Source organism: Lampetra fluviatilis, chromosome 51 (genome assembly GCF_964198595.1).
Source record: "Lampetra fluviatilis chromosome 51, kcLamFluv1.1, whole genome shotgun sequence".
NCBI lineage: Eukaryota > Metazoa > Chordata > Hyperoartia > Petromyzontiformes > Petromyzontidae > Lampetra > Lampetra fluviatilis.
The window spans coordinates 2,685,905-2,757,993 of NC_136325.1; the positions used below are offsets into that span (position 1 = coordinate 2,685,905).

At 49.9% G+C, this 72,089-nt stretch overlaps 1 protein-coding gene across 10 annotated transcripts; it reads right to left on the bottom strand.

Moving 5' to 3' along the window:
• Positions 1-12,352: 12,352 nt before the first annotated feature.
• Positions 12,353-43,957, bottom strand: LOC144948859 (P2Y purinoceptor 1-like). 10 transcript variants are annotated; one of them, XM_078878527.1, is made up of 3 exons: positions 27,412-27,824; positions 18,402-18,539; positions 12,353-16,244 (listed from the first exon to the last, which is right to left on the bottom strand). In XM_078878527.1, the coding sequence occupies exon 3, from the start codon at positions 15,165-15,167 to the stop codon at positions 14,040-14,042; it is 1,128 nt and encodes a 375-aa protein (XP_078734653.1). In that variant the 5' UTR covers positions 15,168-16,244; positions 18,402-18,539; positions 27,412-27,824; the 3' UTR covers positions 12,353-14,039. The 10 variants fall into 10 exon arrangements, with proteins under 10 accessions (XP_078734653.1, XP_078734658.1, XP_078734652.1 ...); XM_078878532.1 differs by lacking the exons at positions 18,402-18,539; positions 27,412-27,824 and adding an exon at positions 43,936-43,957; XM_078878526.1 differs by lacking the exons at positions 18,402-18,539; positions 27,412-27,824 and adding an exon at positions 27,835-28,071.
• Positions 43,958-72,089: the final 28,132 nt, after the last annotated feature.

Sequence of the window (72,089 nt, forward strand, 5' to 3'; positions counted from 1 at the left end):
CGTTCTCCCCAAAGAGGGTGACACCCTTCCTGCAATGCGATGACCAGCATTCACATGGCATACCTCTATAATAATAATTCTCAGACCTTTGTCAATCCACTGGTGCATGAAGGCCTCCCTATACATTGCGGCCGTGGGTGGTTTAACCATACTTTACCACGTTGGTCAGTGCGGGCTGATGAATTAGTGGTAGTGGAGGGAACTAGACAAGTTCAGATATTAGTCATGATGTTACTGGTAGGAACCTCCTGGTTCACCAGCCCACAGGGGATTATTGTGTCCGTCCGTCGTGCAGGGAGGGGCTGGGTGGGGAGGGAGGGGCTGGGTGGGGAGGGTGGGTGGGGAGGGGCTGGGTAAGGAGAGTGGGGAGGGGATGGGTGGGGAGGGGAGGGTGGGGAGGGGCTGGGTGGGGAGGGTGGGGAGGGGCTGGGTAGGGAGGGTGGGGAGGGGCTGGGTGGGGAGGGGAGGGTGGGGAGGGGCTGGGTGGGGAGGGGCTGGGTGGGGAGGGTGGGGCTGGGTGGGGGGTGAGAGGGGTGAGGCTGGGTGGGGAGGGGCTGGTCACCCCGTGGTGCCCTTATAAAACTCAACGTTTAACCAACTCATGCCGGCTTGTGCCCGCCCTCACAGTCGGGCATATTTGCGGAATACACCACGCCGCCGTTGACCCTGCAGGTCATTGACCGAGCAACCCAACGTTCCTACCAGCTCCCTCCGCAGGAATGTGTTAGCCGTGGCCAGGAATTATATTCCAGTTCGGTTTAGAGTGCAATGCGCGAACCGCTACGCTATCACTCTCCCGATCATCATCAGCCATGACCAATCCACCGCTGGATGAAGACCCCCCCAAGCCGTTTCCAGCTCTCGCAGCTCTGCGAAGACCTGCCCACCAAACATCTGCCCACGATCTGATCTCGCTCCGTCTCCACGGCGGGACGTGTCATCGAACGCGTCCCATGCCTTGGCTGCCACTTCGTCACTCTTCTCGACCATCCGCAATCGACCCCTCTCGCCAAGAAGCGTCCTGCCCAAGCGGGCGTACTTTTTTAATTCACAGCTTGAATTGTTGTCTTTTGTCAAATGCGTGTGGTCTCAAATCCACGTGTAACCGCTTTCTCTCCCTCTCTCTGTCTCAATTAAATTTCTCAGCATTCAATCTCCGTGCTTATTTGCGCCCTTTTTCGTTTCGTCTTCCAGCTACCATTATTATTAACGACCGTGCTTCTCACCGTGACACCAACACCACCACTCACCGCCGCCTAGCCATTGCTATTATCATTGCTGCGCAATTGTTGCAGTCGTAGGAGCAATAAAGATTTTAAAAAAATTGGCATCGCCCCCGTACGCTATGCTTTTCCCCTCCTGCGTTTGGCATCTCGTTTGTATTTGCAGCTGAGGCAACCGGCAGTTTCCCCACCCCTTTAATGTCACCGGATACTCGACGTTGGGGACACTCTCTTGGGAGCCACGTTGGGAGGGGTAGGGGTTGGGTAGCATTGCGTTAAGCCACGATGATGACTCATAGGCGATGACTGGAACCACTGCCGCTCGGCGTGTGGTCGTTGTTGAACGGAGCAAGGGGGGTTCCACCTCGAACTGTTGCCAGAGACACGCCGTTTGGTGGTTGTTGTGGTTGTTGTGGTGGTAGTTGTGGCGTTCCTCGCTCGCCCTAGGGCGTTGCATCCGATGTTGCTAGAGCTGCCTTTGGAATGGTCGAGTGCCCTCAAGGAATTGTCCGGCTCGTCGGGTGTTTCTCAAGCAACAAGATAACGTTTACGAGGTGTCGAATGTGCCACAGTACTTATTGCGACATTTGACGCATTTCTTTGAGATTTAAAACAGATTGTAGTTTCCGTGCGTTGGATAATGTGCTTGGAATGGGCAAAGGCGCAGGCCTGCAATGGCTTTGTTGTTGACAGCTTACGGAGGAAATGTACGGGGCCGATTCACATATTGACCAATTAGATGTTTTCGTCTGAAGCAGAATATTCGTGCTGTATACAATCACATTTACAAATGTGATTTGTAACTACATCTTGACTTAAAGCTTTCGTGACTGCAGGAATTCATATTCTTTGGGTCTTTCGGTTAAGTCACGTAGATCGGTTGAAAGACATTACATTTTTTGTTATTTTCTTTCACTCTATCAACGTGACTTTACCGTAAGACCCAAAGAACATGATTTGTAACTTTAATCCTTACCCGTGTATCGATAAGTACATTTTAATGTGCAATTTGTATCGGCTCTGCGTTGTCTTGGTGTGGTCTGGGAATGGTTTCGCTGTTGTTCTTTTCTGCATTGCCCAAGCTTGGAAATTGATTGTCTTGTGCAATTTGAACTTACAGGGAGTCCGACTTACGATGGGGTCGTCGTAACGCATCTCCATCGTAAGTAGAAGACTACCTGTATATTCTTAATTTAATTTTCTATTAATTTCGTTTCAGTGATTTACTTACCTTTCATATACTTAGCACTCCTAATCGTTGTTATTGTTTCTTGTGTAACTTTCTGAACCGCCCCTGCTGGACAGCTGTGAAAAAGAGCTTCATAGTTCATCGGATTTCTCCAGGATAAATAAAGATTCCGATCGCGTCGGACAACTGGGAACCAGCTGCTGTATGCTGCTTGAGGCCAAAACCTGTTGGATTATTTATTTGTTGTTTGTAAATGTACCTGCTGTTGGAAAGGAGGTTTAATTACACATTTAACGCGCGTTTTGCATCATCCATGTTTGTTTTATCCTGGCCGTACCTCTTCATGCATTACCCCAAATGAAAGAGCATTAGATTGAGCTTCATAGGTCATCGGATTTCTTCAGGATAAATAAAAGCGTCCGATTATTCACGGTGAATGCTTTCCCACGTCTCCACCACCAAAGCGGCGGCATGTTACGGCCGTTTGCTCAAGGCGTGTAACTGACACGTGGTGTAAGGCTGTTTCATGAAGTACCTTTGCTACCCCATTACAATAAAAAAAAACCCAAAACGTATGTCAATCTCTATATATATAAAAGGGAAATTTGTGAATATGTGTGTCTGTTCAAAATGTTTAGCGTACTTCCCAGCATGCAATAAACTTTACATTTGCCATGTCGGTACTTTCCAGACTGTACACCATGCAAAAATGATACAAAATTTACTTTTGTATATTTTTTTAGGGGGAGGGCGCAATTTTGCACGGCAAGTGAGCTGTGACGTCACAGCTGTCATGTGATCCGCGCATGTGGAAGCGTAACGGAGGGTGCCTGCTGATGTCACCCCCCCCAACCCTCCACGGGTACAGTGCCATACAAATGTGTTGCAGGTCTAAGGCGTTCTTCGCGCAGCATTGCTTTATTATTCCACTCGTTTACTGCCGTACGCACCCTGAAAGTTGTGTGTGTCTGCAGAAAGCGCGTGTATGTGTACCTATAGACGCACGCGCGTGTGTGTGTGTGAGGGGGGGGAGCGGTAATGTAGCGGTTAGCGCGCTGCGCTACGAACCCGGCGACCCGAGTTCGATTCCCGCTCACGGCCACCACCGGTGACGATTATTTGAACCGGTCCTGGGCCTCCCCTAGGTCGACTCAGCCTCAAATGAGTAACTGGTGTGGTGTGTGAACATCGCCACTGGGGAGACAAAGGCGGCCGGGCATGGTGAATCCAAGTGCCGGGTAGTAAAGCTAGTATTAATATGAAGTTGTGTTGCTATTGGGGGTTTACCCGATATATAACTGTGCAATACACAAGACAAAGTAATCAACGATGTGGAAATTGTGCACTGCCAGGGAGCCTTTGAGGTCGAGTGGGATGTGCAAAGCTTCCTTTGTGTGTGTGTTTATTTTATTACGTGGAGGACTGTTTGCTTAATCGTTGTGTTGCGTATGCAAAACCGGGCATATGAGATGGTCGTTGTCGTCCGGGAGACACGCACGAACATTGGGAAGCATTTCAGAATCCCATGCGTAACGCGTGGGTTGTTTTTATTATTACACGCTTTCATTTAACTCACTGTTGTTGTTGTTATTGTCGTTTCGTATCCTCAAATCTTGTACCTCAATTTTAACCCACTTCCCAGTGTGGTATCGACTGCAAACTCGGTATACTTATGTCATACTGATGACAATACTATATTCTATCATAAAATATATATATACAGTGCGGGAAAAAAGTATTTGATCCCCTGCTGATTTTGTACGTTTGCCCACTGACAAAGAAATTATCAGTCTATAATTTTAATGGTAGGTTTATTTGAACAGTGAGCGACAGAATAAGAACAAAAAATACAGAAAAATGCATGTCAACATTTTTATAAATTGATTTGCATTTGAATGAGGGAAATAAGTATTTGACCTCTCTGCAAAACATGACTTAGTACTTGGTGGCAAACCCCTTTTGGCAATCACAGAGGTCAGACGTTTCTTGTAGTTGGTCACCAGGTTTGCACACATCTCAGGAGGGATTTTGTCCCACTCCTCTTTGCAGATCTTCTCCAAGTCATCAAGGTTTCGAGGCTGACGTTTGGCAACTCGAACCTTCAGATCCCTCCACAGATTTTCTTTGGATTAAGGTCTGGAGCCTGGCTAGGCCTTGGCCGTGTGTTTTGGGTCATTGTCATGCTGGAATACCCATCCACGACCCATTTTCAATGCCCTGGCTGAGGGAAGGAGGTTCTCACCCAAGATTTGACGGTACATGGCCCCATCCATCGTCCCTTTGATGTGGGGAAATTGTCCTGTCCCCTTATCAGAAAAACACCCCCAACGCATAATGTTTCCACCTCCATGTTTGACGGTGGGGATGGTGTTCTTAGGCAGCATTCCTCCTCCTCCAAACACGGCGAGTTGAGTTGATGGCAAAGAGCTCCATTTTGGTCAGATCTGACCACAACACTTTCACCCAGTTGTCCTCTGAATCATTCAGATGTTCATTGGAAAACTTCAGACGGGCATGTATATGTGCTATCTTGAGCAGGGGGACCTTGCGGGCGCTGCAGAATTTCAGTCCTTCACGGCGTAGTCTGTTACCAACTGTTTTCTTGGTGACTATGGTCCCAGCTGCCTTGAGATCATTGACAAGATCCTCCCGTGTAGTTCTGGGCTGATTTGTCACCGTTCTCATGATCATTGCAACTCCACGAGGTGAGATCTTGCATGGAGCCCCAGGCCGAGGGAGATTGACAGTTCTTTTGTGTTTCTTCCATTTGCGAATAATCGCACCAACTGTTGTCACCTTCTCACCAAGCTGCTTGGCGATGGTCTTGTAGCCCATTCCAGCCTTGTGCAGGTCTACAATCTTGTTCCTGACATCCTTGGAGAGCTCTTTGGTATTGGCTATGGTGGAGAATTTGGAATCTGATTGATTGGTTGCTTCTGTGAACAGGTGTATTTTATACAGGTAACAAGCTGAGATTAGGAGCACTCCCTTTAAGAGTGTGCTCCTAATCTCAGCTCGTTACCTGTATAAAAGACACCTGGGAGCCAGAAATCTTTCTGATTGAGAGGGGGTCAAATACTTATTTCCGTCATTAAAATGCAAATCAATTTATAATATTTTTGACATGCGTTTTTCTGGACTTATTTGCTGTTATTCTGTCTCTCACTGTTCAAATAACCCTACCATTAAAATTATAGACTGATAATTTCTTCGTCAGTGGGCAAACGTACAAAATCAGCAGGGGATCAAATATTTTTTTCCCTCACTGTATTTTGCAAAAAAATTTTATATGTTATGTTTCGGCTTGGGTCTAATTGTCCATGGTCAACTGACGTTGGCTGTAATTGGCCACGGTCCCTTCCGTTATGGCAAGCTTCGGGGCCACTTACTGGAGTCGTGGAGTTCTGCCATTACTCGTACGGTACATTTCATAAAAGCGTGTTTTAAAAAAGTTTTTTTAAAATATTACTTATTTTCTTATTTGTTGCTCATCCGTTACTTGACGAGACTGCAGTTTTGACATCTCAAGTGCCACCGGGAGAAGAGAGTATTTATTGTTCGCTGGTCCCTTGCTGACACTTGTTTATTCTGTGGGTTAGCCAACAAATGTTGAATTTCCAAGGGCCGAGTCTGCTGTTTGTCAAAGACGATTGTGCATGCCTCCCCCCCATCCCGTGCCGCGCTACGTGGTGGTTCTCTGCAAGCACTCACGTGGGAGGAGATCGACTCCGGCAGCAGCAGCACAATTGTGTACAATTCGTGCACAGATTAACGCTCCTTGATGTGCCCACTCACTATTGACGTGTGCGTTTAACGAGGTCCCAGGGTGCCGCGGTGGCGAGATGCTAACTCCCTCGTGGGTTCGATCCCCACCCTGGCGCCTGTCTGCTTGGAGTCTGCGTGACTTCCTCTCCCCGTGGTCGCGTGGATTTTTCACCGGGGTCCTCTGATTTTTTTTCCCCTCCACAATTAGAAATATGCGTTTTGAGTAGTTGGCTGCTATACATTTCCACGTGATAAGCCACTACGTTGAGCTGTCATTTGCTCCTCCCCCCCGCCCTTAACCTATATATAGTCTCGTGTCTCTTAGAGTTCTCCCCAATTGATACAGTAATTTTGCTGTGACGGTGCCACCTGAAGACGGAAGCTTGTGTTGCCTCCGAAACGTCGTGATTCATATTATTTTTATTTTATTTTTAACCTACGTGACTTTACCGAAAAAAACAAAGAGTACTGTCAATTGCGGTCAGATCGCTTGTAAAAGAGTCTTATACAGCTCAGTGGACCTTACCTGGTAAAATAAAAAAGTGGTTTAATAGTTTATAGTCTTATTTTTAATGGAGTGCCCTTGCCAATAACGACTTGTAATCCGGGAGGGAGCCTACCTTGGAGATGGCGCGACAACATCAGTTGATGTGAAGGTGCTGGATAGATTATTGCATCGAAGGATCATCAGAAGTGGTGGCGGGTTGGGGAGACCTTCCTCCGGCAGTGGATTGATCAAGGCTGATGATGATGAATCCAGCAGCATGTGTAACAAGCTTGACCCTGCTGATGAGACCTAATAAGGTCGTAGCTGGTCCAGAGTGTGTTTTGCTTGAATAAATGGTGTTTGATAATTTTTGTCTGAGACACGGAATGGAGTTATCCTTATATTTGATTTTAGCAATGTGACAAGAAAGCATCTACCTGACAAATACCAGTACTTTCTCCAGTGATATACCTGGTATACACACGAAGGTGTACAGCCCTTTTTTGTCAACCCGGCATCGAGTTCCCTTCTATAAGGCAGTACAGTAAAAATACATGGGACTCCAGCTGTTTCGTCTGGATGGGATCGAGTGTTCCCCCCTCGCCCCCGTGGGGTTTCTCCGGGTGCTCCGGTTTCCTTCCATGTGTAAACACTTAATAATTGTCCGATAACAACTTGATGTATAGAGGACTGTAGAGCTTGGGGAATTGTTGGTAGCGCCGGCTCGCCGCGCGACTGCCTTGCCACTTACACCATTGGTACCTTATTTGCCAGTTAAAAATATGATAATTGTTTTTTTACCCTTTTATCTGGCAACAAAACTGACACCTTTTTTACGAGGAGTCATGTTTGCATCGACCACAATACCTGCAGTCATAATGCAAACAAAAAACATAACTCTGATAATGTATGCACTGTCCTTGAAGTTGATTGGTCCACACCCGAGACAGCTTTCCTTAGAGCCTAGTCTCACATGGGTTGGACCAGATGACGCCAAAAGGCGCACAACTCAAAGGCAATGCACCATCAGAGTATAAGAGCTCGGGGTAAGCATTTACACCATTGGTACCTCATTTGGCAGTAAAAAATATGATAATTGTTTTTTTACCCTTTTATCTGGCAACAAAACTGACACCTTTTTTTACGAGGAGTCATGTTTGCATAGACGACAATACCTGCAGTCATAATGAAAACAAAAAACATAACTCTGATAATGTATGCACTGTCCTTGAAGTTGATTGGTCCACACCCGAGACAGATTTCACTCCTCGTAAAAAAAAAGGTGTCAGTTTTGTTGCCAGATAAAAGGGTAAAAAACTAATTATCATGCCTTGCCACTTGTCTGCGGTTTCTCCGCGTACCTCTGAGTCATCATCATCAACTTCTTTCTCTCTTTGTACGAGAGTGAGCCAATATCGTGCAGCGTCGCCTTACAATTTAAAATCACGATTGTTAATCCACTGCTGGATGAGGAGGGGGGGATGGCCTCCCCACGCCATGCAGGTCGTGGGGGTTGTTTCCACACTCGACCGCGGCTGGTGAGTGCGGGTTGGCGAAGGACATCGGAGGCCCAGGACTGGTTCGGCAGTCACTCGTCACTGATGTCAGCCGTGGCCGTGAATCAAACTCAGGTGGCTCGGCTCATGGCATCGTGCCACGAACCACTGTGACACCAACTGCACCTGCCACGCCGGTCAGTGCGGGGTTGCTGACGGCAGTGAGTATCGACGTGGAAGTACAGAATCGCGGTACAATTGCCTCCGTGGCAGTGCACTCTGGTGACATCCAGTGTCTCATTAGCAGCAGAGCCAGGCTTGCTTGAACCAATACTGGCAAACTCCCAGATGTTTCTTGGCAAAGTCCCCCCCCCCCCCTCTCGTTTAGATATTGGTGCCAGCTCGAGATATTGGAGCTAACTCGAGATATTGGAGCTAATTCGAGATATTGGAGCTAGCTCGAGATATTGGAGCTAACTCGAGATATTGGTGCTAGCTCGAGATATTGGAGCTAACTCGAGATATGGAGCTAGCTCGAGATATTGGAGCTAACTCGAGATATTGGAGCTAACTAGAGATATTGGAGCTAGCTCGAGATATTGGAGCCGGCTCGAGATATGGGCGCAAGCTCAACCAAAAGCTCTGTGCAACAATAACCAACACAAATTAATTATTTATCTCGGGCGCACTCTCAATGTATTGATTTTACCCGCTCACTTCCACATCGAGTTGAGCATTTGCTTGTCCCTTTTGTTTATTCGTCACCCTGAATATCCTTTTTATGGCGGTGGAGCGCGACGAAGTTGGCAACACCATTTCAATTCCCGGGCCATGGCTAACATCAACGCGTGTACTCCTGTGTTGAACTTCTTTCGCACCGCACGTAGCCAACGGTTTTCTGTTGCGGGACTGTGGGGGTCGATTTTGGGTTTCCGGGCCAAAAGTTCCACGCTTTCCGCTCTCTCTCGCTCGCTCGCCACCGTGGCGTGCGCGATGACCACCACAACCACGTGACTTTTCTTTTGTGTTGTGCGCAGTGCTTTTAGCACCACAGCGCGTCGATTTGTAGCGTTTATTTTCATTTTGTTGCTGGTGTGTGTGTATTTCATATCGAAATCGCCTCCAGTGCTTTTGCTGCTGGCGGCAATAAAAGTTGTTTAAAAAGTCTCCGCGCAAGAACGCAACGCCGTTAGCCGAGGCCACGTGCCAAGCGATGCCAATCGATTGCGCGCGCGATACAAATAACCGGCATGACGCGCTCGGTGTTGTGTGACGTTTGTACAAAAGTTTCGTCTGTGTGTTTTTCTTATCCGCGAGGGTATGCTGCAGATGAATTATAGCATTCCTTTGTGTGTGTGTCTATATACTGTACTACCAACCTGGCCAACCAGAATTCGATTCTCGCTCACGGCAACCAACACCAGTGACGATTAGCGGAACCGGTCCTGAGCCTCCTCCACTGGGGAGACAAAGGCGGCCGGGCGTGGTGTTGGCCACCCACCCCCTCGTGCGCCGTGCCGGCCTTCGTAGGCGCTGCTCATTAACAGCACTTGCCCCACAAGTCTGTTAAGGCTATACGGGGAGGGGGGTATTTATATTTGTCTCTATACTGTCCTGTACGCACACACTCAATTCTAGAATACTCGGTGCATATCTAAAGCGAGAATACGGCTCAGTCCAGGGCCGTCCATAGGTGGGGGAGGGGTCGACACGGGGCAAACTCCACCGTGCCCCCCCCCACCGCACCCCGGTATCACATCCGACACTGTGACGTCGAAGCGCGGGCTGCCCGCCCTCAAAGCGCGGGGCCCGGGACGGTCGCCCTGATTCACCGTAACCCGAGGGACGGCTGTCTCTGTCACTCGGTTCGTGTAGTAGATACCACTGATTCTATTGTATGTAGTAGATACTACTGACTCTATTGTGTGTAGGGTGTGTAGTAGATACTAATGACTCTACTGTATGTAGGATGTGTAGTAGATACTACTAACTATTGTGTGTAGGGTGTGCAGTAGATACTACTGACTCTATTGTGTGTAGAGTGTGTAGTAGATACTACTGACTCTATTGTGTGTAGGGTGTGTAGTAGATACTACTGACTCTATTGTATGTAGGATGTGTAGTAGATGCTACCGACTCTATTGTGTGTAGGCTGTGTAGTAGATACTACTAACTCTATTGTGTGTAGGGTGTGTAGTAGACACTACTGACTCTACTGTGTGTAGGGTGTGTAGTAGACACTACTGACTATTGTGTGTAGGGTGTGTAGTAGATACTACCGACTCTAGTGTGTGTAGGCTGTGTAGTAGATACTACCGACTAGCAGTGGCGGCTCCTGCAAAATCTCTCAGGGGGGGCAAATGTCTGGATGATTGATAAGGTCCACCCATGCAATGAATAAATTAACAGCTTAAGCATGTAAAGGCAACTTCACTTCTTTAATATTAATGAAAAATAAAGTGACTCTTACAATACATCTTGTTTGTTTATATACTCACTATTAAAACAAACCACTCAAGTTTATTTTATTAAAGATTCCACTAGGTGGCGATAAATTATATTGTTGGATGAAACGTGCTTACGTATGATGACGTTAGCACGTATGATGACGTAAGCACGTTAGTGCATGCCCTCCCGGAAGCCATAGAGAATGCATTGCAGCGCCCCCGTTCGAAAAAAAACATCTTTGAATGTAAGTCTATGGGGCCACTCGGGGCGATTCTCAGCCGTAGTGAAATCGCCCAAAAAGAGGCGGTACTCCACAGAACGTGACATGACGCTGATTGGACTATATCCAGAGGCTGACAGTGACGGCTAGCGTGACTCTGTGGTTGAATGACATTGGTGGTGCGTCGCCCAATCGCCCTAATGAAGAAACCGCCCCTGCCGACTAGTATATGTAGGGTGTGTAGGCATGTATGCCTACAAAATACATTTACAATGTATCTTTTTGAGGGAGGCAGTGGAGGGAGTGATTTTTGTTTCCAGGGGGGGTTTGACAATTGTTGTGAAACTGTTGGATCAATTTTTTATACCCCCACATCTGGGGGGGGGGGGTCCAATTTCTATAACGTTTTGATTCAGTTGACAGACAAACGGACAAAGGGCCACGTGGAACGCCGGGCTTTGAAAATAGAACACGTTCCTTCGGAGTGGGCTGGTAGGAACTTGGTTGGACAGCGCATTCGTGCACGACAGACAAATATGCACGACAAACATACAAATAATCCCTGGTGGGAAGTGTGGAACCTGTTGTTCCTACCTGTATAAAATATAACTTGACTTGAGGTAACCAGGCAGCCAGCCAGGTAGCCAGCCCCCTTAACTATCGCCCCCCCCCTTGCTTAGGCCCCTCCCCCTTGCTTAGGCCCCTCCCCTTACCCCCCCCCCCCTCCCTCAGGCCCCTCCCCTGACCCCCCCCCCTCCCTCAGGCCCCTCCCCTGACCCCCCCCCTCCCTTAGGCCCCTCCCCTGACCACCCCCCCCCATATCCTTAGGCCCCTCCCCTGACCCGCCTCCCTTAGGCACCTCCCCTCTCCGTACCCGGCAGTCGGTCTCCACCAATCAAAGAGCTGTTTATATTATATATATATTTATGCACGACAGACAGACAAAAATCCCTGGTGGGCAGTGTGGAACATATTGTTCCTTCCTGTATTACACAGCGTCTAAATGCGACCGAAGTCCGAGATGCCGCACAGGAACGGCGGGCATATTTCCATCTCGTCTCGAGACACCGGGAGGTAGTCGGAGCAGAGGGGGAGAAAGATATTGGACCTCGACTGGGACAGGGCGCTGTGGGCAGGAATCCGACAGTACGGACGGCTGTGGAATGGATTTCCACTCAACGACGAGATAAAGAGTGAATGCGTGTTGAAGGGATTGGAGTGAGACGATAGGTAGGAGAGTGTGTGGAGGGGAGTAGAGTGAGATGAGAAGGAAGAGCATGTGGAGGGAATTAGAGAGAGGGAGATAATGGAGAGGTCGGAGAGTGCGTGGAGGGGAGTAAAGTCAGAGGGGAGAGGTAGGGGAGTGCATGGAAGGGAGGAGAGCGAGATGAGAGAGAGTTAAGGGGTGAGTCTACAAACAACAACATTGCTGTTGTAGATCCTCTATGGTAGCGAATGCTCGTTTAGTTTTCGCGCGAAACATTGGGCATTGGCCGATGCAAATGAGCCACACAAACCACCGAGTCGTGTAAAAATACCTACGACATTTATTTCTTATTTCATTCTCTGGCCGCGGCGTCCAAACCTCTCACAACTCCACTCAAATCTCTGCCGGTTTTTCCATCGGAGCATCTGCACAGTTCAAAACGCCGACACAGTGCCTTTGCTCGGACCCGAGTACAAGTGCTCGCCGTCCCGTTGAGATTTGCTGGACTGTTGGGTTTTAATTTGCAATACCTCGTATTAAATATCAGCCTCGCCGCCACCGCTCACGATTTACGCGCGCACACACATTCTATTTGCTGTTAGGATTTAAAAAAATACAAATTACCACCACATTGCACACTATGTGCCGCACGCACGCACGCGGTCCCACAGTAAAATAAGAAGACCAATAAGTTAATGTCAACAAATGACGATAAGTAAATGCAAGTGTTTAGTTTTGAATGTACATAAAGTGATGGCCCGGGTGGCTACAGTTTAGGCTACATCCAGGTAATAGTCGCGGTTTAACAACGGCTTGAGAACATTGAAGGGGGGGGAAGGGTGGTCATTAGGGGGGGGCAGCTTGTTCACATTTCGGAGAAATGAAAAGTTTTTGTTCGATTTCTAGGCGCGTATTTCCTCCCCAGCTTTCATTGCCAAAAGCCGTGCGGATCAACCGTTAACCCCCCCCCCCCCCCCCCAGAAGTGCGCATCTCAATGGCGCGGCGTAAAGAACCAGAAGCGTCGTAAAAGAGGGTGCAAGCCCTGTGAGTGCTCAGTTCCTCGCGCCACTGCTGGCCGGGTAAGGGCCTCCCCCCCACCACCGCCCCAACTCGAGGAGAGTTCTAGAGAGCCAACCTCTTGACAGACATTCCTGGGCCTCTACCCTTCCACGCCGGCCAGACGCCTTGAAAGAGCTGCTAAGAGCACCCAACGGTTGACCGCACCTGCGGGGGTCACGTACGCGCTACCACCGCTGGGTGGGCAGAGGGGGGCCGCAGGGACATCGGATCGAGCCGGCGGCCTCTGCGTCACAGGCAGGGCCAGGGTGCCGATCGGTGGATGCGTTCCGCTTGAGATCACTTACCACAATTGTACAGCCTCCGTAAAACCCCACGTTTTAAAATATTTATACATCTCCGCGTAACTTAAAGGGCGCACGTCTGAGGGTCATGCACATTGTCGTTGTAACCTTTTGACCCCCCCCCCCCCGCCACTACTGAACATATGTGAAAAATAGCTTTGTAGCTCATCATATTCCTCCAGTATAAATAAACATTCGGATTCTGTCGTGTTCCGCTGGTGATGGATACACACGCTATCTGACCCACCTGGGGTAGTACCGGTTAACCTACACGTCAACAGAGCAATTTGTTTATCGACGACAAAGTGCACGGGACTCCAGGAGATGCAGCGGCCGCGCTGTGGAGCCGGGGATGGGGGGGGGGGGCGTCCACCAGACCATCGCGAGAGTTCAGTTGGCGCGGTCGACTCGACACTCGTGATAACGGGTGCTGGGGTCGCAGAATTGCGACGGCTGCACCAAGGTTCTGCGACAGCCGCAGGGATGGGGATCGGGAGTGGGTGAGACAGGTGGGGCCATGGGTTGAAAGTGGTTCATCGAACGACAAGGCACTGGGGTCATTCCACACCTCCTCCTCCACCTCATTGCGTCTGCTCCTCCTCATCGCACCACCTCCTCCCACTCTTCTCATCACGTGCCGGCTCACTGCTCGGCCTTGATGTACAAAACTTTGCTCTTGTCCTCTGCGTGCTCGGTGACGGTGTCGAAGGACCGGGGCACGCTGTCCTCCTCCTCCTGCGCGGCTCGCTCCAGCACAGGCAGCCGCTTGGCCGTGAGCGCGTGGTGCTGCTGCTGCTGCTGCTGCCGCCGCCGCTTGGTGGTGCTGACACGCCGGCGGAAGGTGTCGCCCGCGAGGAAGTAGAGCACCGGGTCGATGCAGCTGTTGACGCTGGCGAGCCCACGCGTCACCTGGTAGACGGCATAGATGCGGGCCGACAGCTCGCACTCGCTGGGCCCCAGGTAGAGGCGGGCCAGGATGTTGACGTTGCGCATCACGTGGTATGGCAGGAAGCATACAGAGAAGGAGATCATGACGATGACGACGAGGCGCAGTGAGCGCTGCCGCAGCGTGGCATTGGACAGCTGGTGCTGCACAAGCTTGCACGCGATGAAGCCGTAGCACACGAGGATGACGACGAAGGGCACCAGGAAGCCGAGCACCGTCACGGCCAGGTTGTAGGTCAGGTAGCGCTCCAGCTCGTCGTCCGGCGCCGTGTCGTAGCAGGTCTTGCCACCAGAGTGGTTCTTACCAGTCTTGGCGAAGATGAGGCTGGGGAAGACCTCAGCGACCACCACGGCCCATACGACAGCGCTCATGAGACGTGCGTGCCGGCGCTTGAGGCGCCCAAGTGAGCGCATGGTGTGCACCACGCCGGCGTAGCGGTGCGCCGAAATGCAAGTGAGGAAGAGGATGCTCCCATAGAGGTTCACGTGGAAGATGAAGCGCTCCGCCTTGCACCACGCCTCGCCGAAGATCCAGTCGGTGCGGTTGAGATAGTAGAAGATGAGGAAGGGCAGCGTGAAGATGTAGAGGAGGTCGGCGAGTGCCAGGTTGAACATGTAGACCGTGATGCTCGTCCAGGGGCGCATGCGCGCTGAGCTGAACATCCAGAGGGCGAGGCCGTTACCGATGAGACCGAGCACGAAGGCGATGCTGTAGAAGGTGGGCAGCAGTATGTGCTGGAAGGCCTTGTTCAGCTGGCAGCGATGCTCTTCACTCCCGTTGGCGCTCACCGTAGGGCCCGCGGTCGAGTTGAAATTGTCGGCCATTGCCGCCGTCGCGTTCACGGCGGAAGGATTTGCGGGTCGCGGGCACTACGTACCGCTGGGGATTCCCCCCCCACCCACCCCTGTGCACCCTGGAGGTGGCTAATTAGGCAGGTTTCAAATTGATTTAAAAGCGGTTTTCACGCGAGCAGATGTTAATCATAAAACGCTCGACGGCTGCGTGGCTAAAATTCATATATATATATTTAAAAATTAATATCTCTGTCTCTGAAGAGGAGATAACTACTTAGCCGAAATGCAAAGATAAAGTGAATTGAATGGGGCTTGTGTCTTGGGAGTATTAATATCCCCTCCACCGATGGCCCGCCGCCACTTCTCCGTCTATAAATATCTGACGGGGCCCAATTTTATCTGTGGCTATCCTGTATCAATCAAGCCCTGCCCAGCAACATCGAGTGCCGTGTTAGCCGATCCTCAAACGACCATCCTCAGTTCTGTGTGGTACTACTGACGATAGTCATCGACAAAGTTGAAAACTATTCGAAGGCGGTGGGGGGTAGAGGCGCAGCCCTGCAACTGCTTGTGCCCACCACACTCTGATGGAGGACTGAGCCTCCACGGGACTTCGGAGCTCTAAAGGGGTAAAGAAGTCAAGTGATTTATTTTATAAAATCTCACACGAGGAGATTTCGGTTCACTTCAATGCGAGATAAACCCCCGCAAGGCGAAACGCGCGGGGCATAATTCGCGCTCAGCAATTTCCACTTGCGAGAAAAATCCTGCGGCCTTTTTCTTCTTTTGGACGGTGATGAATTGATCAGCAACGGTGTAAATGTTCACTCCGGGGTTAGTGACCAAGTCAAGTGGACGGCTTCGGGAGTAGCCCCCCCCCCTCCCCGGGTGAATGATATTTTTTTCACTCTTCTGGCAAACGATCGAAGAGGGCGATCGATGTCGTCGAACGTGAACTTGTCAGGTTATTTGAGGTCCCCTCGCCCCACCCCACGCCGCGCCACCACCCCCGGGCCTTTAGCTGCAAGCGATTTTCCCACCAGAGAGGTGACCTCCACGGTGAGACGGCGTCGGCTCCACTCGCGGGCGTTGCAGCCGAAGGCAGGCCTACAGGGAGAAACAGAGGCACGCGCGTTGAAATCGCCATCGCTGGTAGATATGGACGCGATATCATGTGTCGGGGCAGCGCTTTCACGGACGACCTTTTGGCAATTTTCTGGGAATTATATTTAAACTTTTCCATTTCATTGAGGTGGGGAAATGCAACACAACCACAAAGATCGACCTGATTTCATCACATGCTGGGAGACAAAAGACAAAGATCCCCCATATAGCCTGAACAGACTGTAGGAGCAAGTGCTGTTAGCGAGCACCTATGAAGGCCAGCATGGCACACGAGGTGGGTGGCCAGCACCACACCCAGCCACCTTTATCTCCCTCATGGCAATGTTTCCACACCGTACCAGCAACTACATTTTAGGCTGAGTCGACCGAGGAGAGGCCCCGGACTGGTTACAGATAATCATCACTCGTGTTGGCCGTGAGCGGGAATTGGACCCGGGTCGCCAGGTTTGTAGCGCAGCACGCTAAACGCTACACTACCGCTCCCCACACACAACCTCTCCATCATCACCAAGCCTCACTAGGCCTAAAAAAGCCTGAAGTTTATCCGGCAAATCTAGTGCCAAATATAGCTTCATGAACCAGACTGCTGTTGCTGTTGTACGGTCTACTGCCGCTGCTATGCATTCTGCTGCTGGTGTTGTCATGCCTGCCTGCCTTCCTGCCTGCCTGCCTGCCTACCTGCCTGACTGCCAAAGTTGCCTGTTCTACAGCAAGTGGTTGGTAGGTTCGAAGTCGCAATCAGTGAGCATCATGGCTGCACTCACCGGTATGCATGTGTATGTTGCACTTCCTTCCTACCATAGGTCGCCAACCGTGCTAAATCGGACGCGAGGACGACTTGAGCAACAATTGGCAATTAAGTTTCACACACACGCAGGTCACGAGAGGTCGTGGGGTTTTAGGGAAAACCGCAAAAAAATGTTCAGGAAATTGGAATCACGTTGACAAACATTGCACGCCAGACGGCCGTAAACTTAAAGAGCGTGACAAAGTAGCACCGAGTTGTAAAATCATCTGGTGATGCTGCTGCTCCGTTGGCAGTGATGCACAAGTGCAATTAACAATTAACCTCAGCGCGTTCCCCGTCAAGAGCACCATGAGGCTTTAAAAAGAAAACATGACATCCAACGTCTCGGGAAATGGCTCATATTCTTCACACCACGTGGTGTTAGCTGCACAGAAACACCACACGCCAGGGGCAGTTGCCGAGCCAGTTCTGTACAGCAACTGTTGTAAATGGACTCCTCTACATACGAACATTCGACTTACAAACTTTAAAAGATACGAACAAACCTGGTACATATGTCCAGTTGCCTGTTCGGACAGAGATTCGTAAGTTCAACCACCGCACAATGGACGGCGGCAGTGGCATTTACATCTGCAGAACGTGAAGAACCAGTGGCATCTACATCTACAGGAGATTATACAACTTTTCAAGCCATTCCCCGTGTTTAGTCTACATGCCGTATAACATGTTTGGAATCGACAGGAGTTCAGTTGCGAACAAATAGACTTACGAACAGACCTCAGGAACCTAACTCGTTCGTAAGTAGAGGAGGCCCCTGTATAGTTGGACTACAAGTTCCAGAATTGATGTGCGAGTTTCTTTGATTTGAGCGATTTTTTTTCTGTACAGCAACTGCTGTAAAGTTGGATTGCAAGTTCCAAAATTGATTTGTGAGTTTCTTTGATTTGAGTGGGTTTTTTTTTAATTTATTTTCTATTGATTTTTTGTTATATTTTTGGAATGTAAAAATAAATGTGATAGCATTGTAAGCTGCAAACGGATACGCAGGTGAATAAAGAATATAAATACACTGCAACGGGAAACATTAAAACCCACCAGGTTCCAGCGTGCAAAAATGAAATTGGCTAGCGAAGAGCTTAAACGTCGTAAAGGGGCCAGCGGTCCCAAAAGAGCAGCAGCTTCTGGAGTACGGCAAATTGAAATGCGGAGTTCAACATTTGGAAACGGGATGCATAAAATATATGGCATCGCATAAATGCTCATCCGGGGCCGGATGAGGGCCTCCCCACGCTGCGTAGGTCATCGGGGTTATTGGACCATAGCACAGGTCTGGCTTGGTGAAGGCAGGGAGCATAGATATACAGCACAACAGGAGATATTTTTCACACTGCCCTCTGCTGACGATGTAGTCCCGAAGTCTGTGTACAATGGCTGCATTTTAAACGGTGGCTTGCTATCCAGGCTCAGGCCTGCTCAGCTTGCGCGATCGGACGACATCAGGCGCAATTGCAGGTGACTTGGTCCATTTGCTGTCAAAGCAAAACAACCTAAGTGTAAGCAGCAGCAACAACTACGTAACATTAGAATTAAAACGACATAATAAATTGGATTTACACACATGTTCTAGTTTAACACCTAGGCTTTCGCGACCAATATCATCCATAATACAGGTTTTTTTTTGGGGTTAGATCACGTAAATATATTAATGTGTCTTTAAACCTGCCACCACCCGACACAGCCAATTAGTAATGTTTGCTACGTAAACAGAACATGCCAATTTGTTACGAGTACAGCACACCGGTGTGTTGGAGAGCAAAGCCACGATATTTACTGGCGAACCGTCGTACTCAGATTGTAAATGTTTCAGTGCATACACGTAACACACAGAGACAACGCTTCAAACACAAACGTGCATGGTTTTTATGCAAACTAAAAATGCATGCTTAAGTTTCATATTAAAAGAGATTTTGCTTTAAAGGTTATACAACCAGCATCGACCATCCCAAATAGTGACGGGTCCTGTCCAAGTCACATGATGGTTAACATCTCACTGCAGTGGCGAGATGTTAACTACCTCGCCTGCTATACAGGAGGTCATGGGTTCAGTCCCGAGCCTTAACGCCTGATGTATATTAGGAGTTTGCAGATCTCTCTCTTCCAGTGATCACGTGGATTTTTCTCCGGTTCCTCCGGTTTTTCCCTCCCGACGTAGAATCAACATGCGCTTAGAGCATTTGGCTGCAAAAAACTTCCACATGATGATAAGCCACTTTTTTGAGCGATAATTTGTGATGGCCAGGTTGTTTCTGAAAAAGAACTACATTGCTCAGTGGGCCTTACCTAGTAAAAAAAAATAGTGAAACAAATATTCTCATTCTGATCAAATGGAATGCGACGTCACATGGGGCATGCAATATTTCGATATTCCGCGTCGGCTGCTTTTACTCCACATGGCCAGACCAGAGAGAGCAGGAAGGCTGTTGCCACAGTCGGAACTAAAAAAAAGAAAACGCAGGGGAAGAGAGAAAGAAAAAAAACTCCCAAAAAAGCAAATAACGCCCATTCTTGTCCCAAGTGGAAACTCATGCAAGTCGTGCGTCCGCACCCAGAAAAAAACTGCACCTAACTTTTGTAACTGTTTGTTTTACAATGCAATTACGGCTGCACCTTGCAACCCCACACCCCCCGTGCACACCAACATACAACGGACTGTGCCGTATGCAAAACATTTTTCTTGAAGCGCAAATCGTTGGGCCCACTTGGTTGCACGGAATACATTTTTTTGTCTTTTACTTGTGTTTTTTTTTCCCTTCCCTAATTTCATTCCGATTGCGCTATCGGCGCCCCCATGCCATGAGATTAAATCGACCGTTCGGATCTCTCGCAGGGCAGAGAAAAAGCCTTCGTGCTGGTGGAAGGCCCGCTGAAGTGGATGTGACAGAACTACATCCGAGATCCCTCCGAGTGAGCTCTAGTCAACGACGCACTCTGTCGCTGAGAGTAATGTACATAATAGTCATTGCATCGCAGTCCAACTGACTTCCCAGAGCGTGTTATTTAGCCAAAAAGTGATTGTGCAATATCATTGGTGACCGGGCTGAGACCACCATCACCTCGCTACACTTGGGATCCCGGTTTAATCACGGTCAGCTGCCTGGATTCGAACCCAGGACCTCAGTGGTGCCAACCCAGACCTCTGATCTCCAAAGCCAATCGGCAGACCTCAATTAAATCACTAAACAATACGTATCCCATATTCCGGTGCTTTGAAGCAAACAGTTTTGGTAGATTTGTGAACTTCAAAAATGTGCCGGGCTGCAAGGTGGCCTCGAGGTAGCAGTACAGCAAGTGGGTTCCTGCCCTGTCTGCCCCGACCTTTGAGTGTTATCCCCTTGTATGCCTCGTGCAGTGTTCTCTGTCTAATCAGTTTCCTTCCACGGGAAGCCAAACACTGAGGACAACAGAACGAGTCAAACGTCCCATGCAGTGTGCAGCCCTCCTGAAAAGGAGTTACTGGACCAGGAAACAACAACCATAATAAAAACAAAGCACAGTTAAAACCGCATGCCTGCAAAAAGCTTATCACTGCAATCTTACGTTCACAGTGGTTCACTCTCCATCCACTGCTACATTATTATTCCTGTAACTACATAACACTGCTGTGGTAGCCACACCGTGCGAAGCACAGATGGCTATGTACGGTGCGAAAGAAGTTCAACGCGCACACATGCATGCAATGAGTTTCGTTCCCAAAAATTCGAGGGAATCTCCCCTATCTGCCCTTTCGGTCACTCACACGAGGGCTCCTTCCTCTGTTGGTCATTCAACTCGACGCACGCTGTAGATGCTTTATAACCAAGGTTACAATCATTACTCAAACCCCCACCCTAACCACCCCGTAGGTAACTGGGGGGGGGGGGGGGTGTGGGGGAAGAGTATTAACTCGTAAAGATACGTGATCCAATATGAACCAAACTGTTATTTGCAAGCTTGTGCTGCGATAAGGGACTCGGCCTATCGAAGACCGGTCAGGGTTACTGGCCAAAACTTGGTGTAACGTGCAGACGCGTTTTGCCGTGGCAGCCGCCCCGTCGTCTCAAGCTTCCGAGCTGCTAATTCTACATTTCCCAAGAACAAACGCGCGTTGTAAAGGGGTTTAAGCAAACTGAGCTACTTTTTTTGTTATTTGACCAGGTAAGGCCCACCTGGCCACAAACGGTAGCTCAAGGAAGTGGCTGATCCTGTGGAAAATGTATGGCAACAGCCAAATACTCTGAACGCGTGATATTGATTCTAAATGTGGAGGGGAAAACCGGAGGACCCGGGAGAAAAATCCACACGACCACGGGGAGAGAGAGAGAGACACCGCAAACTCCAAATATACAGCAGGTGTAAGAGGTCGGGTGGTGGGCGGTTAACGCGATCCAACACAAAAACCATTATGATGAAAATACAATTCTCTGACCAAATTCTTTGTTAACACTGCTTTACAATCAGGCACAGCACCACCCGGAACACGCATCCCAGTTTCACCGCACCTCACAAGCTAAGCGGCGCCGAGCTTGGATCGTGCCTACATGAGTGACCACCATGCATACCAGGTTGTTATAGGTTGCTGCTGCTGCGTGGTGGTCAGCTCAGCGGAATAAAACATTTGTACTGCACTTCTACGCTCCCCCGCCTATGCTCGCCGCGTTCACCGACAGACACCGATCAGCGCAGTGAAGTATGGCTGTATAACCCCACGCCCCAGCACGGCCCGCACGGCGTGGGGAGGCCCTCATCCAGCAGTGGATTGACATAGCGCGGCTAATCGCGTCCACCCGCACAGCAGAAACAACGTGTAGTCTGATGTTTCTAAGCAGTGGCCCTTTATCAAAACCAGGAACATTTATTTATTTATTACATTCATTATAGGAGTCCACCGAGGGAGCGTTTGATCATTAACATCTGCAAGTGTAGAAGACTGCCCAGAATTCAATTGAAACACGTGCTATGCAGCGAGCTCTAAGTTTACAGGGCCCCCCGAAGGAGCAACCGTGTGATGTCGCACTGCATTGTGGTCAAGCGCTCGCTCTCTCCGTGCAATGTCAGCCCACTCGATGATAAACCTCTCCAACGTTGCACGCGGCGACGATTCACGTGGCCTGTTCTACGGTAAAGGCGCAGCCCTGCGATCACTCACCCGCGCCACCGCGGGCAGAAGGGTCTCTGCTAGAGAGAACCCTTCTGTAGAGGGCATTTTGGCCGATTCATCCACGCTGGGCGAACATCTTTGAATCGGTGGGTGCACCCACACTTTACCCCACCACACGCGGCCTGCCGATGGACTAATTGTGATTACTGTGTATTGTGTCCGTCAAGGAGCATAAACTACCATCACGTGAACTCCAGTCATGGTCGCAGCAGCGGCTTCTGGCTAACCGTTGAACAAAGACGGTCACTGCATCGCGCGCTTTCAGATGCGCTTCTGCGGCCGTCTGGATTGCTCTTTCTTCCGATATTAGAAAGTCGCTGGAGCTACGGACTCTTTAATCATCTTGATTGACAACTAATTTGTTTTGAACCGATTTTTATGTTTAGTTTATTGTCCTTCGCCTGCACGTCCGATTAGGACGGTTGGATAAGTATGGTGCGAAATAAGTTCAAGTTCAACATTCATGTTCAAAGCTTTATCCAGGCAAAACGACTCATTGAGTGTTCAAGATTTTACAAGATTGGTGATGCTGGCTGGAATTTGGCATACTCCTCCACAGTTATTCAGGCGTCTTGGAAGAAGTGGGTGCACGAGCATCTTTACCCCACCACCACCACTCGCGACCTTACCCCGATCATCGACTCGCTCTGCCACACACATTGAGAATCAAAGTGCGTTCAGAGTATTTTCCTGCTGCCATAAATTCCCACGTGATAAGCCACTTCGTTGAGCTATCATTCGTGGCCAGATCGCTTCTGAAAAAGGAGCTAACAGATCATTGGACTTCACCTGTAAAATAAAAGAGTTTAGTTTTATATTTATATATAATTTTCGTGATTTCCTTACCTTTCTACACTTTGCACTCGTGTCGTGTTTTTGTTGTAACGCTCTAACCCGTGCCCCTACTGGACATCTGTGAACGAGAGCTCGATGGCCTAATCGCATCCCTCCAGTAATAAATAAAAGATCCCCATTCTGATTCTCCTGCTGGGTGGGACCCGAGGCGGCGAGTGGAGGGGGGGTTTGAGAACATTGCACGGTTATTGTTTAAACTGCCACGCAGGGGAGATCAAAGGGGTGACCTCTGGATTGCCAGTCCAGCGTGCTAATCGTTACACGGAGGCGGCATGGACATGTGGCTGGTTTGTTGAGAGAGAGAGACAGAGAAAATCCGATACTTCCTCTCCTAGTTTGTAGATATGAGTATCGGCTTACGATGAAGAGCACCAACGGGCCGCATAACGCATTACCCAAAGCGCACTCGCGCACTCCTCGCACTTGTCGTAAACATTTTCCAAAAAGCTCTTTCCAGAAATCCCCGGGACCATTGAAAGCCCGCACTCGTGTATGCACCCGAGCAGGCGCAGAGCACGACCGATAACGCGTTCTGGAAAAAGAAAACCGGTATACATGGGCACGCAAAGGTCGTGGTTTTCGCCAATCTGTCACCGTTTAACGTATCGCGTTTAATTGATCTCCCCGCGATAGGTGCTGCCGCGGCGTTGGCACGTGTGCGAAAATAGGGCGCGCATGACGCACGGGTATCGCGTGGTCTCTAAACGCGGCTACCGGGCCAGGCACACGACACAGGATATAGGCTGGACTCTACCCCACGACCACTGCCCTATTAGTATCTGGAGCCTCATCAGTTTCCCCAGGACGGCTGCCACTAACTACCCTTCGATACGATCCCGATCGCTGTGTGATTATACGAGCGGTTTGTTGGAGACCGATACCAGTCGGTTGCCCTATGCCCTTTCGTTGCCTTTGCACCGCACATGCCTCCTCCTCCTCTGTGTGTTCCTCCCCCTCCTCCGATTGCACAACGCGGCACTATTTGATTCTATTCCTGCGCATGGCAGCGATAAGCCCAAGAGCTAAATGCCAGTTGTCGAGATTTTTTGCCAGGCCGATGCCCCGACAAGCCCCGATTACCCACCGCGGCAGACCTCGGGTAATTAACCAGGGGCGAGAACGCGCGGATACCTCACGTAGACGTGCTTTGTCCGTCCAGTTTGTAGCGAGGGCGCTTTATACAATATCTGTAAATGACCAGGACAGATCCCATCGTTACAGAAGGACATTAGTGCAGGCTGCCCGGACAACAACAAAAAAACACCCACGAGATTCAAACAACAACAAACAAAAACCGCAGCAACAACAACAACAACAGGGAAACACGTGAAGGGAAAAGCACTCGGACTTGGTTTCATTTTGGCAAATGAAACGAGCATCGGCGTGGGACCATCGAGGTTCAGCAGCACAACGATGGATTTTGGCTTCAATCCATCTTCTGTTGTCCACAATGTAGCCCAGTGGGCAGCAGCAGCCTATAGCACCTGATTTTTTTCATGCGTGGTGGTCACCCATCCAAGCACTATCCAGCACGTACAGTCACTTATAGCCATCGGACAAAGGTGGTCACCGCATCGCGTGCTTTCAGAGGAGCTCCATGCGGCCGTCTGGAACGCTCTTCCTTCCGAATATTAGGAAGCGACTGGGAGCTGTGCACTTTAAAACATCAAGATTGTAAACGTATTTCTTTAGAACTGCTTGTTGCTCTCTTTAGTTTGTTGTCCTTCCACGGCACCTCCGATTAGCACGATTGGCTACGTACGGCGCCAAATAAGTTAAACATACCTACATACAATCACTTGCGCGCGAGTCTTTTATATATACACGTAACAACAATAATATCCACAGCTCCAGGCTTAAGCCAGTCTTCGGGCTGCTCCTACAACTTTCCTTGTCCTTTGCTCCGCTCTTAATGTGCTGATCAACTCTTCCTCAAACTCCATCCACGATGAGCTTCATCTCCCTGCCTCCTCCCTTCCTCTCATGCCGTCTCCCCCCATCGCCTCTCCTCTCGCTCTCTCGCGGCAACAGCGCAGGGGGCAGTGGGCAGGGGGCAGTGGGCAGGGGGCAGTGGGCAGGGGGCAGTGGGCAGGGGGCAGTGGGCAGGGGGCAGTGGGCAGGGGGCAGTGGGCAGGGGGCAGTGGGTAGGGGGCAGTGCCAGCGGACAGGGCCAACGGGCAAAGTCACCCGACCGGGATTACGCACAGCAGCAACAGCAGCAGCAGGGGGGGCACCCTCGTGCGACGATAGTCATGAGAGTCGCAAAGCGAAGGGTGCTTTCCTGGGTACGGCGGAGCGCGATGCGGGTAACAGAGCGACCATTCACCGGGGTCTGTGGAGCACTTTCGAATAAAAATACCGTTTGGCGCGGGGCAAAGACACATCGACACGGATCCTCTCTGACCATCTTCTCTTTTCCGCAAGCTCTGAACCAGCTTGCCCACGTTCATGAAACGTGTTAACTCTTGTTATCTATTACTAAGAGATAAACTAAACTATTTTTAATTTGAGCAGGTAAGGTCCACTGAGTTACATCGCTCTTGTTTTAAGAAGCGACCTGGCCACAAATGATAGCTCAACGAAGTTGCTTATCACGTGGGCATTTATAGCTTCAAGTCAAGATTCAGCCACATATTCTTGATGCATGTAAAGTGTGGACTCTCCATCTTCGCTGGTGGACTCTCTAAACAGGTTTCTAAGTGTGCAGGGAAAAGCCGGAGGACTTCAGAGAAAGTCACACGCGACCACGGGGAGAGAGACGCCGCAAACTCCAAACCTACAGCATGCGTCAGGGTCGGGATCGAACCCACGAGTCTTAACTCGTTTTATCGGTTACAATTCTGACAGTGCTTTTTGTTGCTGGCCGGCTTGATGTTTGCTGCCTTTGGGCCTACCGTAATCAGCAATTATGTTTAAAATAAAAATTACTTCCGTCACTGTTTGTTGTCGTAACGTTCTTATCCGCCCCTAACTGGACATCCGTGAAAAAAAAAGCTTTACAGCTCATCAGATTCCTCCAGCATAAATAAATATTCTTGTAAGTGACGGAAGTGGTCGAGCGCTCACCCGTTCAGGAGCGCGTCGTTGGCGGGTCAACGACAATTCCACTCGGCCACTCATCGATGCTTGGCAGTGCCCCGAGTAAATATCGTCCGGTGGCCGCGTGGTCCCCCCCAACGAGGTGAAATAAGTTCGGGTCCTGCCCGCGTGGCCGTGATAATTATTCCAGAGAGGCCACAGAATCATGTTTGAGATTTTTGTTTGTTTGTTACAAACGTAAAGGAGGGTGCATTGTTTGTAGATACCCCACTGAAAAAAAATATTTTAAAAAGATACTAGGAAAAGAAACTAAGTTTAAATTCAAAGTCTGTACACGTTTTCTCACTAATCTCGATAAACTTTCACACACACACACTCATTACATCTGTTTACCACTCTCTTGACACACTGTTGCCCAACATAATATTGCCCCGCCTGCATCGCTTGCAACTTCCAAAGATCAGAATCATAATAGTTATTTATGCTGGAGGAATCCGATGAGTTACAGATCACTTGTTTACAGATGTCCAGTATGATGCTCAGGGTGAGATCATGATAATCGCTGCCTCGCTCTTTCGTGGATGTGTTGTCGCTGTCTCCGATGTACATGTGTTTTCGGAATGTTAACCGCGCGGTGTCCGACGTTTCGCTCCACATGGTGGGAATTTCTTCTTCAGGAACGGAACTGAACATCCATTTCCCCGGGGGAGGACTTTATAATTGAATGTTTACTTCGCAAAGAAGTTAAACATTCAATTGTCGGACATCACGTGGAACAAACAACGCGATATAACCTGAATAAAAAAAACATCAGTGAGTTCTACAAGAGACTAATTAGAAATCATCGATGTGCTCTATATCCACATATCACTACATTTACAATGACAAAGATTCCCCTATAGCCTTAACAGACTGTAGGACCAAGTGCTGTTAGCCAGCACCTACGAAGCCCGGCATGGCACGCGAGGGGGTAGGTGGCCAGAACCACGCCCGGCCGCCTTTGTCTCCCTCGTGGCGATGTTTAGACACGGCACCAGATACTCATTTGAGGCTGAGTCGAGCTAGGATAGGCCCAGAACCGGCTAAGATCATCTTCGCTGGGGTTGACCGTGAGCGGGAATCGAACCCGCGTCGCTGGGTTCCTAGTGCAGCCGCGCTGACCGCTGCACTACCGCTCCCCATATACAAGTCACTGTGCACACACACAAAGTATACATGCGCATGCTATGACTGAGCTCAATGCATGCGCCCTATTGCGCAACAGACTCCCCACATGTGGTTTCTGCTGTGGAACCAGACGCCCAACCTACCTCTCCGCGAAACTTGCACGGGCGAAACCCAACGCGAGGCGAGACGAAAAGCCTCCGTGCGTGCCGCGGTAGTAACCCCGACGCTCGAAACGTCGGACACACGGACGGAGGCAGGCGACGCAGCGTAAAACCCGCGTGGCGAGAGACACCGAGAGAGAGAGACAGAGAGACGCACATGCACACCACACAGAGATAGAGAGAGCGCCCTTTGCTCTCAAGGGCTCGGTAGCGGAAGAGCTCTGTGGCGTCAAGAGATCAACAGAGAGTGAGAGACGGAGAGGCGCGACTCTCACCCCACACACACACAGATAGAGAGACGCACACACTCACACCAGAGAGAGAGAGGGGCGCCCACTCTCGCAGCCACTGAGCAAGCAGCGAAAACAGGCACAGAGGGGAGGGCTTCGCCAAACACGACGCAACTTTTGCCGTGCGGAGGGCGGGGTCTTGTGGGCTGCTCGAGTGGGGGGTGTGGGAATGTTGTGTGGCGGTGTGACTGGGTGAGTGGATACGTGCTCAAATGTGTGGTTGAGCCGTTGTGTATGTAGCGGCGGGGGTGGTGTGAGTGCGTGGTTGGGCGGTTGCCGTGAGTGGCCGGGTGGTTGGATGAGTGGCTGTGTGGTTGGGTGAGTGGATGGGCGCGTGATTGGGTGGTGGTGCGCGTGGCTGGGTGATTGGGTGAGTGGCTGTGTGGTTGGGTGAGTGGGTGGGGTCCATGGTTGGGTGGGTGTGTGCGTAGCTGGGTGCACGGTCGGGTGAATGGCTGTGTGGTTGGGTTAGTGGCTGGGTGGGTGGATGAGTGGCTGTGTGGTTGGGTAAGTGGGTGGGGTCCATGGTTGGGTGGATGTATGCGTAGCTTAGTGCACGGTTGGGTGGTTGGGTGAGTGACTGTGGGGTTGGGTGAGTGACTGGGTGGTTGGATGAGTGGCTGGGTGAGTGGGTGGATCCATTGCTGGGTAGGTGTGTGCGTAGTTGAGTGTGCGGTTGAGTGGGTGCGTTAGGGGGGTTGTTGCGTGGCTGAATGAGCGATTAGATGCGCGTAGGTGGATTGTGTGTGGCTATTTGGGGTGGATCGGTGGTCGGGGCTCGAGTTAACACCTGAAATCCCTTCCGGAGGCAACATTTCTGAGCGAGAAGCAGCAGCAGAAGCAACCCGGACTCCGCCTGCCCATGGTCGTCACCCGCGTGTGAGCGCGCGACATTTTCTGCATTTGGGTTTATCTCTGCGGACGCAAAGCAGCCACGGTGCCATCAGATTCCAGCAACTGCAAGCGAGAGGCAAAGTAATGGCGCTGCACGTATCGCGGTTGGGGGGCTGAATTTGCGTTTGGTAACTTCTGTACGGTTGCTCGGGTCTGGGATGGTGGCGTGGGCATAGCGGTTGTTGGCACATTAACCCCTGGCACCTGGGTCTGTCCCGTGACCTCCTCTGTCAGCGAGCCTTCGACACTTACACGTGGCCACAAAGTGCACCTTGGCCTGCCACAGACGCTGTGGTGACGTCACCGTCACTTAGTGACACACACACACTGCGACATGAATGCGCCATGAACCTGGCGACCTGAGTTCGACCTGAGTTCGATTCCCGAATCCTGGCCACGGATAACATCAGTGGGGGGAAAATATATATATTGACCCCAACGCCCTCTCCCGCCCCCACTCCTCACGACTCTAGCCCTTCACTAACTCCCACTGAGCAGCGTCGTGGTGAAGTATGATCCAACAACCCCCGAGGTGTGGAGAGGCCTTCATCCAGCAGTGGATAGACACGGTCTGTAAGCAGGGGTATGCGGGGCCCGGGGCAAACCCCACCGTGTTGACCCGGTGCCAACACACTTCCAAAGCTAAGTGTTACATCTGACACCACTGTGACGTCGTCAGAGTGCGCCCCCCCCCCCCCAAAGCGTGGGGCCCGGGGCTGTCGCCCCGATTCGCCGTCTGTAAGAATATGTTAAGCCGGTTGTGATTATACCCTGTAAGTGCAAAATGGAATGTCGCTCTGCTTCATTCATACGAGACTTCGGACGCATGGTGGATATTTTCTTATTTTTTTTTGTCTTGAGTTTGAACGAGTCCAGCCTTTGGCGATTGTTTATATTATTTGGCCCGATATAAACGTCCACGTGATAAGTCACTTCGTCGAGCTATCATGTGTGGCCAGGTTGCGTCTGAAAAAAAATCAAACAGCTTAACGGGCATTGCCTAGTTCAGGGGTCGGCAACCAAAATAACAAGAAGAGCCATTTCTTTCCAATTCGGTACAAAATTCAGTATTTCAAGAGCCGCAATGCATCTGAGTACATACTGTACATACGTACATATTGTCAAGAAGCAGCCCGTAAAGAGCCGCATGCGGCTCCGGAGCCGTAGGTTGCCGACCCCTGGCCTAGTTAGATAAAACAATTATTTCGTATTATTTGTAGATTTATTTTTAAAGTGATTCGTTGACCTTTCCTATACTTTGCACCCCTATCGCGTTTCTGTATTGCTTGTTGTTGTAACGTTCTGACCCACCCCTACTGGACATCTGTGAATAAGAGCTTTATAGCTCATCGGATTCCTCCTCCCGTCGAAATAAATATTCTGATTCTGGTGGATGGCTCTTGCTTCAAACATCCGGCACACATGAACAGCTTGCACCAATATCATCCGGTATATTCGCCCCTCCGATTAGCACGGTTGGCTACGTACGGTGCGAAAGAAGTTCAACATACATACATCCCCCTTTGTCAATCCACCTTTCCGGCCTTCAACCTGCACTAACCAGTGTGGTGAAGTATGGTCAAACAGCTTCCATGACCGTCGGTCAAGACGTCGGGATAACCTCCATCGAGCAAAGGATGCGCCATTATTCGCATTCTCATTTGTAGTTCTTATAGTATAACAAGCTCATATCGTATACTGGTAATACCTATAAGATAAACAACGTATAGGATTGGATCATATTTGGACATGTATCGTGTTCTTTGCAAAACGGTTTTGATTGAACGCCGGGAAATGCACGATGCCATCTCGCGTAGTGGACGGATGTTAAACATCGCTAGGGATGCGATCCCATTACACACGGCGCGTGCACATCGGCATCATCGCGCTTAGTCGCGAAACGGGTTTGGTTAATCCCATGGCACGGACTATCTTCGTTCGCTCTCTGCACGCAGCATAGAAAACGCGCCAAGTGTCCAAAAAATGCCCGGGGAAACCCGCGGGTCTCGACTTGTGTGCTTTGGCAAACATTCCTCCTCGCGGAAACAGGTGAGAGTGAGTGAGCGCAACATGCGATGCACGAGCGCCTTTGCAAACCCCGAACGTGTTGCCTGTGCCCACGCGTAACTCAGCTGCCGAGCGTGGAGGGGTCAGCTGGGTTTGGCGTCTGAGGGGCTATCCCGGTGTTCCACCCGACGCACCACACCACACCCACCCCACCACAGCGCCGAAGGTTTCGTGAAAATCAGAGGAGTTTTTTTGTGTCCCCGAGTTGAATATTTCCTGATATCGTTCCTGACGCGTGACACCTGAGCGCTGGGCGGGGCTACCTGGTTAGTGGGCGGAGTCTAAATCACTGGGCGGGACCTGGGTATCAGAGGGAGCCAATCCGCTCGCTGTGGGGGGTTGGGGCTCGTGGGTTAGTGGGCGTGGCTATGCACAAGTATGCGGGGCTATTGGCGAGGCAAAAAGTAGGCGGGGTCTGGGGGAGGGAAGGATGTTGCCTGCCAGCCCAACCACGTGCCCTCCCAGCAATGTGGCAGCTTCACTCATGAGTGCTTAAGCGAAACGCGCTCCATCAATATAAAGTAAGATGAGTTATTTAGTGTTGCTGCTGCGTTAAAGGGGATGCACAAGCACAACTAACTCGACAGCGTTCGTGTAACATTTTCTTTGCTGTGGGTAAGGGCCATTGCCCGAAACGTCGTCTGTTATTAAAACTAATATAAGTCCACAGTGTTGTCGACGAATGCGTTGTTGTTGTTATCAATGTGTGACGTGCATGGCGTTATATACATGTCCCCGAAGATAGACTGAATTGGTCGTGAGCTTTTGTATAGCGCTACAGATTTGCTTGCCTTCAACATCTGGCCGCTCAGCAGTGTTTGTTTAAAGAGACTTGCGCTCGGAGAGCATATGTAAAGTCATCCAGAGATCAGAATCAGAATGTTTATTTCGACAGGACGAATCCGATGGGCTATGAAGCACTTGTTCGCAGATATCCATCTGCTGGCAAACATTGCTTGCAGAAGGCCCCATGAATTGGTGGATTAAAATATACTGTAGAGGCTAATTTTCCCTATTCTGTATGTGTTTAGGGCACTTTATTATTCTGTGAAAGACTGTGATATTTCTTTCACGTGCGACCAAGTCACAACTGTAACAAGGAATGTTTCACATTGCAGCGTATGGTTTGTTTTGTCGTCGCGACTGTACTGTACATAACCAGGTAACACACCCATTGAGATTTGCCGTCTATACAAATACCAAATTGCCCTGCATAGTCAGCCATTCCAACAGAGTGAAAGGTTCCAGAGTCTCAAGTGCTGGACATATTAGAACAAGGAACTCTGGAGGAGAATATGGAGTGACCAGCAGTACCACGTCCGGCCGTCTTTGTCTCCCCAGTACAGGTCTAATGTGTACACACTGCGCCCAGCACTCATTGAAGGCGATGTCGACCTAGATGACACCAGAGACCTATTCAGACACCGCTTGTCACTGATGTTGGCTGTAGCCAGGAATCGAACTTGGGTGGCCGGGTTCGCGAATCTTGGCGCGCAAACTAAGGTCGGGTAAATGGGCAGATCGATCAATCGGTGACATCGATGATTTGGTTCTGATGCATCGATGTCTTGACATCGATGTCTTGACATCGATGATGATCCTTCCGATTTACATTGGAACATCGATCTTTTGCTTTCCTTGTTGTGTATATCATGCCGAATTAATTGTAAACTCTTTAATGGATATAATATATATACCGGTCACGGTCCAAAAGTGCTTGACACATGTGTAGTGACACAGCGCCGACTGCTGTCCAGCAGCGGCAACTGCGGTGGACAGTTAGTGCACACGCCGTCGAGCATATAGACGGGTGTGCCGGCAGGGCGGAGGAACTGGGGCAAGGGTCACGAAATACCTCATCGGGAGGCCCCTGGAACCCGCTAGTGGATTCGAGAAGGGAGGCACGGTCAGGGCGGAGTCAGGCTGTGCTGAGTATAATAAAAGCAGTGGAGAGCGCGAGCTCCGGGCTGCTGATTCTGGGAGTGGACTCGTCTTGTCGTCGCTGTCGTCTTCGCCGTCTTCGTCGCTGCCGCCTTCGCCCGATAATTGCGCGGCCGGACAGCTGTTGGCTGTCTCGGTCGACTCCGTCGGTGCAACGCGGTTAGGGTTGTGTCTAGGCCGGGCTGTACGGCAACGTGGTCGAGAGAGAAGGCGATCCTGGGTGTGAACGGCCGGAAAGGTGTAACAAATAAAATAATGTGCCTCCTGCAACTACCTCGTCTCCGACTTGTGCTATACACACGCGACACTACACATGTACACACACTCCAGATAGGTTTAAAGCTCATGCGCTGGAAAGTAGATGCAGGTTTGCTATTGTATGTATACAGCATTATTCTAAATAATTAAACATTTCTACACATGTTGATGGAAAGTAGACTCAAGATTGTGGGCGAGTGTTATCTCTTCAACAACAACAACAGCCTTGTACTTTTCTTGTACTTTTCCTATTAATCTATTTCTCATTCCCTATTACGATGTATCTTGGAAAGTAACGCAAGCCCTTGCTGAGTGCCTACTCTGTAGCAGTCCTCTGCCTTCTGAGCAATTCATTATTAGCTGTCTTACATTGAATTATTCATTATATCCTTCAGCAAAAATACCTTGCTTTTGAACGTAAACGTTGCTATTCCCTGTAAAGAGTTAATAAACAAACGTACAATAACAATCATTTAAAACATTGAACACCAAACAACCATCAATGTGTTCGTTGCAATGTTTCGGGGCACATCGATGTTTTCATTCAGAGCGATTGGCCCCCTTTTAGCTCCTGGCTCCAGCCCCTCACCATCCCCCTTTGTCTTCCCAATGCAATGATGCCTAATTTTTGTTTCACCCCCCCCACCCCACTCCAGCTTTCTGTTACCCCCTAACTACGACAAGGCCTATCCCAAACACTCCTTATCAATCCCTCTGTATTACTGCCATCAAAACTACACCACCACTTACAATAACCCCCAACTCTTAATTTCAAATTATTATCACGCAATGTACAATTTAATAATTGCTGTAAAGCGCCTTGGCGCTATATAAATCTCATTAACATAAAATAAGTATCGAGTGGTCGATACGTCAGTATCCTTCTCTCGATGTCTCATCACCATCGCTGAGCCATTCATTGGTCAACTGCACACGAGGGCCGCTGCGTTACCCGGAGTTGGGGGGGATGTGACGTCACAGGAAGAGTAGTCGCTCCTGTGACGTCACGTCGGCGTTTTCCTGCGACAAAATGGTTCTGTCACGCGAATGCCACGTTTTTGTTCATCTATCAAACTAAAAAACAATCTTACATTTGACTATTGATTTATAGATGGTACTTTACATAAAATCGAAAAATTCGGTGAATAAAATACATACCGGTATTAATACAGGTAGTCCCCGAGTTACGATGGTCCGACTTACGATATTTCGATCTTACGATGGCGATACGACAAAATTGCCATCAACAACCTAACATCGTTCAAATATGCAGACGACGGACAGAATCTTGTTGAGTACAGTACAATATGATACGTTACGATACGTTCAATGCATGTATGATACGTAGCTTTAGCGATTTTTTTAAGGTTACCACGATACGATACGTTCAATGCATGTTAAACGTTTTTTTTTTATAGCAGATAGGATTGTTTCCAGAAAAAAATGTTTATTAAATTGCAGTTCATATAGGTAGGCTAAGAATTTACCTTGTTTTTTTAACTTTACATTTTACTGTGCAATACAGTATTGTAATTAATAAATACATACAGTATATAGTTTATACAGTACGGTACTGTAAATTGCTCTGTTTTGCTAAATTATCACCATTCTTTAAGACTCCTGGGTAGGCTAGGCCATCTTCGACTTACGATATTTTCGACTTACGATGGGGTCGTCGTAACGCATCTCCATCGTAAGTAGAGGAATACCTGTACAAATGAGCATTCGTATCATTGTAGAGAATATAAGAATTACATCTGGCATTTCACAAGCATTGGTTCAAGTGATCCTGACTCTGCTGATGAGGCAATGAATATGAAAACCGGTCCAGAGTTTGCTTGTGATGAACTTGTCCACTCCCAGAAGGCCATGTGTCTCTTGGCATGTGGAGGGATAGATGCGGGAAGCAGGAGATTTGTCTGCTTATGTTAATGCCATTGCGTAAAATCATTTAAGTTAGTCTATAAACAATTACAACTCATATAGACACATTGAAATGCCAACACATATGGATGTGTTCTGGTCGTCGAAATAACATGCAAACAATAAAAAATATACTATTCAGATGATCCGAAATGGGGCCTAAAACATGACATTTGGAAAAAAAAATACATCCGATACTCTTCTGCATTGTACACGCAAGACAACGATCCTCCGTCTCAGCATTAACGGACTTTTATGGCAAATATTGTCAGCGAGCAACCTTTATCTCCCCAATGGCAATGTTTATGCATGTCAACAAGGTTCTCAGGCAAGGCTGAATCGACCTAGAGGAAGCCCAGGAGCAGTTCACGCAATTGTAAACCGATGATGGCTGGGAGCGGGAATCGAACACGGTGCGCTGGGTTTGTATAACGGTGCACTAACCACTGCGCCACCGCTCTCTACTAACACACAGACACAAGTGTGCAAACACTCCCATGTCAAGGGTTTCGGATTCCACAGCTGCTCAGAACATGTGCGAGCTTTATCCCTTGCCTTCTTGCACTACAGTGCACACGTGCATCGCGTGTCCCATCCCAACTATGTGCTCAGCTGAGCACACCACCTCGACCCATCTCACAGACTCTACCATCACTCAAACTCGACCCATGTCACCAAATCCACCCATCACTCAAACTCGACCCATCTCACCAACTCCACCCATGTCACCAACTCCACCCATCACTCAAACTCCACCCATCACTCAAACTCCACCCATCACTCAAACTCGACCCATCTCACAAACTCGACCCATCACTCAAACTCAACCCATCTCACCAACTCCACTCATCACACAAACCCGACCCATCACAGCAGTCCGCGTCTCTTGAGATAGCGATGCGAGTGAATGGCTGTGAAGCATGAACGTGCGTGGCACACAAAGCAATAACTACGTGTGAAAGCTCGTTAAGCCGATATTCAATCCTTTTTTGCAAGTGACCAAGGACATGCACGCGTTGTCAATCATTAACCTGTAGTCTGATTTCATCAGCAGCAGCAGCATCAGCGGCCACGATCAATTCACTGCGGGATGTCAGCATCTCTCACGATTCTGCGATGTAATCACCTACCACACGCACATTTGCTGATTTCATAGCTCCGTCTCCACGGTGCGCTTCCTCTCGGATGAGTTTCATTCGCTTGGCTCTTTGTACATTTCAAAAAGAAAATGCTCCTTGACTAATGACCAACAACTTATGCGTTAGCCATCAACCCACGGTCTGATTATAGCATCATCGGCAAAAGCAGCCAGCAGCAGCCACGGTCAGTCACAATCTCTAGCGATCTAATGACGACAATAAGACAACGATCCCCCGTATAGCCTCAACAGACCGATGGGGCAAGTGCCATTAGCGAGCACCTACAAAGGCCGGCACGCCACACGAGGCGGGTGGGAGGCGAGCACCCCGTCCGGCCGCCTTTATCTCCCCGGTGGAGATGTTTACACACCGCACAAGGTCATCGTTTGAGACTGAGTCGACCTATAGCGGAAGCCCAGGGCCGGTTCGTATGTTGGTCACTGGCGTTTGGCCGTGAGCGGGAATCGAACTCGGGTAGCCGGCTCCGTAACCGCTGCACCGGCCGCTCCAAACACGATGGTCATCATCCACCAAGCACCTGCGCGCGATCCGATTTCATCGCACCATCTCTACCGGCTTGATGGCCCCCCGGGCGGATTCACAGCCGTGACTGCCACTTGCTCATCGTACATAGCCGTGGTTATCTCTGCACGGGTGGTTAAAAAACAAAGTGAAAGTTTTTAACGATGTATGTGAAAACCCGATTATTATCTGCGCCTGCTGCAACGTGGAAACGAGATTTACCACTTCTGTTAATTTACGAACAGTGTTCGGAAGGGGTGGGAAGGGAGGAGATGCAGGAGGAGTTGGAGGCGTTGTTGCTGACCTCGGCGTGTTTCTAATCGAACCGTGGGCGGGAAGTCTGTGGCGAGAGAAATCCTTTGATTTAGTAATTAGCTTTGTGATGTGCATTTTGCGAGGGTTGTAACTTTTACCAGAATAACAATTCTCACGTGCATCGAAAAAACAACGTCTGACGGTTGCTCGCCATCACTGTTGTTCAATGTTTGTTATAACAATGCAGACGATTCCCACGCTCGCAGCCTAGAAGCAGGAAGACAATGTAGATATTTCACTGGTCTCAGCAAATGCTTTCTCTTTGGTCGTAAATCAGAGATCGCGGCATGGATGGCGGTGGTTTTAGTGGCCGGTGTAGAACCATGCGCGGTTGCAACTTCACTCACTGTTGTCTCCCCTTCCACGTTGAGGCCCTTGGGATACCGGACTCATCATTTCGTCTCGTTCACACGGTGTACAAGCACCACACTCTCGGTCGCTAATCCAGTCATTCGCTCACCCACTCATGCTCTCACTCACCCACTCAATCTCTCACTCACCCACTCATTCTCTCACTCACCCACTTATACTCTCACTCACCCACTCATGCTCTCACTCACCCACTCATTCTCTCACTCACCTACTCATTCTCTCACTCACCCACTCATTCTCTCACTCACCCACTCATTCTCCCACTCACCCACTCATTCTCTCACTCACCCACTCATTCTCTCACTCACCCACTCATTCTCTCACTCACCCACTCAATATCTCACTCACCCACTCATTATCTCACTCACCCACTCATTTTCTCACTCACCCACTTATTCTCTCACTCACCCCCTCCTTTTCTCACTCATTCACTCATTCTCTCACTCACCCACTCATTCACTCACTCACTCACTCACCCACTCATTCGCTCACTAACCCACTCATTCTCTCACTCACCTCCTCATTCTTTCACTCACCCACTCAATCTCTCACTCACCCACTCATTCTCTCACTCACCCACTCATTGTCCCACTCACCCACTCATTCGCTCACTCACCCATTCATTCTCTCACTCACCCACTCATTCTCTCACTCACCCACTCATTCTCTCACTCACCCATTCATTCTCTCACTCACCAACTCATTATCTCACTCACCCAATCATTCTTTCACCCCCCACTCATTCTCTCACTCATCCACTCAATCTCTCACTCACCCACTCAATCTCTCACTCACCAACTCATTCTCTCCATCACCCACTCATTCTCTCACTCACCCACTCATTCTTTCACTTCCCCACTCGTTCTCTCACTCACCCACTCATTCTCTCACTCACCCACACATTTTCTCACTCATATCCTCATTCTGTCACTCATCTCCTCATTCTCTCACTCACCCACTCATTCTTTCACTCACCCACTCATTCTCTCACTCACCCACTCATTCTCTCACTCATTCTCTTACTCACCCACTCAATCTCTCACTCACCCACTCATTTTTTCACTCCCCCACTCATTCTCTCACTCACCCACTCATTCTCTGACTCACCCACTCATTCTCTCACTCACCCACTCATTCTCTCACTCACCCACTCAATCTCTCACTCACCCACTCATTCTCTCACTCACCCACTCATTCTCTCACTCACCCACTCATTCACCACACTATGGAATGCCCTCCTATCATCATCATCGTCCCTTTACCCAAATGAGCATAATATTGCAATTATTCAATAATCGTTTGCACTGTTAACGCTTCCACTTTGGATGATGCTGTTTGTTGTTGGCCGCAAGTGATTTGGGGCTTTTGGGCCTGTGCTCAGTAACTTGCGAGATTCTAGAAACAACAAATCATCTCCCCGAGTTGTTGTGAGTCCCACTGACTTGCTGGAGCCTCAGCGATGTGACGATATTACGATGGGATGATGGAATGATGTGACGATGTGGCGATGGGACGAATGGATGGAATCCCAAAGTCCAGCAGTGCGAGGGGAAGACACAAATGGAGAAGTGAGTTTACCTGCAGAAACAGCTGTCTCTGGTGTAGACCAATCAGTTTCAAGGACAATGCATATATTATCAGAGTATGTTTTTTTGTTTGCATTCTTATCAAGGCCGTAGCTATGGAGTCAACATTGGGGGAGGACCAAATCTTCCAGGGGGTCTGGGGTCCCCCCCCACCAGAAAAAAATTAAATTTGAAAACTAATCTCCTGCCATTTCCTGCCTAAGATATTAAAAAATTCACCAACACAATGTCTAAGAGTGTATTGTATTACATTGCTCTTTTTTTACCTTTTCTTGTTTAATTGTATGTAATGGCAAAGATTAGGGATTAATAAAGTACAACCATAACCACAATCATAAAAAAGAGAAATCTATTTTATAGCAATATATTGGGGGGGACATTTTGAGCATATTTGAATAATGGGGGGGATGTGTCCCCCCCCAATATATATTATAATTACGGCCTTGTTTCTGACCACAAGCATTGTGGTTAATGCAGACACGATTCCTTGTTAAAGGTTTCAGTTTGGTGTTTTAACACCTTAACACCTGTTTTGTTGCCAGAACAAAAGGGGAAAACCTATTATCAAGATGTAAAATATTACATAACAATTACGCACATTCGCATTTGTATTGTTTGACCTCACTGACGTCTTGTTTAAAAAGAGTTACAGTGACGGCAGAGTGGCGATCCCCGGAGAAGAGACACCGCGGGTTGATTCCCAAAAAAACTTCGGAGCAGCAGCAGCTGCGGCTACATTAAACGAAATCTCGGCTAGCAACGGAGTGCCTTCAGCATAGCGTGTGGCGGATGAACCATCTCTCCCGCGTCCAGCGGGGCATTGTATTTGCGAGGCCCCAGACAAAAGCTCCAACTTGGGGGGTGGGGGGGGGTGATGAAAATTGCACAACACGAAGCCCAGGAAGTGAACGAGCAGCAGCGTGCAGCAGCAAACCGCTGCCCGGCTGCTCGCTGCCCGCGAGACGTCACGTGTCACCGTGCAGCCACGCGGTGCTGTGGCCGCACAGTGACGGCTGCAGATTTGCACTTGCGGGGTGCGGATTCTGTTTGTGGATTTTTTTTTTCACGGTGGATTCCGTGATGGTGTTTTATAAAAAAAAACTATTTTTATTATTATTTTCACAGCACTGTAAACAAGAAATTACAAGTCGCTGCGTGTGTCGAGAGACGTTCTCCCTCGAGCCATGGCAGGCATTGGTGTCCTTATGCAATGCATACTTATCTGCTTGAGTCATATTTAAATTCGTGACTTGCTTAGCTTGCCTATACTTCTGCACTCCTATCGTGTTTCCGTATCGTTTGTTTGTTGTAAATTTCTGACCCGCCCCCTGCTGGACATCTGCGAAAAAGAGCTTCATAGCTCATCGGATTATTCCCGTCTCAATAAAGATTCCGATCGACTTTCCTCCAGGCGGGGAGTGAACACGCATTTTCAGGGCTGCGCCTTTGTCCTCACTTTTCACAAGCACCCACTTCCAATTTATAATCAGATACATATTGCTGCACTACAGAAGATCGTAACATTGAGAGTTTCTTGGAAAGCAGAACCAGTGCGTGTGGCTATGCACACCGGTGTTTATTCGTGCAGTGTACACACGTACATGATTTGGTTGATTTGGTATGCGCCCCATCTCTTCAGATAGAGGAGACTAAGCAGGATTTTGAACCTGGATAGTGCTTGGATGTGTGACCACTCGTTACACACAAAGTGCTCGCCAGAAATGAACCACACAATACCTCGCTGATCTTGTCAAGTGAACACAAAAACCATCACGCGAACTCCGGTCATCCTCGCAGCAGCGGATTTTGGCTGGCCGTTGAACAAAGATGGTAAGTGCATCGCGCGCTGACCATCTAGGAACGCTTTTCCTTCCACCATTAGGAAGCCACTGGAGCTATGCACTTTTAAATTTAGATTGGAAACTCGTTTTTTTAGAACCGTTTTGTGTGTTTAGTTTGTTGTCCTTCGCCGCACCTCCAATTAGCACGGTTGGCTACGTACGGTGCAAAAGAAATTCAACATAGTACATTAGTAGTGTCAGCGACTCGAAGACATGGGTTTCCAGGAGTCACCTTCTTTATTAACACCTTCACACTTCACAGGTTCGCCCTCGCGCTCTCCCTAGTCACCTAGCCTAGCCTAAATACGACCCTGACCGTGTAACACCGACGGCGCTGACCGAGACAGCCAACAACTCTCCGGCAGCGCAATATCCAGCGAAGACGGCGGCAGCGACGAAGGCGGCGAAGACGACGACGAGACGAAACGAGTCCAACTCCCAGAACCGGCAGCCCCGAGCTCTCCCTCTCAGCTGCTTTTATGCTACCCGGCACGGCCTGGCTCCGCCCTGGCCGTGTCTCCCTTCTCGAACCCACTAGCGGGCTCCAGGGGCTTCCAGATGGGGTGTTCCACGACCCTTGCCCCAGTTCCTCCGCTCTGCCGACACACACAGCCGTGTCCATGTTCACCGGCGTGTGTACTGTTTGTCCACCGCAGTTGCCGCTGCTGGAGAGCAGTCGGCGCTATTACACTACACATACATTACATACCACCGTAACGCACAGCGGGTGTTAGAAGCTGCGCGGCTTCGTGATTTGCACCACAGGGTGCAACAAAACCCATTGTTACACTGAACCTCTCCGCCCCCCACATCTACGCTGACCAGCCTGCTGAAACAAAGCGAAATAAACCCAACGACCCGCACGCACGGTGGTGCGGGGCGGAGGCCCTCATCCAGCAGCGGACTGAGCAGGGCTGTGTTACTATCCGCGTTCTCGACAGTGAACTTTAATAGCAAGGAATGGGGGGCGGGGGTTGGGGGGGGGGCTCCATAGGAACGGGAAGCTAAGAGGCCGGATCATTTTTCAGCGCGGGTGTCAAGAGGTCAGCTGTCCCCTTTCCTGTTGCGCAACACTCCTCGTCGCCTCGTTTCACTTCTACAAGGCTTCATCCATCGATTTCACGGCAGTCTCGCTTGCCAAGGATGGAGAAGCACTTCACCCACGACGATTTACTCGAGTGGCTGCGAATGGATGTGTACAGTATGTGTATGTATGTTGAACTTCTTTCGCACTGTACGTAGCCAACCTGGCTAATCGCAGGCGTGACAGGGAGAGGAGAGGGAACAGCAAACTAAACACAAAAAACAGTTCGCAAGAATTGTATACCACTAATTTAGAAATTAGTGAGATACAGGGTGCTTAAAAAGAATGTTTATAACACTTCTGAGAATTTGCAACAATACCACAAGAAATGTGCCTCTAAGCTCTGGAGACCACCTGGAGAAGATTCCAGGCACGTGTTGACAACGATGGATAACAAGTGGTGACTCTTTGACTTTTTGAAGCTATTAACGTACTTTTATTATCATGTTACAGTGTTATTATCCGTTCTTTTTCTATTAAAAAACGATAGTCCCATATAAGTATCAACATTGTTTTGAAGCCCCCTGTATATATGAAGGCTGCCAAGCTGGCCTCGATTAGTAGGGATTATCAGTGTAAGGCACTACTACTAGAGTGCAAGGTTAGCATATTTACTACTATAATGAGCCAATAATGTCTGTGTGTCCTGCGCGTGACGTCACTCCACGTCGGTCACCTGTTCAAAATACTCATGAACAGGTGACGTCCTCCACATGGACACCCCCTCTCATTATTAATAATTAGCAGGTGACGTCACTCACATGAGGGGGGGGGGAAGGCGCCTCCTCCCCCCTCCTCAGCGTCAACTTAAAACCCTCACTGCAAAGGCAGAACCCTCACGTTACGCGATCTCCTTAACGCTGTTGGGACATCAAAGTAAAAAGGACGTCATGATGAACAGGGGATTATAATCTTTAAATGAAACAGGTCCGTGTCACCGCGGCCTTACAAATTGCACACCAATGGATGCAATGAATATGACGTCGCGGTCTGCTTTTCGCTTGCAAGTTTCAGATTTACTGCAATACACCCGTCCTTGGGCAACAGGCTAGTCCATAATAATCTGACATTGTAATCGTCCAGGATTGGTTGCGCTGGAGACCCGCGTGCTCGTTCGCTGGACTTCCTCTGATGTCGTGTTGACTGCAAGTCCGTGTTGTGTATTCAACACGGTTGGCTACGTACGGTGCGGAAGAAGTTCAGCATACGTAGATGCATTCGTGTTGTGTGTCTGTCGCCTCTGGCCCCACGTCGTTGCTCACCTCCGTACCACTGATCGCCCGGCCGCCTTTGTCTCCCCGGTGCCGACGCTTACACACCGTACGCATTCGAGGCTGAGTCGACCTGGGATGTGCCCAAGACAGATTCAAATATACGCCAGTTGATGGTCGACACACGCGCAAACGGACAAAGACCCCCGTCTAACCTTAACGGATTTATGGGGCGATTGCTATTAGCGAGCAAACTATAAAGACCGGCGTGGCACGCGAGGGGGTGGGCTGGCCAGCGCCTCGGCTGGCGACCTTTGTCTCCCGAGCGGCGGCGATGTTGACACACCGCACCAGGTACTCGGGTAATCTTTGGCCGTGAACAGGAATCGAACTCGGGTGGGGCGGGTTTGTAGCTCAGTGCGCTGTTCGCTGCGATATTGCCCCCCCCACCAGCACACGCAAAGATCCCCCGTATAGCCTTGACAGACTGTAGGGGCAAGTGCTGTTAGCGAGCACCTATGAAGGCCGGAACGGTACACGACGGGGTGGGTGGCCAGCACCACGCCCGACCGCCGTTGTCTCCCCAGTGGCGATGTTTACACACCGCACCAGGTACTAATTTCAAGCTGAGTCGACCTAGGGGAGGCCTAGGACCGGTTCAGAAAATGGTCACCGGTGTTGGCCGTGAGCGGGAATCTAACCCGGGTCGCCGGGTTCATAGCGCAGCGCGCTAACCACTACACTATCGCTCCCCTAACCAGCACACACACAGATACACACACAGAAACACATACACGCGCACAGACACAACAAACAGCCATTTGTCTTCATCTGCTGAAAAACACTCGGGGGAAGAGGAAGTTTGATCATTAGAGACTTGGTACTTCTTTTTCCCCCGTCTCAGACGTGTGAGATCATTGAGGGGCAGCGAGCGAGAGAGACAGCTACACACGGAGGGAACGTTGTGATTGGAATCATGTATTTATTTTCTGTGTGTGTGTATTTATTATCTGTGTGTGTGCAGGGAGTGGTAGTGTAGGGGTTAGCGCGCTGCGCTACGAACCTGGCGACTCGAGTTCGATTTCCGCTCACGGCCAACATCAGCGACAATGATCAGAACCGGTCCTGGGCCTCCAATAGATCGACTCAGCCTCAAATGAGTACCTGGTGTGGTGTGTAGCAAACATCGCCACTAGGGAGACAAAAGCGGCCGTGCGTTTTGCTGGCCACCCACCCCCACGTGCGCCGTGCCGGCCTTAATACGTGCTCGCTAACAGCACTTGCCCCGACTGCCTGTTTCAGGCTATACGGGGGACCTTTGTCTTTGTCTCGGCAGGGGCTCGCTGCGGGCTGGCCCGTGAGCGCGGCACAAGCGGCGCCTTTGTGCCCGAGGCGGCGCGCGCTTCGGACAGCGCCATGGTTACCCCCCAACCCCTTCTGCACGGCAGCAATCGGAACAAAACAAACCGCGTTCTGGACACTCGCTCACAAATCCCAGCGCCGCGACGGGAATTGTAAGGAGGGTGGAGAGTGGGGTGGGTGTTGTGGTGGGGCCCCAACAACTTTTGCAGAAGAGCGACGCGTTAAGCCGAGCATATAAACTCAACTATAAACTTTCATGGGTTTATTTGAATGTTTTAAGCAGGTAAAGGCCCACACACTAAGCTATATGTATCTCTTTTTTTTGAGCTACCCAGCCACGAGTGATAGCTCGGCGACGTGGCTTATCATCACGCGGACATGTTTCGCGGCCAAATAATCAAAAACGCGTGATGTTGATTCTAAATGTGGAGGGTGGTGGGGGGGGGAACGGAGGACCCGGAGAAAAGTCCACGCGACCACGGGGAGAGAGACACGCGAACTCCAAAGACGCAGCAGGCGTCAGGGTCGAGATCGAACCCGCGACCTCCTGCATACCAGGCGACGTAGTCAACATCCCGCCACCGTTGTTGGCACCCCTCCCGCTGCAGCGAAAGACGAGCAACGGCGGTGTTCGCCGAAGGAGCGTTGTCTGTATCGGGCGAGCGATGTCCGTGCAACGACGATCCCGCTGCCACAGAGTTACGAGACGGAACGGCCCTTGCGCTCTTGCTAGGAAGGCGCTCTGTTCACGAGCTCGAAGTCAAAGTCTACTGGCCATGACCAGAGGGCTTCAGCAGACACAGCGAGAGAGAGAGAGTTCGTGTCGTTGTGCTACTCTTCTGTAAAACAAGCGCAGACCGCAGTGGTTGAATATATTGGTCACTAGTTTTGTTTATGGTGGCCAAACATCGCACTGTGGCTTGTCTTTAATACGGTACTGCGCCCTGCCTGTTGTATTGCGCATTTATCAATGGGGAGGAAGGGCGGTGGATCGGCCACTGAACGGCACGGCGGAGCGTTCGTCCGCCAAAGCTTCCGAACGAGCGAGCTTCTTCTGTTCCCTTCCCGTGACTCGGACAATTCCGCAGCACGCGCGCGCGGGGACACCGCTCTGTCCCAGACGCAGAGCGCAGAAACAAACAAATAAAGACCCCGACTCAGGGCCGCACGAATCAGCGCTTGTGAGCGTCGGCCGAGCCACCCTCATTGCTACCTGGGGAGGCTTCGCCGGCGGCGCATCGGGCGCACCACGTGGGCGCTTTAGCGCGACCGCCGATAGTTAACCTGGGGGCAGGCAAGGGGGACGGGCTAAGGTTGCATGCGTGGGCCGGTAGGGGGGGGTGGGGGATATTGATTCTCTCGAATGGTTCATGCGCTGGGACCCACGCGTTCGCCCGGGAGGTAGGAGAGAGGGTGGTTAATGCCTCCGCGTGGCGATGTCGTCCCGGTAACTTTCCACTTGAAGGTTGCTCTTTGACCATTCCTTCAAATGCGCCTGCCCTCAGCCGCATGCGGAAATCGTTGTGGTTTTGTCGTTGTTGCACGAGCCACCGGCTGGTACCTCCGATTAAGCAAGCTTGGGCGATTACGTGCGGTGTGCAAAATAGATTCCAATGTACAAAGTTAGGGGTGGAGAGGTGACGGAGCGGTTAACGCACCGCGTCGCACTTCCGGCCACGTTCAGCATCAGTGGTGAGTGCCGTCTGACACCTCTGCAAACCCCCCACCCAGACCCCACCGCGCCTTCATCATCAACCCGCACTGACCAGCGCGGTGAAGTATGGTCAAAGCTAAAAGCTAAGCAATATTGTTTTTTTATTTTACGAGGTAAGACCCCACTGAGCTATATAGCGTTTTGTTCAGAAGCGACCTGTCCATCACAAATGATAGCTCAACGAAGTGGCTTATCATCATGCGGAAATTTATAGCAGCCAAAAAATGCTCTGAACGCGTGTTGTTGATTCTAAATGTGGAGAGAAAACCCGGAGGACCTGAAGAAAAATCCACGCGACCATGGGCAGAGAGAAAGAGACAAGCAAACTCAAAATATCCAGCAGGCAACGTCAGGGTCAGAATCAAAAAAGGGTTGCAACAGTTAAATCACAAGTCAGTTGGTGAGGCCACTTGGTGAGAAGCAATGATGATAATTTAAGTAGGTGCTATTAAATGCACTTTAGTTAAGAGATGGCGATGTGGCTCAGAGGTTAGAGGTCAGAGCACTGAGCCGGAATCCCCGAGTTCCTGGGTTCGAATCCAGGCAGCTCTGTGAATTGACACCCGAAACACAGTCACCGATGACTGCACACACACACACACACGTCGCATTACATTCGGGTCTGCTTTTAACTTGGTTTAAGTTCCTGTGCTGAGAATTAAAAACTATCGGTTTGACTGTCACAAAACAGTCAAACTGATATATTTGTCCATCGGAAGTAATTTGAAGGGATCTTTGAAGTTAGTTCTATCATGTCTGCTTCTGTGCGCCGTTCCCTAAGTCGTATTACTTTGATTCACAGAGATGGTTGAATGGAAGAAAGGAACGGATGAGCATGAGACGGTCACTGCATCGCGCGCTTTCAGATGCACTTCTTGCGGTCGTCTGGAACGCTCTTCCTTCTGATATTAGGAAGTCACTGGAGCTTTGTACTTTTAAAGCATCTAAATTTGAAACTCATTTCTTTACAACTGTCTGTTCGTGTTTAGTTTGTTGTCCTTCCCCCGCACTTCCGATTAGCACGGTTGGCTACGTACGATGTGAAGAAGTGGAACATACATACATTAGTAGTGTCGTATGTCTCTCCTCCTTCTCTCCCTTCTCGAGGCGTGTGTGTGCGGGTGGCGTATGGCGCACACACTCAGTCGGAGACGAGATAGTCGCAGGAGTCACCGTCTTTCATTTCTTATCACACCACCAACCCCGGCCCCCTCTCTCACGACTCCGCTGCCATACGGCCTGGCCTAGACACAACCCTGTCCACGTTGCACCGACGGTGTCGACCGAGACATCCAACAACTGTCCGGCCATGCAATAATCGATCGAAGGCGGCAGCGACGAAGGCGGTAGCGACGACGACAGCGATGACGAGACGAGTCCACTCCCAGAACCGGCAGCCGGGAGCTCTTGCTCTCCGCTGCTTTTATTCACCTCGGCGCGGCTTGGCTCCGCCCTAGCCACGCCTCCCTTCTCGAACCCACCAGAGAGTTCCAGGGGCCTCCCTATGAGATCTTCCGTGACCCTTGCCCCAGTTCCTCCGCCTTGCCGGCACAGCCGTGTTTATGCTCAACGGCGTGTGTGATAAGTATCCACCTGCAGTTGCAGCTGCTGTACAACAGTCAGCGCTGTGTCACTACACATTTACAGAAAATTTACTCAGTGGTAAACCTCAGAAAACGTTCCAATAAATTTCCAATGACCTACAAAGTGCATGTGGCGTGCCTCCTTTTCCTTATCGATGTTAAGGGTCTGAGAATAACCCAGATCTCGTCAGCCCTCAGAAGCGAAGCACGGTTGAGCCGCGCACAGTACTTGTGTAGTGACATATGACATCACTACTATGTCGGCTCAGTATGGGGGCTGTAGGAGGGTGTCACGGGGATCGTGTCAGGCCGTGGCACTCCACGTGAACCCAACAGGGCACGTGACCAGATAAAGGGGGGCCGGGGGCCCCAGGCAGAAGCTTGGGAGTCACGTGGTCGGAGAAGGGGGGCGTGGCCTGGGGCCACGCCGGAGCGGTTATAAGCGGGGTGTGAACGGGGAGCGGGGCTGTCCTGTTCCGGGATAAGAAGTCGTCAAGTCTCCGATCATCGTTCGTGACCAAGCAGCCGTCCCCCTGCCTTGGTCACGCTATGCAATGCTCCCGAGTGTTAGTGATAGTAGGAACGGTGGTCACCACCTTATGCATAGTGCCCGTGTTAATTTTATGTGTTAATAAATAGTGTTGCCTCCAAGTTGAGTGTGCGCCTCAATCAAACACATTCAACTTGGATGGGTGACCAGCAAGCATACGAGGTGTTATGGAAAAAGAGCTGTGCAGCGTTATCCATTGTTGTCCTGCAATTCTATACTGGCACGTCTAAGCTGCCTGCCTTCAGCAATCCACACTGACCAGGGTGGTGAAGTATGGTCAATAACCTACACGATGATGCGGGGAAGCCCTCATCCAGCAGTGGATTCAATAAAAAAAACAGTTGCACGTGTGCATTCAGGGTGTGAATTGTAACTAAAAGTAAATAAAACTATAAATTCATTACTCATTGGTTCTTTCGGTAAAGTCACGTAGAAAGAGAATATAATGAATTAAATAATAGCATATGACGTTTCGATTACAACATAAGCAATCGTCATCAGGTACAAATTAAAGAGAAAACAAACCTAGTAAACTTACAAATATCATGCAATACAACACAGAGAGTCGACCAACACAACAGTCAACACCCCACCTGGTTGATTACGTTCTTCCAAAGATTGCTAAATTTGAGAGAGAGACAAAACACAGACATGGAGACACATAGACAGACACATAAGCAGAGAGAGATAACACAGAGACACATAAAAAAACAAAGAGTAATTCCTGCAGTCACGAAAGCTCCAAATTAAGTATAAATTCATTGTATTGTACCAGATAAGGCCCACTGAGCTATATAGATATTTTCAGAAGCAACCCAGCCACAAATGATAGCTCAACGAAGTGGCTTATCATCACGTGGGCATTTATAGCGGCCAAATACTCTAAACGCGTGATGTTGATTATAAATGTGGAGGGAAAATCCGGTGGAGCCTGAAAGAAATCCACGCGACCACGAGGAGAGAGACACGGAAACTCGGGATCGAACCCACGACCTCCTGCATACCAGGCGAGGTTTTTAACATCTCATAGCCACCGTGGCGCCCAGCGAATTGTACAGCGATACGATGGGAAGTTTTCACTTACTTTGTGCTTTGTTATTTTTTTGTAATTTGTAGCTAAAGGATTTATAGACGCCGCGTCACCGTGAACCAAAGCATTGGATTATAATCGGTGCCCCCAAACAACCACTCTCACGCCAAAATATTTGGAACAGAATGTGATTTTTAGCAGACTAAGCAAGAAGTCAACTGAATGTCAAGTTTAAGCCACATTTAAGCAGCTTATCGCCAAGGAAACGCGCGTGTTTTTTTTTGTATTAACAAGTTTTTTTTATTTTTGTTGCCGAGGTCTGGCGGATAGATTTTAAAAGTTCTCGTTTGGCAGCGCCATAATTTCCCGCCCCCACCTTGTTACTCAGCGATTGAAATGACCAAAGGCCAAAGCGTAGTTGCGGTCATAACGATTGGCGTGGTGGTGCCCGTTAACCGCCGCACTTTGAGCGGAAAGAGGCGAGTGCCTCTGTTCCCCCATCACCACCAACACTCCCCACCACGTCCGCTCGTGATTAGCGGCGTCGTCGTCGTAGATGTCCAGTCGCTCTTCGATCGTTCTTTTAACGTTGCAGTGGACGCGTAGCTCCTCCGGTAGCTGCAGGGGGGGGGGCGGTTGGTGGGTAACATTTTATTCTTGCGTATGATGGCAATGTGTTCTTCGGGAGCCAGATGCCCAATGATGAGCTCTGCTTGCCACGAAGAGAGGGCAACAGGAGAGAGAGAGGGAGTTGGTGTGGTTTTGTGGTTCCTCTTCCGTTGAAGGAGCACAGACCACAGCGGGTTACTGTCCGGTTCGTATTGATTTGAAGCTTTCGTGACTGCAGGAATCCATACTCTTGGGTTCTATACCTACGTGACTTTACCGAAAGAATCAAAGAGTATGTACGGTCCGTAGTTTGGGCTGCATGGCCACAATCGCAGGAGTTGTTCGCATCGGCCTGTTGAAGTTTCGGGGGGTCACACGAGTCTCTTGTGTAAACATAAGCCATCCGAATATAATTCTCGCGTGCACAATTCGACAGTTCGGCTGTAGACGATCCTCGTTTCATTTAGTCAACGTGCCTGCATCGCTGCACCACGACTGATATTTGACCGCTCGCACCGCCGGTTTGTCGCACTCCCACCAGAGTACACGCCGCCGTGACGGACTCTGCTCTTGCTAGTGAGTGTAGCAGTGGTTTGGACTGCGTGTTTATATACGCGTATATGTGGGGAGCGGTAGTGTGGTGGTGAGCGCGTTGCGCTACGAACCCGGCCACCCGAGTTTGATTTCCGCTCACGGGCAACGCTAGTGACGATTATTTGAACCGGTCCTGGGCCTCCCCTAGGTGGACGCAGCCTCAAATGAGTACCTGATATGGTGTGTAAAGATTACCATTGGGAAGACAAAGGCGGTCAGGCGTGGTATTGGCCACCCACTTCCTCGTGTACCGTTCCGGCCTTCGTAGGTGCTCGCTAACAGCACTTGCCCCGACAGTCTGTTAAGGCTATACGGGGGATTTTTTGTCTTTATTTCTATTCATATATTCGTGCAAAGAGCCGCGCTCTCTGACGAACCAATTCGTCAATTGCTCTGCCGATTGCTCGCTCTGTCACCAAACTAAATCAGATAACTCCAGAACATTATAGATTTGAAGCTTTCGTGACTGCAAGGATTCTTACTCTTTGTTTTTTTCGGTAAAGTCACGTAGGTACATTTTTTATAGAAAAAAACTAAATTAAATCACGACGTTTCGGGCGCAACATAAGCGTCCTTTTTACGTGACTTTACCGAAAAAACCAAAGAGTATAACTCCAGAACAGTTGGCGTGGAGTTGGCGTGGAGGTGGAAACTCGTGATCGCCCGGGAAGGATGGAGGATGCTTCAGCGAAAGATCTGCCACTGGGCAGAGGGCGAGAGAGAGGATCTGCATTATTTCCGCACCCTTGCATGGGAGAACGGCTCTTTCTTAAAAAAAAAGATCCAATATTTTTAGATATGACAATATAAATAAATAAATACATCTATTTTAGTGTTTAAAGTTTTGATTTAAAGCTTTCGTGACTGCAGTGATTCATATTCTTGCAAAGTCACGTAGAAGGGAAATAATAAAATAATAAAAACATAAAAACATATAATTCTCACGACGTTTCGACTGCAACACAAGCAATCATCATCAGGTGTGAAATCCACAGCACGAAAATTAGAACATTAGAAAATTGTCGTGCTGTGGATTTCACACCTGATGATGATTGCTTGTGTTGCAGTAGAAGCGTCGTGATATTTTTATTGTTTTATATTTTTATTTTTTTATTATTTCCCTTCTACGTGACTTTACCGAAAGAACCAAGAATATGTTTAAAGTTATGTTTTTAAAATATCTAAAAAAATGTTTTATTCCACATCCTCACTCACATCATACATTGAATGATATAAGAGCAACACTCTGACGTTCTGAACGGCCGGTAGTTCCAGGTGCACCGTTGGCTGCGTACGGCGCGAAAGAAGATCAACATACGTACAAGTACCACACCGAACTCATCAGACCAGGCAGGGGGAGGACGGGGTTAGGGGAGGTGGTTGGCTCGCCATTGCCGTACTGGAGTCAGGTGTTTAAGACTGGTCTAAGGTTTAGGAATGGACCCCAAGTTCGTTGGCCATTGTTCTTCCTTGTCTCTGACCTTATAGCTTGAATGCTCCATTGCAGAGATTGGGCCAAATTAATTCAGCCATTGAATATGGGATGGGAGGGGTGCTTCGTGATTCGTCCACGGACTCAATATCAGGATCAGAATATTTAGTTATACTGGAGGAAATCCGATGAGCTATATCCACGAATCCACGAATCGCGATGTTTGTTTTGTGCGTCCAGTGATTTAGGCCACTTCCCCCGCAAATGAAGCGAGCCACAACGACATTGCTGGGGTTTATCTTATCTAAATACAATAATCATAACAACAACAAACAACAACGAGCGGCGAAATAATGGCGTCACGATGCGTGCCTTTACAACGGACCATTTACAACGGATTTACAATAAAATCATCATTATCGCAACGGACGACGCGATCATTATCGGCGGACCTTGGCGTCGCGCGATGCGCCGTGGTGCCGCCACGACACCGCAGCGACCCTCGTCACAACAGAGTTGCCAAACCCAGCGTTCCCCAGGCCACTGTCAAAGACAATGACCCCCCCCCCCCGTGAAGCCTCGTGAACAGACTGTTGGGGCAAGCGCTGTTAGCGAGGAGCACCTATGAAGGCCGGCACGGCACGCGAGGGGGATTGGGTGGCCAGCACCACGCCCGGGCCGCCTTTGTCCCTCCAGTGGCGATGTTTACACACCGCAACGGGTGCTCATTTGAGGCCGAGTTGACCTCGGGGAATCCCAGGACCGGTTCAGATAATCAACAGCGGTGTTGGCCGTGAGCGGGATCCGAGCTCGGGTCGCCGGGTTCGTAGCGCAGCGCTGACCGCTACACTACCGCTACCCTGAGTAACCCTTGGCACACTGACATGCTCCCTGCAATATCATCGGACTCACAGCTCTCGTTACTGCACTCATCATTCTTTGTTTACCCACTAATTACTCACTGATGGCCATCTCTCTCCTCGTGATTTGCACCCATTATGTAATTTCGTTGAAAATTACTCAAGGTTACCAAATATTAGCAGTGCATTTAGAAAATCCCATTGTAAATCCACTGCTGCATTGCACATGGGCCCAAAGGGTGAAGGCGGATGGCATAAACGTCTCAACCGCAGCCCCGGAAAATAGAATGGGACCGGCGACCTTAGTGCACTGGCCACCACACCAGGGCATCGAACATTTATAATGTAGCAGAAATAGAATGACCGGAACGTGAAATTGTACCCCTGTCCTGATAATTATGTCATCAACAGAGATAAGCATCAACACACACACACATGGGAAGCACTCCGATAATAATTAATGACTAAATCTCGTCCTAATGTTATCCGGCATCGTCGTCTGTTTATATCGCAGCGAGTGACAGGAGTGGCGCTCCCCTACGTGAGGAGCGGTGGTGCAACGGTTAGCGAAACACTGCGCCGCAAACCTGGCCACCCGAGTTCGATTCCCGCTCACGGCCAACATCGGTGACGATTATCTGAAACGGTCCTGGGCCTCCCCTAGGTCGACTCAGCCTCAAAAGAGTACCTGGTGGGGTGTGTAAACATCGCCACTGGGGAGACAAAGGCGGTCGGGCGTGGTGCTGGCCACCCATCCACTCGTGCGCCGATTAGGCCTTCAAAGGTGCTCGCTAAGAGAACTTGCTCCAACGGTCTGAAAATGATTTGCGGGGGATCTTTGTATTTTGTGTTGAAATCACCCCACGGTGGCTAAAATATGTTAACTACCTCGCCTGGTATACAGGAGGTCATGGGTTAGAGGTCATGGCCTTTTGTTTTTTTGAGGGTTTACTATTTCGCGGGTCCAGGAAGGATGGGAGCCGCGTGTCCATGCCATGCAACGCACGTCAAAATATTTTCGTGGGGAGGGGTTACTGCCTTTCGTCTCTCGCCCCAATCTCTCTTCGCTGAATGTATAAAGTATTCCTACACACACAGAACACAACACGCGAGATTTGAACCCATACCACTGCAAAGTGAGGCTCAAGATAAGTTGCAGGTATCATTTCCCAAATGGATAACTTGCAGCTATAATTCCTCGATTGGGTCACTTTTTTACAATTTGGACTGTGACACCGACACGCCATGGCCTACTGGTATCGCGTGATGCTGGAGAGATCTGTAGCGTCCGCTGTGAGGCCCACATGGCGCGGATATTTTTTTTTATGTTCAATGTCCCCGCAGAAAAATCCACGCGACCACGGGGAGAGAGACAGCAGGCATCGTCACGGTCTGGATCGAACCCACGACCTCCTCCATACCAGGCGAGGGAGATAACATCCCGCCACCACGGCGCCCATCCCTCCCATCCAAACGCTCTACGGTCATCTATATATTAAGATGCTTCATCCAATTAATGAGTGTTTACTCACGTAGGGAAAAAAACCCGGAAAAGCCACGCGTGCGAGGAAGCAACACTCTATCCCACACAGGCAGAACAGGTGAAACAGGTGTGGTATGCATTTGCTGGACCGCAAAAATACTGCCCCCGCTTTGTTTATACCCTGGCGAGAGCCAAGGGAATGGCACAATCGATACCCACGGGGAAGGGAGTTTTGCAACCGTTATGTGATCTACAAACCCTAGCCTACTGCAGTGGCTGGACTACAGGCGTGCGTTGCCAGCCACCGCTGCCAAATTGTTACAGTGATTCCGATACTTACGAACATTCGACTTACGAACTTTCAGAGATATACGAACAAACCTGTCCGGAGGCCCAGTTGCCTGTTCTGACCGAGAGTCGTAAGATCAACCACCGCACAATAGATGGCGTTGGTGGCATCAACATCTGCAGAACGTGAAGAACCAGTGGCATCTATATCTGCAGAACGTGAAGAACCAGTGGCATCTACATCTGCAGAACGTGAAGAACCGGTGACATCTACATCTGCAGAACATGAAGAACCACTGGCATCTACATCTGCAGAACGTGATGAACCGGTGGCATCTACATCTGCAGAACATGAAAAACCAGCGGCATCTACATCTGCAGAAATTGAAGAACCAGTGTCCATCTACATCTGCAGAACATGAAGAACCGGCGGCATATCTACATATTCAGAACATGAAGAACCAGTGGCATCTACATCTGCAGAACGTGAAAAACCAGTGGTATCGACATCTATACAACATGAAGAACCAGTGGTATCTACATCTGCAGAACGTGAAGAGCCGGTGGCATCTACATATACAGAACGTGAAGAACCAGTGGCATCTACATCTGCAGAACGTGAAGTACCAGTGACATCTACATCCACAGAACATGAAGAACCAGTGGTATCTACATTCGCAGAACTTGAAGAACCAGTGGTAGCTACATCCGCAAAACATGAAGAGCCAGTGGCATATACGTCTATAGGAGATTATACAACTCTTAAAGGCATTCACTGTGTTTAGTGTACACGCCGTACATGTTTGTAATCGACAGGAGTAAAGTTTGGACTTACGAACAATTCGAATAACGAACAGACCTCTGGAACCTAACTGGTTGGTAAGTAGAGAAGTCCCTTTATATGCATATGTGCGCGTGTGTGTATATGTATACGAGCCTGAAACGGATACACAAACAAAATCCTTAAACGCCAGCGGGAGCGAATGTGCAGGTTTTAACACCCTGGGGCCAAATCATTCCCGATGGCGTGTCTCCGGCGGCTGCGTTTAGATTGTTGTTGTTATTAGACGATGACTCTTCACAAGGGGCACCAATTACCGTAATTATAACTCAGACTCCAGAGGGGGGGGGGGCAGGTGGGGGGGGGGTCTCTCGTTAAGGGAGCGCCGCTTAATGATCGTGGCACGGCACCGAAATCCCCGCGCTGGGAGTTCTATAAACAGAGCGCACAGAGCCCGCCGGGGGACACTTCTCGATGCTAATGCGGCACACGGGCGGAAGGTGGGAATACACACAGACACACACACACAGACACACACACACAGACACACACACAGGCACACACAGACACACACACAGATAACAACAACAACAACCGCCATTCGCCACTAAGTGGCGGTGACGTCACCACGACGCTTGTGCCAGGCCATGTGCACCCTGAGGCCACGTGAAGTGTCGAACGCCCGCTGGCAGGAGGTCACGGGGCAGACCCAGGTGCCACAGGTCGACTGACCGAGATGACCGAGATGACTGGCTGATGCACCACCTGTGCCCCCTACTGTGCCAACTTGCTGTGCTTTAGCCACCCGGCGCTCCGCTCGTTGTTGTGAGCGTCGCTCCTCCGCCCTCCGTTGTTGTTGGAGGGCGACTGCCTCCAACTGCCCAGTAGCGTCCTTCACGAGCCTCCTCCACTGAGGCCGATCTTGACACCGCTGGTACCAGTCATCGGCAAGTCCACTCAGCTCCACGTCCTCCTGTACCACATCACTCCATCTCTTCTCTAGCCCGTGCCGCGCCCGTTTAGCCCCCTCGATCCGGCCGAACAAAAGCTGTTTAGGCATGCGGTGGCTGGGCATGCGGGCTACATGACCCAGCCAACGCAGCCTTGCCTGCCGGAGGAGCTCACTGATGGGACTTTGCCCAGATCTTTCAAGGACTTGTGAGCTCCTCACACAATCCAGCCTGGTTAAACCCAGGATGGATCGTAGGCAGGCCAGCCTAAATGTTTCCAACCGGCGAAGACAGACACACACAGATACACACAGACACACACACACACACAGATACACACAGACACACACACACACAAAGATAAAAGATCCCCCGTATAGCCTTCAGACTGTAGGGGCAAATGCTGTTAGCGAGCACCTATGAAGGCCAGAACGATACACGAGGGGGTGGGTGGCCAGCACCACGCCCGACCGCCTTTGTCTCCCCAGTGGCGATATTTACACGCCGCACCAGGTACTCATTTGAGGCTGAGTCGACCTAGAGGAGGCCCAGGACCGGTTCAGATAATCGTCACTGGTGTTGGCCGTGAGCGCGAATCGAACTCGGATCGCCGGGGTCGTAGCGCAACGCGCTAACCGCTACACTACCCACAACACACACAGATACAAAGATAAAGACAAATATCTCCCGTATAGCCTTAACAGACTGTAGGGGCAAGTGCTGTTAGCGAGCACACACACACAGCCAGACACACGCACAGATATACACACACAGATACACACACAGACACGGCCCGCTACGGGCGACCTCGAGAGACCTCGTGAACGCAAATAATTAGCAGCAGTCTCTCCCGGCGGATGGCGAGACGCTAAATAATGTATAATCCATACGGGAGCTTCACCCTGCACCCCCGCAGCCTGCGAGAACTTTAAGTGCTCGAGACGCTCTCTCACGGCTCCTGGGAGCCGTGGCGTTGAATGTCAGGCTATACACACAAACACACACGGCTGGTGCTGACACATTGGGGGATCCGAGCAGAAATTATACTTGGGTTGTCCGCCATGCCTGTACATTGACAAGACACACACACACACAGAGATGTAGCAGGGTGAGAGAAATGTGGGCAAGAGATAGACACGCAGCCCATCAATCCCTCTGAGGTCAATTAAATGGTTACCACTTTGTCGATAAGTTTGTAGCTAAAGATGTTCAACGTCCACCATACATACACACATACGACCGTGATAATGGGACGTGTGGTGAGGTGAGAGATATGCGGACAAAACTAGATACGTTGCGACGTAAAAGAGATGCACACGAGACACAGAGTGTATTGCATCGAGATACAAGTCGACAGCGATATTGGAGTTCAAGAGCTTCACCATTTGGAGACCTGGGGAGACTGGAGCAGTCACAATTGCAACAACAACAAAAACAGCCTGAATGAGAAGACGAGAGTTAGACAAGATCGAGACGAGAGAGAGTTGTATTTGGCTATTTATTCTAATCATCTTGTTACACCGACAGTATTGGCCTCTGAATTCCAGCTGGTATTTTGATCGCCCAGGATGGAGGCGGGGAGAGGGCTTCATGAGCTACCGTGGCCCCTTGAACCTTTGTTGAACCCTTGTTGAGCCCATGCCACCACCACTGGTCTACACTCAACGTGGGCGATGGGAGCGAGGCATTTGCGGTGACTCATTTGCAAATAGCGCGCGCAATCTGCACGCAGAACCCAGAGAAAAGCTGTGCAGTGAAACCAGTGGATGTGGTTTGTTTAATCAAACTGTTGTTTTTCAATGGTTGTTGTTAAAGTGAAAGGACGTGACGAAGAACGAGAAGGGAGGGTGGGCATGGCCCGTGGTCACGTGCGAGATGGTTCTTACCTCGGCTGGTGTACAGGATGTCGTGGGTGCGATCCCGACCCTGACGCCTACTGCTGTATATTTGGAGTTTGCGTGTCTCTGTTCCCGTAGAGGTCCTCCGGCTTTTCCCGCCACATTTTGAATCGGCATGCGTTCAGAGTATTTGGTTGCTATGCGTATCCCCATGATGCGACGCCACTTCATTCGCGGACAGGTCGTTTCTGGTTAGTTTAGTGGTCAAGTCCAATGTCAGGCTGGGTGGCAGCTCGTGTACGAGAGATGGACGGATTGCTCCATCGCAGTACAGTGAGCGACTAGGAACGGCCGCGGCTTGCGGTAGAAATCATCCAGCGGTGGATTGACCGTGGCTGCTCGTTGCCCTTCATGGCGTCGGTGATGATGAAAGTGCATATTTCAGCGGTGCATTCATCGCACGAGCCGTTTAATTCGCTGGTTAAATAAACTGTGGGTGTATTATGTGGTCACTGGAGCTGTAAATGTCGCTCGGGCCAGTGGGCACTTTGTGTTTACTTTCAACTCGTTGCAGACTGTTCGTAGCTCGCGGCGGTGCAGGCCCTCTGTTTGCAGCAGTCCACGTGGCTTGGGAATTGTTCTACGCAACCTGACATGGCCTACGAGCCCATGTAAAGATGTATTCTTTTTACAAAAAATATTACGTTAAGAAAATGGGATGGGTCTAAATAAAATGTTACCAGGCAAAGTCCACTGAGCTATGTAGCTCTTTTTCAGAAGCGACCTCGTCACAAATAATAACTCAACGCAGTGACTTATCACGTGGAAATATATAGCAGCCAAATACTCTAAACCAGCGGTCCCCAACCTTTTTAGCACAAGGTACCGGTTTCGTGGAAGACAATTTTTTCACGGACCGGGGGGGGGGGGTCATCATTGAGTATTTCCCCCTTTTCAAAGAAGTTCTCAAGCGACGTTTGTTTTTTACTCATTTTGGCTAGGGGTCAGCAGCTTGTGGGCTTACCAAAACTGTGACTGAGATAAGTGCGCAGTGCGGGAAAGAGGCGCGGACGGAAGTGGTAAATCAAATAATGGGCGGGCCACGCGCGGACTCACCGCTCACCTCCTGCTGTGCGGCCCGGTTCCTAACAGGCCACGGGCCGGTACCGGTCCGCGACCAGGGGGTTGGGGACCCCTGCTCTAAACGCATGTTTATAAATGTGGAGGAAAAACCCGGAGGATCCGGAGAAAAATCCACGCGACCACGGAAAGAGAGACACGCAAACTCAAAATATGAAACAGGCCTCAGGGTCGAGATGGAACCAAAGACATCTGTGAAAAAGAACGTCATTGCTAATCGGATTCCTCCAGTCGAAATAAATATTCTGATTGTAAATGCCGACTTACGGGTCCCAGTCTGGCACCTATAACTCAACCCCCACCCATTGTGTTTTCTCATGACATCACAATTGGTTACCTGTGATATAATTCACTCTAATGTGGAATTGACGTTGTCACAATTCTTCACGTCTCGAGATAGCCTTCTCCATCAGAGGCTTCCAAAACCGTTGGCCATAAAAAATATACCACTGGCAAATGGTCCCCACCAAGTAAATGGTCGGCAAAATGTTTTAAAATATTTTAAAGTAAAAAATTCTACATGAGGAATTATTATTAGCCATCAATTATGGGGAGGTGCAGCCCTGCAATTTCCTCGTCCACGCCACTGCTGGCAGAAGAGCCCCCACTAGAGGGAGCTCAAGAGAGCCTCTATACTGAGGGTGTTTTTGGCCTACTCTTCCATGCTGGCCAGACTGCTTGTAAGAGGTGGGAGTATCCAAACGTCGCCCCACCGCACATGACCTGCTGATCGACTTCCTGAGATGTAGCCCTTGATACTGCTGGAACACCATGGTGATGATACACGAATGAACCATGTCTCACTTTAGTCAGCTGGCTTCTGGAGAAAGGTATATATATTTTTGTAAATTTTTCATGAAGGCAAGTTGGTCAAATCTTTATTTTGGAACGATACAAAAAATATGTATTTACAGTTTTTTGTCAATTTACTGCTGGATGAAGGCCTTCCCATCCTATCACTCATGAATATTGCTTGACCATTGTTCACCCGCTGGTCGGTGCAGGACCAGTTCAGATATCACGTGACATCAATGTTAGCCAGAGGATCGCCACTTTTCACACACACCAAATGCGGACTTATTTCTCAGTCAGCGGAGGTCTATGATCAAAATGGTGCAGTCTACTGCAATGAAGTGCAATACGATACAGGTACGAGACCTGGGTACAAATCAATTCTTGCTGTCAGAACGTAGAAAACGATTCCCGCATTTTCTGGGTCAAACCCTGGACATCTGGCCACCCGAGCCAGCCATGACTGGGAATCTCACTCAGGTTACTGAGTTAAAAGTTGCTTGTTGCCAAAGACCATTTCATAACGACTTGCATCAGCGCGCCTCGCTTGGTACAATAGCAACTGAGAAATCATTGTAAGGATCCCTCCCATCTCTCGGTGAAAGCTGAACGACAGTTCTTATGTTTCTTTTACTTGCTTTGCAGGACAGAGTGCATATGCGGTACAGTCACGTGGTGGAATGAACGCCGATATGCACCAGGGCCGATGTGAAGTCAACGTTAACACTGAGCACAGGGCCCTGACATGTATTCGCGTGGGCACACGCCAGCAGACCGTTACGGGATGGGCAGCACCAGCAGCAACACCAGTTACAACGTTGAGCGCAGACGCGTGTGAGTTTAACTGTGGTCTGACTCCGCTGACGAAGAGGCAGAAACAGGTCGATGCTTCAACAAAACATCGTTGGCCGCCGCGGCCCAGCGGGGGTTTGAGCGTTCGCCTCCCGTTGCAGAGTTTCGCGGTTCGAATCGACTCGAACCGCGGCGAGCCCTGATTAACACCGCGGATGTGTGAACCGTGAACAGCAATACGTGCGCGTCGTCGGACTCACTCTAGGCCACTGTGTGGCCGACGTCTTGTTCCGCTTTCATGCTGAACGCAGCGATGGTCGTCTAGTTTTGTGAATCCTTGGCAAGACCCTCGTGGGAGAGAGTCGCGGAACTCGGCGATACTTTCCGGAGCAAACGAGCATTATAATAATACAAACATTGGTCTGGAAACAGCTACGCCGAGGGACTACTTTGAATCGTTTACATCTGCAGATACAGGAAGGAGTTCCGCTTAAATTTGTTTACATTTTATTACTGACCGGTTAAGTGTAACACAGACCAAAAGTTGGCTAAACACGGACCACTTTGGTTGTCACAAACTATTAAAACGCGCCTCGCATTCGTCACCCGTACGCATTGATTAGAACATCGTTGAGCGAGCATTTGTCTTGCGAATGGAAAGAAGACCAAACAATTTGAGCCCTCCGACAAAATTTCCGGGAAAATAACCGCGGCCCCGTGGTTGAATGGTGGGAGCCACGCTGTCGTTTACAGAACAAGATCGGGGGTGATAGAGTGGACAATCCCTCTTCTTCTCAACGAGAGCGGACAGAATAAACCTCTCCTCTTTACGTTTACTTAAAAACAAAACGAAAATAGACATGTATTTCTTAGTTTTACCGGGTAAGGTCCCACTCAGCTATGTTGTAGCTCTTTTCCAGAAGGGACAAATGACAGCTCAACGAAGTTGCTTATCATAACATGTTACATACTCTTTGGTTCTTTCGGTAAAGTCACATAGGTATAAAATAAATCACGACGTTTTGATCGCAACACAATAGTGCATTGTCTTTGAGCTGTACGCCTTTTGGCGTCCTCTGGTCTAGCACTAATTGAGACGAGGTTCAAATGAAAGCTGTATCTGGTGTGGACCAATCAGTTTCAAGGACAATGAATATATTATCAGTGTGTTTTTTCTTTGCATTTTGACCACAAGTATTGTGGTTAATGCACACATGATTTCTTGTACAAAGGTTTCAGTTGTGTTGCCAGAAAAAAGGGGAAAACCCCTATTATTATATTTTGATACTGGCAAAGGAGGTCTAATGAAATACAGCAGGCGTTAGCATCAGGGTCGGTTGGGATCGAACCCACGACCTCCTGTATAGCCAGGCGAGGTAGTCAACATCTCATAGCCACTGTGGCGCCCACAATCGCTAAAGTGGCAACGATGTAATTGTCACCGTTCTCCAACGCGTTTGCGGGGTTGCATCGCGCGTCGTTTGGCGCCGTGTCCGACGTTTCGCTTCCACGTGCCGGGGGCTTGTTCAGAAACGAATCTCTGAGCAGCGCATTTTCTCCCACGATAAGCACCTTGCCTCCCCCCACCCATTCCGAGAGTACATTTACCATGGCATAGTGGGTGGCAGGAGTGATCAACATTACTGCCATTATTGCAACGCAGAACCGTCATGAAAACGCGTCCCGAGACTCAGCGAGGCTCTCCTCTGTAAATAAATGACATTCATGTCTTCATTATTTACGTATTCATCTTTTAGTTTCTGATTTGCTAAGTAATGGGGTTTTGTTTTCGTATTACATGTGTAAGGAACTGGCTAATTGACGTCCAGCGTTGTCGGATGCAATTGCATGACTTTGACGCTCTATAAAATAACATTATTGTATTATAATTACAAATAAAATGGACATCCTTCATCATCATCATCACGATCCGTGGCCAGATAAGGCCCTAGGTGTCCACCGCACATTTCGTCATCAGTTTCCACTTTGCTCTCTGTCTTGTGCCAATGCGCTCAGTTAGTGCCACATCTTTCTGGCACCGACGTCTTCATCATTGTAATTTTCGAAGCATCTGTTGCTAAGTACTGTGTTGTATACGTTACATTGATTATGAACAGACACTGCGACGTTGACTCATTGAGTGATATGTTCCTAACGATTACGTCACCACGGAAATCAGCACTCGGGGATCCTGAACGCTGCAAGTCCCCCGTGAGTGATTGGATTTCCTTTACGTAGCTTGAGTCAGTCGTGTTGCGAGTGTGGGGCAGGCAGGGGGTGCCCCGGTGGCCAACGTTACGAGTTGAGGCCCCCCTTCAAAAACCACCATGAGATTTGTTTTCAACAACGATGTATAATAACACAAACGTATTTAAAACGCGGTTAAAATTGAATGTTTTTATGAAAATGCTTTCATTTACCTTTCACGTGTTTATTTTAATCTTATCAGAGCAGTAACATTGCAAAGTGATGCTACTACGGAGCTGTAGTGGCTGCATTTTGCGAAGACGGAGCGCCCCCACAGCGTTAGATGTTCGAGGCCGGGAGCGTAACGACGATACGGTTAGACAAGCGAGGAGCCGCGACATATGTATAATAAGCCTCGGGTGCGAGCGTAGGAAGGGACAAATCGATTGTTGGGGGCCCACATGACCGATTACCGCACCCCCTGAACTGATAACCTTGTTCAGCTCCTGAGTTGGAGCGATATCCCCTCGTACGCTGCTCTACATTTCCACGCGACAAGCCACTTCGTTGAGCTATCATTTGTGGCCCAAGTCGCTTCTGAAAAAAACGAAGCTAATAGCTCAGTGGGCTTTATCTGGTAAGATAAAAATAGTTTAGTTTAAGTTTGATATTTTTGTGATTTTCTTACCTTTCCTACACTTTGCAATCCTATCGCGTTTTGTATGGTTTGTTGTTGTAACTTTCTAACCCGCCCCTAACTGGACATCTGTGAAAAAATAACTTCATAGCTCATCGGATTCCTCCTCCGTTATAGATTCTGAGACGTAGTGATACTTACCCGGATAAATAAAGGGCATTCATGTATTATTATTATGCTTAAGGCAGCATGAGAAATATGTTATTGAGGTGCTGTTTCTGATATAATCCACGGCTCCTCCACCCTACGCCACTCTTTCATCTTCCGTTCTGAGGAATGCACGGCATGTGTGAGCGCCCGAGTCATCGAGCAAGAACGCCCGAGACACCCTTTGATGGGCTGCGGTGTGGAGCTGGATTCGGGGCCCTCCCTGCACACGGGGGAGACGGGCGTTCACTGTAGGCCTCATCAGCCTCCCGGTAAACAAGGACAACGTCGAGCCAACGTCTGACCAACGTTGGGCCAACGTTGTGCCAACGTCGGGCCAACGTCGGACCAACGTTGGCCTGTTTACAGGCCGTTGGGACCGACTTTGGCCCCAAGCCTCGTCATCATCATTGTCATTGTTGCCCCTTGTTTTAAGGTGGCCGGCACGCCGGTGGGGGCGCGTGATGGGGGGGGATGCGTGGGTTGCCAGGCGCCGTGGTGAAGTCACCGTCACTTAGTGGCAAATCGCGGGTGTTGGGATTGGGTCCAGGGGGTTGTCACGCGCAAGAGGGGGGGGGGGGGGGCAGGGGGGTAGGGACTTCAGGGGGCGGGGAGGAACGCCGTTTAACGACGGACGGATGGCCATCTCCCATAGTGTGTGAAAACTACCGGACATTTGTGAAAAAGAGCTTGAAAGCTCATAGGATTCCTTCAGTATGAATACATATTCTGATTCTGAAGTATGTATGTTGAACTTCGTTCACACCGTATGAAGACAACCGTGCTAACCGGAGGTGCCCGAAGGTCCAAAGAACGGTCGGGCTGCTAGTGATAATTAAAAAAAACAAAATATCCGTTGACCCAAGTTGAAATAACGGATCTCATTGACATCGCCCTCCAGAGGAGTAAAATGCACGAGTGATTCGATGATGGGGAGGAACCCCACCCCCAGCTATAGCCCTCCACTCCTCTCTAACGCAGGATGCCCCGGGTTATCGCGCAAGGAGCCCAGAGCGACGAGCCCCTTCCCCCGTGCAGAGATAGCAACCAGATATACCGTCGGGAAGTGGCCACAATCTTCCTGGACCCGGGGGTCTGTCAACGCTTCAACGTGGGGGACTGTCAATGCTTAAGAAAAACGCGTTCACGGATCACCCATGTACCGATCGCGTTCTGTAAATTAAAACGGCTCTCAAAGTGTCGTGAAATGCTACTTTGAAAAAAAAGCCATAAAGACGATTTACTCGATTGTTGTATATACTCGTGTGTTTCACTAACTAGATCACGTAGCTGAGCTACGGGCAGTGAAACACAAAAACCGTGGTTTATTTTGTCGTGGACATTGTCGCGTCTTGCATCAGTTCTGTGGACAACTTCCCCCCGCAGGCCTTCTGGGCCACCAAGCGATCTGCAGGCCGCAGCGTGACAGCCACTGCCACAGGGACCCCCCCCCCCCCGTAGAACCGGAGGCCAACATGGGTCCTATTGAGGGGGTGACCAGAAATTGTCGGCGTTCGAGTCTCCTAGCTTTGGACTCCCTTTGGCGACAGTCAGCGACGGATGGGAGGGGTGGGCCATACAAATGGGGATGGGTCGCCTCATCTCCAACTCCCTCCCTCCCAGCGCGAGACACGTGAGTATTGTGTTCATATTAAGCAGACGAATACTTATTTATGTATATAACTACAAATGATCACGTGGCACGCGACGGGGTGGTGGTGAGTAGAGTCAGTGATGTCATGTCGATGTCGGGGATGAAACGGGCGATGAAGAGGGGAGGGGAAGAGGTGGGTGGAGGAGGGAGAAGGCAGGAGCGAGTGCAAGTGAGCTGCACGGAGGAGCTGCACGTCTGCTGTTCTTCTTCCTTCCGATATTAAGAAGCCACTGGAGTTTTTAAATAATCGAGATTGAAGACAAATTTCTTTAGAACTGCCTTTAGTGTCGAGATTGTTGTCATTCCCCCGCACCTCCGATTAGGACGGTTGGCTACGTACGGCGCCGAAGAAGTCCAGCATACATACGTAGCCAAAAACAAAGATCCCTCGCCTTTCCTTTAACAGACTTTTGGGGCAAGTGCTGTTAGTGAGCACCTATGAAGGACGGAACAGTATACGAGGGGGTGGGTTGACAGTACTTAGTCCCACCAGTGGCGATGTTTACACACTGCACCAGATACTCATTTGAGGCTGAGCCGACCTAGGGGAGGAGGCCCGAAGGCTGTTGAGATAATCGTCAACGGTGTTGGCCGCGAGCGGTAATTATCGACCTCGGGTCGCCGGGTTCGTAGCTCGGCGAGTTAACTGCTACTACACCGCTCTCCACATAGATAACTAAGACGCATACACCTTGGGGGCGAGGGGAGAGGGGAGGGATTCAGAGCGGGGATGACCATTGATCGGCCAATGGCCAGGGTGGATAACGGTCCTGAGCCTCATCGCCACGTCACGTGGACGCTGCGTAAGGCTTATGAACAAATGGCGCCACAAGGAAACTCCACCGTGAGGACGTGGCGAGCAACTTGAAGCAATGTAACATCGAGTGGTGATCAACTGGCCCCCCTGTAACTCATTACCCCACCCACTGCCTTCAGATAAATATCTCTGAAATTCACACCTGCCGAAGAAGCAGCTTGCCTGCACATGAACAAATCAATGTCACACCGTAGAATACTGTTCTTCTTCCATATGTCATCATCATCAAAATGAAACATCATCACCTATTATATTTATCACAAGGAGGTCCAGTCGCCCTGGCAAAATCTGACAGATTCTAAGCGCCACCCATTTTCACGAATCTGATATTAACGATCCTAATTATCGTACATTTGTCATTGCACCATTTCTGTAGCGCAAAGCTATAACGGGAGGCATAATCTGTCACAGATGGGTATCGTCTGTAAGTATAGGGAAATGTTGCTTCGCGGTTTAACCCAATTAAGTCATCTGTCAAAAATTTGGCTAATCTAAAACGGTGACGCCATCACACATGGCCTTCTCTTTCTTATTTATTCGAATGACGTCACGGGACCATTCACGTCCGTGGCGAAGCGGTCGGCGCGTCCGTGGCGAAGCGGTCGGCGCGTCGTACGCACGGGTAATCCGTCCGCAGTGTTAACCAATGACCGCCGCTGTTAGCGAAACGCGATGTCTGAAACAGACGGCACAACACGCGGTTCGCACGCGTCGGTCACAACGCCCTAGGGTCATCGTATGGCCCGCGGAGGTCATGACCCCCGCACGCTATCGGCACAGGGCTTGTTCACACTGCCCGCGAGACAAATGAACGTGACGGTGGGCCGGCGTGAGCACGGCTCACTTCGGGGGCAGAGTTGAAAGCGACGTCGGCTGTCTGGATGATTGCAATTGTGCAAAGAATGCGCACAAGTCACAGGCGTTGTGTAGTGTTTGTGCAGGTGCTTTATTATTCCGTAGCACAGGACACACACGCCCCAGTGAGGTATGACAAGAATACGAAAAGGAATTTGTTCATTTATTGTTGGCAAAGAAGCAGAGCTGATCGGGATACTTCTGCTTGCAATTGCTCTATACGGCAGCGACTACCGATTACCGTAACCCAGTCACACGCACAGCTCCATCGGTCACTCCACTGCTGGATGAGGGCCGATCCCCACTCCGAGCAATCTCGTCTGTGTCATTTAATAGTATTTGATATCCCTTCCATAACAGATGCCTCGGGAGAATCTGCTGCAACGTCTGTCCAAACAAAATCCACGACAACTGAACTGCACATGAGACCCGATTGTCCTAATATGACACACGATACATCGAGAGACGGCGACTCAGATGGCTCGGGCACGTGCTCAGAATGGACCAGGAACCGTTTCCCAAAACTTGCCCGAAGATGGACACCACCGGGCAAAAGTGAACCTGGGAGACCCGAGACCAACTGGCTTAAGGCCGTGCAGGACGAGCTGGCAGCAAGCGATCAACCTCTCTTGGGGCGAGGCTCAACATGTTGCCAAGGACAAGAAGAAGTGGAGGGAAACTCATTGCGGCTTTATGTCCCACAGGGGATGAAGAGGATTAACTAACTCAATTAATTTGATATCACGCTGATCAGTGCGGGTTTAAAGTGGGAAGCGTAGGTGTGTGGATAGAGTATATTGATATATCAGCCGGGCGACGGCGGCTATGCACGCATGTAATACGGCACTGCGAAGGGATGGGAGTTGATCTTCTTCCGATTGGGTACCCTGAGAAAGAGGTGGAAATTTCACATTCCTATGGCGGGGACGAGTATGTCCATAGGACAACCACTGTTGGTTTGCCCAAAAAAATGAGTAGTGCTTTGGTCAACCACGGAGAAAGGGATGATTGAGTCAACCCTCAATCTGGATTTGAAATCGAAATCTCCGATTGTAAGCTGCTCTGCTCGATACCACTGAGTCATGTGGCCGGATTGTTACGCAAGGAGCACAAATTAAAACGAAACATTTTTTTTTATTTACCAGGTAAGGCCCACTGAGCTATGTAGCTATTTTTCAGAAGCAAGCTGGCTATCACAAATGATAGCTCAACGAAGTGGCTTATCACGTGGGAATGTAGAGCAGCAGCCAACTACTCGAAACGCGTGTCCATTCTAAATGTGGAGGGAAACAATTGAAGGACCCGGAGACAAATCCACATGACCACGGGGAGAGAGAGAGAGACACGCAAACTCCAAACATACAGCATGCTTCGGGGTCGGAATCGAACCCACGACCTCCTGCATACCAGGCGAGGGAGTTAACATCTCACCACCGTGGCGCCCTCTGTGTGTGGATTTCCTCGTGGAAGTCCGTGCAGGGCAAGGATCGTATTTGAAGAAGGATTTCAACTGGTTAACTTTCATCGGCAGTCGCGTTCATTTGACGCGGAGAGACGCTGTTGCTGCATGCCACGGCGCCAATGGTTGGCGCTCTGGAATTACAATCCAGATGTCGCCGGTTCGATCTCCCGGCACGGCATTTAAATCATGGACGCGAGTTGATCACCGCGTGTTTTAGGTTGTCGCTGCGTGCTCACGCTCACTTCATATTTCACATCTCCATGTCGGAGATTTGATGATCTCCACGGCCCATTGCAGCGACGTTATCGGACCAGTTGGACGTTCACGGAGCGAGGGCGCACTCTGGCAGCGGTGACTGGAACAGCTGCGGTCCGCGTAGCCGAGTAGAGGATGATGCAAGGCCGTAATTATAATATATATTTGGGGGGGGGGACACATCCCCCCCACCCAATATTCAAATATGCTCAAAATGTCCCCTCCATATATTGCTATATAAAACATTTTTTGCTATGCTATGTAAATAAAAACAACAATTTGCTAAACCTTGGCCACAATATCTGGATTTGTCTTCATATAAATCAATGCATAGATTTATGTTTATATGATTATGGTTGTATTTTATTAATCGCTAATCTCGAACATTACATACAATGAAACAAAAAATGGTAAAAAAAAATGTAAACAGAACAATGCAATACAATACACTATTAGACATTATTGTAAAAAATAAAAAAACATTCAATCCCATGTGTTAATGAATCTTTTTTATATTTTTAGACAGGATATGGCAGGAAATTAGTTTCTAAATTTAGATATTTTTCCGGGTTGGGACCCCAGACCCCCTGGAAGATTTGGTCCCCCCCAATGTTGACTCCATGGCTACGCATTGGGATGATGTATAATATAAAAACAACAACAACAAAAACGTGAATACGCAGAGCCGGGGGGGGGTGATTTGGTCTACTCTTCCACGTTGGCCAATACGTCTTGTAAAATTGTGGCAGTACACAAATTTGACTCCACCACCGATCGACGACTACCAGGGACGCACCCGTCGTCCTGCTCGGTGCACAGAGGCTGAGTGGTGGTGGGGGGAGGTTGGTGGGTGGGGGGGATTCAGGAACCTTGTTCGATTCATTCAACTGCCGCGCCGGAAGATCGAATAATCGAACAGGCCGCCAGTGGATTAGCCACCGCGAGATCGCTGTGCATCCCACAACCACCACAACCACCACCACCACCACGGCTGTAGCATCGCGAGGCCGCGAGGAGGGATGGCGATGACTTGGCGAGGCCCTGGCTCCACGCGGGGTTTCCCCGGGGTTCATGCGGCTTTGTTTTTCCTTTGAACCCCAAATTGTCCCCCTTGATGCGAACCCCCTCCGCGTGCAGGAACCAAACCAAACGACGGCGTCAAACAGACGGCTCCAATGGCAGCATCAAAGGGAATCCGGCATCGCTGCGACAGACCAGCCCCGCGGGTTTATTCCCATGACCGTCACGCCACCAGCGCGTGTTTATAGAACGGAGTCCTCCCTATCTCCACGGCGAGGCCACGGTTCATTCATTCCGTGGCCATTGGTTAATTGGTCTCGACGCTCGTGTGCACGGGGAGCGGTGGCGCAGCGGTTAGAGCGTGGAGCGGTGGCGCAGCGGTTAGCGCATGGAGCGGTGGCGCGGCGGTAAGCGTGCTGCGCTACGAACCCCGGACCCCTCGAGTTCGATTCCCGCTCACGGCCACCAACACAAGCGACGATTATCTGCGTCGGTCGCGGGCCTCCCCGAGGTCAGCCTCAAATGAGTACCTGGTGCGGTGCGGATACATCAAGGCCGTAGCCATGGAGTCAACATTGGGGGCGGACCAAATAATCCAGGGGGTCTGGGGGTCCTCCCCCCAGAAAAAAATCTAAATTTGAAAAGAATATCCTGCCATTTTCTGCCTAAAATATTTAAAAAATTCACTAACACATAGGATGGACTTTTTTTTATTAATTTTTTACGATAATGTCGAATAGTGTATTGTATCACATTGCTCTGTTTTTAAATTTTTTACCTTTTCTTGTTTCATTGTATGTAATGGCAGAGATTAGGGATTAATAAAGTGCAACCATAACCACAATAATATAAACAGAAATCTATGTTATAACAATATATTGGGGGGGGACATTTTGAGCATATTTGAATATTGGGGGGGTGTGTCCCCCCCCCAATATATATTATAATTACCGCCTTGGTATACATCGCCACTGGAGAGACAAAAACTAAACTAAAAAGGCCCACCGAGCTTTGCAGCTCTTTTTTAGAAGCGACCTGGCCACGAATAGTGAATTGCTCGATGAAGTGGCTTTATATCACGCGCACATTTATACCAGCCAGTCAAATCCTCTAAAAGCACTTCGATTCTAAATGTGGAGGGAAAATCCGGAGGACCGGGACCAAGATCCAGGCGACCACGGGGAGAGAGGCAGCAGGCGTCAGAGTCGGGATCGAACCCACGACCTCCTGTATACCAGTCGAGGTGGTTTACCACTCGTCTGCATCGCGGCGACAAAGGCGGCCGAGCGTGGTGCTGTCCACCAATTCCCCTCGTGTCGCGTTCCGTTCTTCAAAGGTGATCGCTTAAACGCTCTTGCCTCAACGGTCTGTTAAGGCTATACAAGGCTTTGTGTGTGTCTGTGTGTCTAAGAGGAATTGCATATCACGAGTCGATCATCTGGCAGGGGGCTCGTCGAGTTCGCTTTGCCCCCACGAGGCCCGGCGGGTTCGTGTCGGCTCAGAACGCGTCGCACAAACACACAGAAGCGGTCATTTTCATCGGCGATTTGGAAAACGACCTTGGGAACGCTGAACCCGTGGGATGGACTTGCGGACAGTCGGAAGGGCGGCGCTCTGGGAACACGAAAAAAAACATTCACAGATAAAGTCAGAGACGCACCCCGCACTCGTGGCAACAAAGCCATCTGGTCACATACGCGCACTCACATGCCGGATTATAAGACCCCCTTTTAGCCCCTCCCCCTCTAGCCCCTTACTCCCCCTCTAGCCCCTTACTCCCCCTCTAGCCCCTTACTCCCCCTCTAGCCCCCTCCCCCTCTAGCCCCCTCCCCCTCTAGCCCCCTCCCCCTCTAGCCCCTTACTCCCCCTCTAGCCCCCTCCCCCTCTAGCCCCCTCCCCCTCTAGCCCCCTCCCCATCTAGCCACCTACTCCCCCTTTAGCCCCCTCCCCCTCTAGCCTCCTCCCCCTCTAGCCCCTCCCCCTCTAGCCCCCTACTCCTCCGCTAGCCCCCTCCCCCTCTAGCCCCTTACTCCCCCTCTAGCCCCTTACTCCCCCTCTAGCCCCCCCCCCTCTAGCCCCCTCCCCCTCTAGCCCCCTCCCCCTCTAGCCCCCTACTCCCCCTCTAGCCCCCTCCCCATCTAGCCCCCTACTCCCCCTTTAGCCCCCTCCCCCTCTAGCCTCCTACTCCCCCTTTAGCCCCCTCCCCCTCTAGCCTCCTCCCCCTCTAGCCCCTCCCCCTCTAGCCCCCTACTCCTCCGCTAGCCCCCTCCCCCTCTAGCCCCCTCCCCCTCTAGCCCCCTCCCCCTCTAGCCCCCCCCCTCTAGC

What these genes read in the sequence shown, in the direction of transcription:
- LOC144948859 (XM_078878532.1), bottom strand. Translation starts at nt 15,167, where the DNA reads ATGGCCGACAATTTCAACTCGACCGCGGGCCCTACGGTGAGCGCCAAC.